We start from the raw sequence: 72,089 nt of genomic DNA, 5'->3' as shown, positions 1-72,089 counted from the left end.
AAGGGGTGTCCTCATACTTTTGTATATACAGTGGGGGGGAAAAGTATTTAGTCAGCCACCAATTGTGCAAGTTCTCCCACTTAAAAAGATGAGAGAGGCCTGTAATTTTCATCATAGATACACGTCAACTATGACAGACAAATTGAGATTTTTTTTCTCCAGAAAATCACATTGTAGGATTTTTTATGAATTTATTTGCAAATTATGGTGGAAAATAAGTATTTGGTCACCTACAAACAAGCAAGATTTCTGGCTCTCACAGACCTGTAACTTCTTCTTTAAGAGGCTCCTCTGTCCTCCACTCGTTACCTGTATTAATGGCACCTGTTTGAACTTGTTATCAGTATAAAAGACACCTGTCCACAACCTCAAACTCCACTATGGCCAAGACCAAAGAGCTGTCAAAGGACACCAGAAACAAAATTGTAGACCTGCACCAGGCTGGGAAGACAATCTGCAATAGGTAAGCAGCTTGGTTTGAAGAAATCAACTGTGGGAGCAATTATTAGGAAATGGAAGACATACAAGACCACTGATAATCTCCCTCGATCTGGGGCTCCATGCAAGATCTCACCCCGTGGGGTCAAAATGATCACAAGAACGGTGAGCAAAAATCCCAGAACCACACCTAGTGGATGACCTGCAGAGAGCTGGGACCAAAGTAACAAAGCCTACCATCAGTAACACACTACGCCGCCAGGGACTCAAATCCTGCAGTGCCAGACGTGTCCCCCTGCTTAAGCCAGTACATGTCCAGGCCTGTCTGAAGTTTGCTAGAGTGCATTTGGATGATGCAGAAGAGGATTGGGAGAATGTCATATGGTCAGATGAAACCAAAATAGAACTTTTTGGTAAAAACTCAACTCGTCGTGTTTGGAGGACAAAGAATGCTGAGTTGCATCCAAAGAACACCATACCTACTGTGAAGCATGGGGGTGGAAACATCATGCTTTGGGGCTGTTTTTCTGCAAAGGGACCAGGACGACTGATCCGTGTAAAGGAAAGAATGAATGGGGCCATGTATCGTGAGATTTTGAGTGAAAACCTCCTTCCATCAGCAAGGGCATTGAAGATGAAACGTGGCTGGGTCTTTCAGCATGACAATGATCCCAAACACACCGCCCGGGCAACGAAGGAGTGGCTTCGTAAAAAGCATTTCAAGGTCCTGGAGTGGCCTAGCCAGTCTCCAGATCTCAACCCCATAGAAAATCTTTGGAGGGGAGTTGAAAGTCTGTGTTGCCCAGCGACAGCCCCAAAACATCACTGCTCTAGAGGAGATCTGCATGGAGGAATGGGCCAAAATACCAGCAACAGTGTGTGAAAACCTTGTGAAGACTTACAGAAAACGTTTGACCTGTGTCATTGCCAACAAAGGGTATATAACAAAGTATTGAGAAACTTTTGTTATTGACCAAATACTTATTTTCCACCATAATTTGCAAATAAAATCATAAAAAATCCTACAATGTGATTTTTTTCCTCATTTTGTCTGTCATAGTTGACGTGTACCTATGATGAAAATTACAGGCCTCTCTCATCTTTTTAAGTGGGAGAACTTGCACAATTGGTGGCTGACTAAATACTTTTTTCCCCCACTGTATTATTTTTTGTGTATTTTTTCGATCACTTTCATTCTCTAATTCCTCTAACTGTCCCTCTTTTCCCTCTGCCACTTTTTATTTTGTTTAATGTCTTCTACATACTTTCTTCCGGTCTTGCACTAGCTTTACTCTCATATTTTACATGAATCTCCCTCTGTCTCACACGCTCTCACACATTTCTCTCTCTCTCTCTACAGGTACTACCTCTTTGCCCTCATCCTTAACCTAACCCGGGACGCCTACGAGATCCGCCTGCTTATGGAGCGTGAGGCCCGCTCCTCCCACGGGGGGTCAAATGCTACCTGGACTTTCCCTCCCTCCTCTCCATCCCCCGAGAACGGCGACCTGTCCCACCCCCACCCCTCTTCCTCCTCCTTCCCCGCGGCCATATTACCCCTTCTGTCCGAACGCCTCGGCAGACAGTTCCACCTGCTGGGGATGGTGCTGCGCAGCAACCCACCACTGCTGCTGGACCTGCTGAAGAACGCATGCGATGTGTTTATCCCGTTGGACCGGCTGGGCATCTACCCCACCGGCCAGGGCTTCGTGGGGGCCTGTGGCCTGGCCTCCTCGGTTCTCTCCATCCTCACCATCGTCCACCCCTGGCTCAAGCTCAAACCGTGAAGAAGCCAGAATTTTTGGTTGAACGTTCTAGCTCAAGTCAAACATTCCTCAAGCTCAAGCTTTAAAGGAGGCATTTTGGCAGAGTGTTTTAGATCCGCTAGTAGAAGTCTAGACGTACTGTTGTGTCGAAGGATGCAGCATGACGGGTCCTGTACACTGTTTGCTTGGAACGTTTAGCGTTTTTATTTGGAATGCCAACATTTTGGGCAGATCATGCTCGGATAAAGGTTGGTGGACTGAAACAGTAGTATTTTGAATCAAAGAGAGAGAATTTGCAATTGAGCGGTGTATTGGAATTCCGTCTTTTGTATCCTGCTCATGCTCTAATATTTTCAAACACAGAATTCCCCAAAAGCCGTTTGGTTTGGTAGTTGAGAAGGACCTTCCCTATGCAAGTGTATTGAACCGGCACATTGAACATCGTTCAGTCCGAATGGTAGACCCATAGACATAGACGCATAAACACCCTAAAGTAAAATCCATAAAGCTTGTCAGTTGTGATTTACCCAGGCTTTAAAGGAAAACTCTACCAAAAACTGTCTTTTGGTATTTGTTTCATTTGTCCATTGTTGAGCAGTCACGTTTTCAAGATGTATAACTTTTAAATACAGAAATACAGCCTGTATGATGCATCATGCAAAATGAATCATACCGGCTGTATTTCTTTATTTTGAAAGTTATATATCCTAACTTGATCACTGTCATTAAAAATATTTTGGTACTATATCAACAATGGACTAATAAAACAAATACCAAAAGATAGTTTTTGGGTGGAGTTTTCCTTTAAAGCCTGGGTAAATCACAACTGACAGGCTTTATGAAGTTATACATAGCAAAACGAAAGCCAGAATGTCGTTCAGTGAGTGTCTGAAAGGGATACTTCAGGATTTTGGCAATGATAGCCCTTTATCTACTTCCCCAGAGTCAGATGAACTCGTGGATTCCATTTTTATGAACTCTCAAGCTGTGGGGAGCACATGACAAACCCCCATCTGTAAACCAAGTATGGGGATGATTTATATGATCTTCTCAGATGATTGTGAGGAGCAGCTGTCTTGCATGTCTCAAGTCCAAACTTCTCTGTCAAAGGGGAGAGACCACGTCCACAAATACTACTAACTGTCCTCTTTCTTAACTTGCACTTAGTTTATAACCTTAATCAGCATTTGAAATGGATCCTGGTCTCTATTAGGAAAGTGCTTCCACATCCCTATACATACTGTTTCTGTCCTGTTCGCATTGAAAATGATACCATTGGAGAAGATGATCTGTACCTACAGCATTGGTTTGGGAGATAGGCCTATTGTCCAATGTTATCCCTGATGAACGCCGTATAGATAGATATGTGGAACATCTTCCTCAGTTAATTAAAGTCATAACATAAAAAAGCTTTATTTCTATGAAGAGGTGCAATAAAATATTTTCTCATTCAGCCAACCCGGGCATCTAATGATTCTGTCCATTTAACTATATAATTTGTTGAATTCACCCAACAGCTAATTATTTAGTCTACTTGTAAGTACATTTGTTAAGGTACTTATAGGTCAATTTGTATAATCAATTACATCATTATTATGTATTAATGCCATGCCATTTAAAGCCACTGAACCAGATACGAGTTAAACTATATTAGAAATGTAAGTGTATTCAGCTGCAATGACACAGCAGTGGGATAAAGCCATGCTAACTTTCAAATGGCTAATTTAAAACATTTGACTTTCTCCTTTATATACACTGTTACAGTGCAACAAGAGCACTATGCTAGGAGTCAAAGTGTGCCATTTGGTCTCTGGCTGGCTAGCAAAACAATTTCTTACTCGTTCTCCTTGACAGGCTAATTGTGGACATGATTTCTGGTATAATCTCCTCCACTACTTTTGAGTCCTGAGTCACACTGTAGAGGTGTAACTGTTGATGATTCTGTATAATAATGTATGGTTTTGTAAATAATCCAGTAAATAATATTTGTCATGTTTTGATGAGAATCGGAGTGGTTTGTTAACCATTTTCCTCAGTGAGGGAGGACATTTTTATAGCCATGTAAAGATCTTTGAAATCTTGTCTTGATGCTAATGTACCACCAGTGCTGAAGCTTGGCTGCTGTGTGGAGAAAAGTTTTCACAAAATAAAATAAATTCCTTTGATTTAAGCTTTGTTGGCTGTATCTGTATTGTGTAAGTGTCGAGGGTTATTCCAGTGCTGTTAACTGCTATGACTCAAGCATTTTTACATTTCAGACTTTAGTAATTTAACAGACGATGGTTTTTTAAAGGTATCTGTGACCAACAGATGCATATCTGTATTCCCAGTCATGTTAAATCCATAGATTAGGGCATAATGAATTTATTTAAATTGACTGATTTCCTTATATGAACTGTGACTTTGTAAAATCTTTCAAATTGTTGCATGTTGCATTTATATTTTTGTTCAGTATATAATCAGTGAGGACTTTGTATTAAGCCCTGGGGGACACCAGTAGTGAGACCATCCTTCAGCTTACTGATCTTCAGTAAAAGGAAACGAAAACAACATGTTGGATGCTAACCAAGGATTCAAATATCAACTGTCCAGTTATTTCACCTGTCTTGTTAATTTTCACATCAGTGCAGATTAAGTAATATAGATGAAAGGACGCCATTTTAATATTATTGACCTGCACGTAATGGTAAACTGAGTGTGGTGGAGGTGTGTGTGAAGGCCATTCTTTAGCCCTATTCAGAGGGGATACATTTTACAGCGGCATCCGTAATTTTAGTCCCGCCCGAATCTACCATGTCAGTCATTTTTACCTGGCAGGAAGGTTATTATCCCAGCCCTAAAAACCTACTGTTTTTCGGCAAACTCTAAGGTCCTCTGATAATACTTATCCCGTGCGAATCGGCATCCCTTTATTTTGAGGGATATTACAGAGTTTAACAGCTGCTGCACCCAGTTTGGGTAAGAACATGGGAACAAATTGATGCTTAAAATAAAGTGCTATGCACGTAGCCTACAGATGAATGATCTGTTATGTCACATATCAACTTTCCTAGTGCCATACTTCTCTTTTAAAAGATGAAGTTAACGATATTGTGCCAATGAATTGATAAATTGCCAAATACGTCAGGTAATTAAATGTCTGCATAGGTTACAGTTAATGGTTCTTATTGATATGCATTATTAGGCCAATATTAGGTTATCCCTAGACAATTGAAATATCTTCACCCCTAGAAGAGCCTCCAGGCTTCCATCATAACGGTCAATTGTGAATGAGGAAAACAAATAATTACAGGGGCAGTTTGGTCTAACTAATCCCGTCCGAATAGTCCACTGGAAAAACGGACATGCTTGGGTAATAATTACATAACTGACGTTCTATAGTAATACTAGGCCCATGCGAATAGGGCTTAAATGAGAGGCCCTCATCTGATACAGCAGTCTGAAAATGTTATCCCTGTAACCTTGAATGGAACATGTTGTGACTGGCCCCTCAGTGATATATTGAGGAGGGTTCTATGTAGAGTACTGAATCATTTTATGTTATGTTATGCTCTAGACCAGGACTTCCCAAACTCAGTCCTGTGGTGGACCATTTACCCTCTGAATGGCACACATACACAATCCATGTCTCAAGGCTTACAAATCCTTCTTTATCCTGTCTCCACCCCTTCGTTGACACTGATCGAAGTGGATTTAACAGGTGATATCAATAAGGGATCATAGCCTTCACCTGGATTCACCTGGTCAGTCTATGTCATGGAAAGAGCAGGTGTTCCTTATGTTTGGTACACACAGTGTTTACCCTACTGAAAACGTCTACTTCATGCAGTCCCTCTTATCAACACAAGAGGACAGCCTTGTTCAGTAAATGCATGAAGGACAAATTACACAATTGGTTATTGTACACTGTTGCATATCTACTGTTATTTCAAATTTTCGAAAATTAGATAAGGAATGTCAAGAATGGCGTGACATCCAACTCATCAGAATAGTATGCTGTCATAGTCCAAGCAATTACTACGAGCAATGTTGGGTTTAATGAATAGCATATCAATGCGAGCGTGCACGGCGCATGCATGTGTAGGTGCATGCATGTGGGAGAGTGTGTGTGAGTTTTGCCCAGGAATTCTCAGACAATAGGTGAAAGGTAACTGTCAATATATGGTGATAAGCGCTGCATTGGCCTGTATTTAACCTACCAGTAGCCCAGTAGACAAGAGGTCAGTGATGTCTGTAGATAACAGGTTAAAGGTCATATATATTAATTATGTAACTATTGGCCTATCTGTGTGCCATAAATAGGGCTGAAGATCTTTTTGTGAAATCCCTATCAGTATACTATATACAGTGTTGACTGCATAATCAATCATTTATTTTGATTTCAATGAACATATTTTTTAAATATATTTTTATTTCAGGTGATATTGGGGTGAAATAAGTCTAAGGTAAAGCTTATAGGGTAAGTACAAGTTGAAACAGGGCTGTATGTAGTAACAAGTAGTCACAAATTGTGTTGAATTATTTGAAGCAAGTACCAGAAATATTCCATTATTATCCACATCATGTTTGCGTAAATATAATATCCATTATAATCCAGTATATTATAAAGTAGCAGCTGAAACAGTGTTACTACTTCTATGTTATGATGCCAATGTGGATTAGGTTATTGAGGTTGGGTTTTTGGGGGGGTTGACTGAAGTGATCATGACAGTCGTTTACCTGCATTATCCTAAAGTTCTTTGAAAGAGTTAGCAGGTACAGTGAATGGCAGGTATTTACCCAAGGTCAAATAGAATGCATTGCTGAGTACTGTATGCACCTTTGTGATGATTACTGAGTGTCTGTGTACTTTACTGTGTGTGAGTGTGTGTGAATGTGTGTTCTGTCACGTGTGTACAGTTTGTACAAACTTTTGATGTTAAAACTGAATGCCTTGACAACATAAAGGAAGGAACCAAACAGTGAATAATTCTGTGTGTCTTTGGTCACATGTTAGCAGAGCGTTTATGTATAAATTAATGTTTAGTGTGTTTGGACACAGACCTTGAACACCCTGCAACCATGAGAGTAGTTCATGTTTTTGTATGGCTATAATGTAAAGTATATAAAAATGTGTGTGATGTTCTGCGGGGACCTTGGACAACATAAGGACAGATGATGGCTGGCTAAATGGTTTTGTGTTTACCTTTTTGTGGTTTTGTGCACGTGCCTGTGGTTCGGTGCATTATGTGTGTGTGGGGGGGTCTGATTTTAGTCATGTCTATGTCTGTGATTGTATGCATGTGCGTGATACGCATGTATGTGTAGCTACCAACGAGCATCTGTTGTGTTTTGCATGTGATCATGTATGAGAGTTTGTAATTATGTGAATCATAGTATAGGTGATATACAGTAGATGGAGATCCTGCTTCTATTTCTATGAAGTGCTAATTTTCTCTCATTTGTACATGCAGTGGCTGTGTGTGTGTGTGTGTGTGTGTGTGTGTGTGTGTGTGTGTGTGTGTGTGTGTGTGTCATTCCCCCTTCTGTTCTCTTACTTGTTTACATCAGTCTGAATCAGCAGCTGTTGATTCTTTCTCTCGCCCCCTCTCTCTCTCTTTCTCTACTCCTGGTGCATGTGTTACACTCTCAAGTGGAGTGCTGACAACAGGACGGAGGGGGTACCATGCCATTAAGAACACTCAACACTGTTTACAGTATGTAGCCGGAAACCATTTACTTTGTACTTTGTACCTTCTCTCCTCCCCCGCTCTCTCTCCCTACTCAATTAAATTCAATGGGCTGTCACGATCGTCGGGTACAGAGGACCAAGGCGCAGCGTGAAAAGTGAACATATTTATTAAAGAATGAAGATAACACGAACAAAACAACAAACGATAACGTGACGTCCTCGGTCTAACACAAACCACACTGGAACAAGATCCCACAACCACTGTGGGAAAACAGGCTGTCTAAATATGGTTCCCAATCAGAGACAACCAGCAACAGCTGACACTCGTTGCCTCTGATTGAGAACCATTATGGCCAACATAGAAATACAACAACTAGAAACGAAAAACAAATGAAAACTCACACCCTGGCTCAACATACTAGAGTCCCCAGAGCCAGGGCGTGACATGGGCTTTATTGGCATGGGAAACATGTTTACATTGCCAAAGCAAGTGAAATAGATAATAAACAAAAGTGAATAAACAATACAAAATTAACAGTAAACATTACACATATTATGGCTATGTACTGTGTTATGATTAGGTGCACATAGTTAAAGTACAAAATGGAAAATAAATAAACATAAATATGGGTTGTATTTACAATTGTGTTTGTTCTTCACTGGTTGCCCTTTACTTGTGGCAACAGGTCACAAATCTTGCTTCTGTGATGGCACACTGTGGTATTTCACCCAATAGATATATTTGAGTTTATCAAAATGGGATTTGTTTTGGAATTCTTTGTGGGTCTGTGTAATCTGAGTCTCTCTCTCTCTCTCAAGTGCTAATCAGATGGCAGCCCTATTGTGTGTTCATGGATTCACTTTACGGAGAAATGCAATAGCCCACTGTTTGCAAGCGGCACCATGAAGACCAAGGAGCTCTCCAAACAGGTCAGGGACAAAGTTGTGGAGAAGTACAGATCAGGGTTGGGTCATAAAAACATATCTGAAACTTTGAACATCCCACGGAGCACCATTAAATTCGTTATTAAAAAATTGAAAGAATATGGCACCACAACAAACCTGCCAAGAGAGGGCTGCCCACCAAAAGTCACGGACCAGGCATGGAGGGCATTCATCAGAGAGGCAACAAAGAGACCAAAGATAACCCTGAAGGAGCTGCAAAGCTCCACAGCGGAGATTGGAGTATCTGTCCATAGGACCACTTTAAGCCGTACACTCGACAGAGCTGGGCTTTACGGAAGAGTGGCCAGAAAAAAGCCAATGCTTAAAGAAAAAAATAAGCAAACACGTTTGGTGTTCACCAAAAGGCATGTGGGAGACTCCCCAAACATATGGAAGAAGGTACTCTGGTCAGATGAGACTAAAATTGAGCTTTCTGGCCATCAAGGAAAACACTATGTCTGGCACAAACCCAACACCTCTCATCACCCGGAGAACACCATCCCCACAGTGAAGCATGGTGGTGGCAGCATCATGCTCTGGGGATGTTTTTCATCGGCAGGGACTGGGAAACTGGACAGAATTGAAGGAATGATGGATGGCGCTAAACACAGGGAAATTCTTGAGGGAAACCTGTTTCAGTCTTCCAGAGATTTGAGACTGGGACGGAGGTTCACCTTCCAGCAGGACAATGACCCTAAGCTGACTGCTAAAGCAACACTCGAGTGGTTTAAGGGGAAACATTTAAATGTCTTGGAATGGCCTAGTCAAAGCCCAGACCTCAATCCAATTGAGAATCTGTGGTATGACTTAAAGATTGCTGTACACCAGCAGAACCCATCCAATTTGAAGGAACTGGAGCAGTTTTGCATTGAAGAATGGGCAAAAATCCCAGTGGCTAGATGTGCCAAGCTTATAGAGACATACCCCAAGAGACTTGCAGCTGTAATTGCTGCAAAAGGTGGCTCTACAAAGTATTGACTTTGGGGGGGTGAATAGTTATGCACGCTCAAGTTTTCTGTATTTTTTTTGGCTTATTTCTTGTTTGTTTCACAAGAAAAAATATTTTGCATCTTCAAAGTGGTAGGCATGTTGTGTAAATCAAATGATACAACCCCCCCCCCCCAAAATCAATTTTAATTCCAGGTTGTAAGGCAACAAAATAGGAGAAATGCCAAGGGGGGTGAATACTTTCGCAAGCCACTGTACCTCTTAAGGAGATGATCGTGGACTACAGGAAAAGGAGGGCCGAACACGCCCCATTCACATCGACGGGGCTGTAGTGGAGTTTCAAGTTCCTTGGTGTCCACATCACCAACAAACTATCATGGTTCAAACACACCAAGAAAGTAGTGAAGAGGGCATGACAATGTATTTTCCCCCTCAGGAGACTGAAAAGATTTGGCATGGGTCCCCAGATCCTCAAAAAGTTATACAACTGCACCATTGAGAGCATCCTGACCGGTTGCATCACCGTCTGGTATGGCAACTGCTCGGCATCCGACCATAAGGCGCTACAGAGGGTACTGCGTACAGCCCAGTACATCACTGGGGCCAAGCTTCCTGCATTCCAGGACTTCTATACCAGGCGGCGTCAGAGGAAGGCCCAATAAATTGTCAAAGACTCCAGTCACCCAAGTCATAGACTGTTCTCTCTGCTACCACGTGGCAAGCGGTAAGCGCCAAGTCTAGGTCCAAAAGGCTCCTTAACAGCTTCTACCCCCAAGCAATAAGACTGCTGAACAATTAATAAAATGGCCACCCTGACTATTTACATTGACCCCCCCCCCTTTTTTTTTATATACTGCTGCTACTCACTGTTTATTATCTATGCATAGTGACTTTACCCCTACCTACAGTTGAAGTCGGGCGTGTACATACACTTAGGTTGTCACGGTTTACTAAGCCAGAACCCAGAAGCAGACCAGGACAAGGTGAGTTGAAACGAAGGTGAGTATTTATTTAACAGATTCCAAAAACGATGTAGAATAATCCAGGGGACAGAGCGGACGGCGGAGATGAGTTGGTGGAGGTGCAGTGGTAGATCCAAGAATGGCTCGGCAGCCGCCGACAACCAGGCAGGGGTTGGGGTGAAGGTTCCGGGAGATTGACTGCAGATAGAAACAAAACGGAGGTAAGTACACGGCAAGCCAACAAGGTGCAAAACAACAAAACTAACGCTAGAAACTCCAAGGCTGATACACTGACAAACATACTGTTCATGGCTAACGATCCGGCAGGGAATGGATGTTAGGCCAGAGCCTAAGAAGGGTGATGATCAGGACCAGGTGTGCAGATTGCTGATGGGATGCAGGTGCGGAAATCAAGAGAGCTCCCCGGAGCGTTCCAGAACCCTCGGGAAACTGGAGATCACGAACAGAAAAACTAGTCCACAGACAGGACCCGACTCAGACTGCCGGGATCGTTACAGTACCCCCCCTCCGACGAACGCCACCGGGCGGACTCCCCGGAGCGCCAGGATGGAGGCGGTAGAAGTCACGGATGAGGTCAGCATCTAGGATCTGTCGCCGCGGAATCCAACTCCTCTCATCCGGACCATACCCCTCCCAGTCCACGAGATACTGGAAACCCCGGCCCCGCCGTCTGGAATCCATAATGCGTCGCACCGTGTAGGCAGGACCACCTCCGATCATCCGAGGAGGAGGAGGAGGAGGCGGAGGAGGCAACAGAGGACTGAGGAAAACAGGCTTGAGGCAGGAGACATGAAAGGTGGGATGGACTCTGAGCGTCCTCGGGAGTTTGAGTCGAACTGCCACCGGATTGATCACCTTCTCCACCACAAACGGACCAATGAACTTCGGTAACAACTTCCTAGACTCAGTCCGTAAAGGAAGATCCCGTGTGGCCAACCAGACCCTATCTCCGATGGTATAGGTGGGAGCGGGGATCCGGCGACGATTCGCCTGGAGCTGATACCGGTCCGAAACTCTAAGGAGTGCCTTTCTGGCCCGATGCCAGGTCCGGTGGCAACGACGAATATGGGCCTGAACAGAAGGCACTGAGAGCTCCTTCTCCTGAGAAGGGAACAAGGGAGGTTGGTAGCCATACAGGCACTGGAAGGGAGACATCCCAGTGGCAGATGTAGGGAGAGTATTGTGGGCATACTCAACCCAAGGCAACTGAGAGACCCAGGAGGTGGGGTTGGAAGAGACCAGGCAGCGTAGCGTGGATTCCATCTTCTGGTTGGCTCTCTCCGCCTGACCATTAGATTGGGGGTGAAAACCAGATGTGAGACTGACTGTAGCTCCAATGGCCAAACAGAAGGACTTCCAGACAGCAGAGGTAAACTGAGGCCCACGGTCGGAAACGATATCACTGGGCAACCCGTGGACCCTGAAAACCTCCCTAACCAGGATCTCGGACGTCTCCGAGGCAGAGGGAAGCTTGGCAATTGGCACAAAGTGGGCGAACTTGCTGAATCTGTCCACGATAGTCAGAACGACCGTGTTCCCCTCAGAAGCGGGCAACCCAGTGACAAAGTCCAGGGCCAGATGCGACCATGGTCGCCGGGGAATAGGAAGGGGGTGAAGTAGTCCAGAGCTGGGCCGATTGGTACCCTTATTCTGCGCACACACTGGACAGGCAGCAACATAACCCCGAGTATCCTCGGCCATGGCAGGCCACCAAAAACGTCTGCGAAGAAACGCCATCGTCCGAGCCACGCCAGGGTGACAAGCCATCTTGCTGGCGTGGAACCATTTGAGGACCGCAGGACGAACCGACTCAGGCACAAACAACCGACCGGGTGGACCGTTACCGGGACCGGGCTGCGTCCGAAGAGCCGCCATCACCTCCTCCTCAATCTTCCACCTAACAGCTCCCACGACGCAGTTCCGGGGAAGAATAGTCTCGGAAACCAGGGACAAATCTGGGGGTTTAGCCTCAATCACCTGACTGGGAACCGAATGGGGACAGGCAGTCTTGAGACAGTTAGCATGACAATCAAGGCTCCAACTCGTTACCTTGCCCGTCACCCAATCGAACGTGGGATTGTGTTCCTTCAGCCAGGGGTATCCAAGGACCAGAGGAACATGGGAAGACGGCAGAATGAAGAATGAAATCATCTCCGAATGATTCCCCGACAACAGCATCTTAACCGGTTCAGTCCTCATCGTGATACGTGCCAGACTACTGCCGTTCAGAGTGGTCGCTTCAATGGCTTCCGGCAATTGCTCCTTGGAAAGCCCCAGCTGTTCCACCAACTCTGCATCAAGAAAGCTTCCATCGGCACCTGAATCGATAAAAGCGTTAATCGCTAAGCTCTGATTCCTGTTCACAAGGGTAGCCGGGAAACGGGGTCTGACAGAGGTACTGAGAGGTTGAAACTGGCTCGCTAAAAGTCCTCCCAACTTTAGCGAGCCGGGCAGTTTGACGACCGCCGGGAACAAGTGGAGATGTAATGTCCCGAGCTACCACAGTAGAGGCAGCAGTTGGTCTTACGTCTATGTTGACGCTCCTCCTTGGTTAACCCGTGCCGCCCCACTTGCATGGGTTCAGAATCGGAAGAGAGGACCTCTCCACTAATCCTTTGTGGTGGAGAATGATCGACGTGTTCTGGTCCACCACCCGACCCGACTGGGAACTGAGAAGCTGATCGCCTGGACGGACCCCATTGCTTCTCCCTCCTTCGCTCTCGGACTCGATTATCCACCCGAATAGACAAGGCTACCAAGCTGTCCAGGTCACTAGGCTCCGGATAGGAGATCAGCTCCTCCTTGAGCTGCTCCGACAGACCCTGGTAAAAGGCCGCTTGCAGGGACTCCTCATTCCACCCACTCTCCACAGCCAACGTCTTGAACTCGATCACGAAGTCGGCCACGCTGCGAGTTCCTTGGTGGAGCGAAAACAGGCGCCTAGCTGCGTCCCTCCCTCGGACGGAATGGTCGAAGAGCTTCCTCATCTCGGCCGTGAACCCCTGGTATGAAGCCATGCAGGGGTCTTGTCGTTCCCAAACGGCTGAAGCCCACTCCAGCGCTCGACCACGCAGCAACTCAATCACAAAGGCTATCCTAGCCTTGTCTGTGGCATAAGAGTAGGGCTGTAGATCGAACACTAACCCACACTGCATAAGGAAAGAACGGCATCTTCCCAGCTCCCCCTCATATTTATCCGGCGTCGGAACCTTGGGCTCACGGAAGGACACCGCTTCAGACGCGGCAGGCGAGATGGGTGAAACCGGTAGTGGATCCTCCACCGGAAACTTGCGCTGGTTCTGGACCTCCGTCAGACCGGTAGAAAGGTTCCGAACTGCCAACGCGATCTCCTGTAGTACCGTGCTATGATGGCCCAACACCTTCTCCTGATGGGTAATGGCATGGCGAACAGAGTCCAGGTCCGCTGTGTTCATACTGGCCGGATCGTTCTGTCACGGTTTACTAAGCCAGAACCCAGAAGCAGACCAGGACAAGGTGAGTTGAAACGAAGGTGAGTATTTATTTAACAGATTCCAAAAACGATGTAGAATAATCCAGGGGACAGAGCGGACGGCGGAGATGAGTTGGTGGAGGTGCAGTGGTAGATCCAAGAATGGCTCGGCAGCCGCCGACAACCAGGCAGGGGTTGGGGTGAAGGTTCCGGGAGATTGACTGCAGATAGAAACAAAACGGAGGTAAGTACACGGCAAGCCAACAAGGTGCAAAACAACAAAACTAACGCTAGAAACTCCAAGGCTGATACACTGACAAACATACTGTTCATGGCTAACGATCCGGCAGGGAATGGATGTTAGGCCAGAGCCTAAGAAGGGTGATGATCAGGACCAGGTGTGCAGATTGCTGATGGGATGCAGGTGCGGAAATCAAGAGAGCTCCCCGGAGCGTTCCAGAACCCTCGGGAAACTGGAGATCACGAACAGAAAAACTAGTCCACAGACAGGACCCGACTCAGACTGCCGGGATCGTTACATAGGTTGGAGTCATTAAAACTCGTTTTTCAACCACTCCACAAATTTCTTGTTAACAAACTATAATTTCTACTTTGTGCATGACACAAGTAATTTTTCCAACAATTGTTTACAGACAGATTATTTCACTTATAATTCACTGTATCACAATTCCAGTTGGTCAGAAGTTCACATACACTAAGTTGACTGTGCCTTTAAACAGCTTGGAAAATTCCAGAAAATAATGTCATGGCTTTAGAAGCTTCTGATAGTCTAATTGACATAATTTGAGTCAATTGGAGGTGTACCTGTGGATGTATTTCAATGCCTACCTTCAAACTCAGTGCCTCTTTGCTTGACATCATGGGAAAATCAGCCAAGACCTCAGAAAAGAAATTGTAGACCTTCACAAGTCTGGTTCATCCTTGGGAGCAATTTCCAAACGCCTGAAGGTACCACGTTCATCTGTACAGTTGTGGTCAAAAGTTTTGAGAATGACACAAGTATTGCTGCTTCAGTGTTTTTAGATATTTTTGTCAGATGTTACAATGGTATACTGAAGTATAATTACAAGCATTCCATAAGTGTCAAAGGCTTTTATTGACAATTACAAAAAGTTTATGCAAATAGTCAATATTTGCAGTGTTGACCCTTCTTTTTCAAGACCTCTGCAATCCGCCCTGGCATGCTGTCAATTAACTTCTGGGCCACATCCTGACTGATGGCAGCCCATTTTTGCATAATCAATGCTTGGAGTTTGTCAGAATTTGTTGGTTTTTGTTTGTCCACCCGCCTCTTGAGGATCGACCACAAGTTCTCAATGGGTTTAAGGTCTGGGGGGTTTCCTGGCCATGGACCCAACATTTCGATATTTTGTTCCCCGAGCCACGTAGTTATCACTTTTGCCTTATGGCAAGGTGCTCCATCATGCTGGAAAAGGCATTGTTCATCACCAAACTGTTCTTGGATGGTTGGGAGAAGTTGCTCTCGGAGGATGTGTTGGTACCATTCTTTATTCATGGCTGTGTTCTTAGGCAAAATTGTGAGTGAGCCCACTCCCTTGTCTGAGAAGCAACCCCATACATGAATGGTCTCAGGATGCTTTACTGTTGGCATGACACAGGACTGATTGTAGCGCTCACCTTGTCTTCTCCGGACAAGGTGTTTTCCGGATGCCCCAAACAATCGGAAAGGGGATTCATCAGAGAAAATGACTTTACCCCAGTCCTCAGCAGTCCAATCCCTGTACCTTTTGCAGAATATCAGTCTGTCCCTGATGTTTTTCCTGGAGAGAAGTGGCTTCCTCACTGCCCTTCTTGACACCAGGCCATCCTCCAAAAGTCTTCACCTCACTGTGCATGCAGATGCATTCACACCTCCCTGCTGCCATTCCTGAGCAAGCTCTGCACTGGTGGTGCCCCGATCCCACAGCTGAATCAACTTTGGGAGACGGTCCTGGCGCTTGCTGGACTTTCTTGGGCGCCCTGAAGCCTTCTTCACAACAATTGAACCTCTCTCCTTGAAGTTCTTGATGATCCGATAAATGGTTGATTTAGGTGCAATCTTACTAGCAGCAATATCCTTGCCTGTGAAGCCCTTTGTGTGCAAAGCAATGATGACGGCACATGTTTCCTTGCAGGTTAACAGAGGAATAACAATGATGTTAAGCACCACCCTCCTTCCAGTCTGTTATTCTAACTCAATCAGCATGACAGAGTGATCTCCAGCCTTGTCCTCGTCAACACTCTCACCTGTGTTAACAAAAGAATCACTGACATGATGTCAGCTGGTCCTTTTGTGGCAGAGCTGAAATGCAGTTGAAATGTTTTTTGGGGATTAAGTTAATTTTCATGGCAAAGAGGGACTTTGCAATTCATTGCAATTCATCTGATCCCTCTTCATAACATTCTGGAGTATATGCAAATTGCCATCATAAAAACTGAGGCAGAAGACTTTGTGAAAATTAATATTTGTGTCATTCTCAAAACCTTTGACCACAACTGTACAAACAATAGTACGCAAGTAGAAACACCATGGGACCATGCAGCTGTCATACCACTCAGGAAGGAGACGCGTCTGTCTCCTAGAGATTAACGTACTTTGGTGCGAAAAGTGCAAATCAGTCCCAGAACAACAGCAAAGGACCTTGTGAAGATGCTGGAGGAAACAGGTACAAAAGTATCTATATCCACAGTAAAACGAGTCCTATATCGACATAACCTGAATGGCCGCTCAGCAAGGAATAAGCCACTGCTCCAAAACCGCCATAAAAAAGCCAGACTATGGTTAGCAACTGCACATAGGGAAAAAGATCGTACTTTTTGGAGAAATGTCCTCTTTTCTGATGAAACAAAAATAGAGCTGTTTGGCCATAATGATCATTGTTATGTTTGTAGGAAAAAGGGGGATGCTTGCAAGCCGAAGAACACCATCCCAACCGTGAAGCACAGGGGTGGCAGCATCATGCTGTGGGGGAGCTTTGCTGCAGGAGGGACTGGTGCACTTCACAAAATAGATGGCATCACGAGGAAGGAAAATTATGTGGATATATTGAAGCAACATCTCAAGACATCAGTCAGAAGGTTAAAGCTTGGTCGCAAATGGGTCTTCCAAATGGACAATGACACCAAGCATACTTCCAAAATTGTGGCAAAATGGCTTAAGGACAACAAAGTCAAGGTATTGGAGTGGCCATCACAAATCCCTGACCTCAAACCTATAGAAAATGTGTGGGCAGAACTGAAAAAGCGTGTGCGAGCAAGGAGGCCTACAAACCTTACTCAGTTACACGAGCTCTGTCAGGAGGAATGGGCCAAAATTCACCCAACTTATTGTGGGAAGCTTGTGGAAGGCTACCCGCAATGTTTGACCCAAGTTAAACAATTTAAAGGCAATGCTACCAAATACTAATTGAGTGTATGTAAACATCTGACCCACTGGGAATGTGATGAAATAGATACAAGTTGAAATAAATGATTCTCTCTACTATTACTCTGACATTTCACATTCTTAAAATAAAGTGGTGATCCTAACTGACCTAAAACAGGGAATTTTTGCTAGGATTAAATGTCAGGAATTGTGAAAAACTGAGTTTAAATGTAGTTGGCTAAGGTGTATATAAACTTCCGACTTCAACTGTACATGTACAAATTACCTTGACTAACCTGTACCCCCGCACATTGACTTTGTACCAGTACCCCCTGTATATAGCCTCGTTATTGTTATTTTATTGTGTTACTTTTTATTAAATGTTTTACTTTAGTTCATTTAGTAAATATTTTCTTAACTGCATTGTTGGTCAAGGGCTTGTAAGTATGCATTTCACGGTAAGGTCTACACCTGTTGTATTCAGCGCATTTGACAAATAAAATAAAAATATGATTTGATTTGTAGTGTTCAAGTGAGTTCCCATGCCTTTTCATCCCTCAAGTGTGCATTCGCATCCACGTGCCATGATGGTGTGTGTTTATCGTGTCCAAATGCATTTTTTAGTATGCTATGTCCTATTTTACTTGTATATTTGTGTGCGTGTAGATATGTGTACGCCCATATCCTCATGCCACCTGTGAGTGTCTTTGTAATGCATTTCAATTAAATTCCATTCATTCAAAATAAGATGTTTTCTTTTTTTTTTCTCATTCAAGCAGCATCCATTTCACCACTGCTGTGAGAGTTTTAGGGCCTAATTGACTTTTTACCCAATGGGACGTTTCTAGCTGAAATTAATTGAATCCCAAAGACAATCAGATACGTGGCATGAGGGCAAAGACAGTTCACCAAAAATGTCAATGGTTTCCATTACTTAGAAGTGTCCTCAAGTCAAGCTGTGTTTACATTCCACAATTAATCTCCCATGGATCCAATTAACACCATGGTAGTCATTTTCCATGCTAGCCTTCTGTGCTACTCATTATGCAGTGCTATGCAGGGCTTGAACCAGCAACCTTGTAGTTATCTCCTGAGCCATAAAGAAGCAAACCTCCTCGCAGTGGCTCTAGTATGCTTCCACAGAGGCTACAATATCTCACATTTCTGTTCTCTGCAAGGACATAATGGACAATAAAGTATTATTTTATCTTCAGACTCAAACCTCTCATCACTAAGTGTGTACTTCTGCTTATTTAGCAGTGAGTGTAATTAAGACCTGCCTTATACTACCAAACACTAGCAAAGGACAAATTAGCACAATGCCTCTTCTGAGCTCTGATTGAGGTCAGTACACTGTAGGCCGAGTGGATTGACATTGACAGATTCATTGATTCAAACCCCCTAGAGTCGATGTCCGCGCCCCCGATTTGATTAAATCAGTCTGTTTATCTGTTTATTTGCATGTGCTGCGTCTCAATCCACCGCATCCGCCAATGCCGGCCATCTGCATCTGCAGTGAAAGGTGGCAGAGCTACAGCGTTGTTTGTCAGACCATGAGACTGAAAATCGGTCTTCTCTGTGTCCGAACCGTTTGGCCTACAATCCATTGACCCATCTACGGAAAGATGAGACTCTCACGAACACAATGGTGTTGTCTGTTTTGGTCTACGTCCCCCACAAGCGTCACGGGACTCATCTGAAGTCAGTTCCACCGATATGCCAACTTCTGTCTGTAGCGTCCGAACATGTTTGGGCTACACACTAATATGGCTCTCACGAACACGTACATGTAGGACACCCACAAGCCTCACAAGACTCGTCTGAAGGTAGCCCGGTACCAGTTTTAAAAAATGAATGGAAGTATATATATGGAAGTAGTTTAGTGCCTAAAAAAAGGGGTTAAATATCGGTCAAATAAATACAGAAATCATTTCCACACTTTTTTTTTATTATCTGTTTTTCCATGTATTAATCTCTTATTCAATGCATATCTATAGGCTAATAGCAGTAGGGTCATATTCAATGTTTTATCAAATGCATTTTTTAAACAACATTTTTCACCAACATTTAAAAAATCAAATAGCTAAATTATGCTTGGTATGACCATCTTAGCTTTGTAGAACCCCCCCGGCTTAGACTATAGGGCTTTTTAATAAATGTATATATTTTTTTATTATAGATGCTTTGGACAAATGTAGTTGATAAATGCAGATTTTCATTATAGGAGAGTACAGCGAAGACCATTCATCAGACACTGTTTCAATTTCAAAGCTTTCACCGGCAATCTGATCTTCAAAACATCACCTGCAGTCCCAGACATGTGAGAGGTAACATGATGCTTACTGTTGATACATAACCGTCATCGCCGATCCTGAATGAAAGTGTTTCAGCACTGGGATCCTGTTGCTTCTTATCTCCCCACGTAAACATTACTATCTAATCGCTGGGCAACAGAGATCAACAGTGCGGGAACCCTACCCCTAGACCCCGCGCTTGCTCCTGGGCGATGTGCATGCTTGGGGGTGACACACAAAGAGAGAGGGGTGTGTGTGTGTGTTTGGTTTGTGTGTGTTTGTGTGTGAGCCACCTTCAAGCAAGCTTTACAAAGATAAAGTCACAATATGTGGAGGTAATTTCATTAAATCAGTTCATCTGCATTTATAATTTCCCTTTATCAACCCTCCTCACAGTGTATGCCGACTCCCCCACATAGATTGACAGCCGAAGACGACCTGCAGAGCTGTTAAAGGAAAACCCCAGGCCAGGGACAACGTATCCATGGCGACACATTTTACAACAAGTGACTGACTCACCCTGGCCCATGTATGGCAGCCTGCCTGGCAGCACATCTTTTCGGATTGGCACCGCCTCTTTAATTGACATGGAAGATGACTGGCTGAGAGTGAGAGTGAAATAACGGTTTGTGTAATTGTGCGAGTGAGCCATTTGGGTTACATAACGCTCCGGACAGGCCAGGGTTGACCTGAAGCTGTCACTGAGCTGTCGCTGAGCCGCCATGCCTTCCCATGGGACCAGTCATGTCACCGATAGCCTGTAACCACGGCGACCAGATCTCTATTGGCAGGGCCGAGAGTGGAACGCCTTATTAACTACCCCAGTCGTCTCAGCGGCAGTCCTCCAATCGAGCAAATCTGCCATACATGCTCCACACCATTCCCCACTGCTGTGTCCCTGCGTGTTCTTTTCATTGATACTATCATCCCTTGTTCTCTCTGCCTCATTTCCCCTCAGAGTAAAAGTGGTGTATTGAGACTAAGAGCACACCTGACAATGTGACTGCATGATGGTTGAGGATTGTATGTGCAATTATGGAGGAAGTGGGGGCAGTCTGCATCTGAGAGGCCAGACCCCAAAGGGGCTCTGAATGCCAGCCAAAACATCCTTGGCCATATTAGTATTTTCTGTTGTTGAAGAGTTCAAAATAAGGCAGCTACGTGCCTCTCAACAGGCTGTCTCTCCTCAGAGTGATGTGGACATCCTGCCCCAGTTAGGGCTATGTGGGGGGATGTGGGGTCCGTCCTCACAAAGCATTTAGTGACCCCAGGTAGCCAAGGTAGCCATAATGACAGAGTACAAACAGAAGTCCAGGGGTTACCTATGGAGTAAGTTTAGGCATATATGTGGTTTCATGATGATTCAATTTACATTTATTTTGGAGAGATCTTTTGCTCTGTATCCAAGCAGCTGAGCTCTATCTGTGTGTTAGAGAGACAAGTCCATTGTAATTAAGTTAGGGCAGATTCTATTTCGATAACTGTGAAACCAATTGGCCCTGGGATTTTCCCACAGGTATATTATTCAAAACTCTATACTACAAACAGGATTGTGTTTAATTCACTAGCAATGCACTGTACATAGCAACAATGGAAAAATGTACAGTCATGATATCAAGTGTCTCTACTGGTGCCGTGATGTCAACCTATGCACTTTCATATTTTATATTGAAAGGAAATAGAATAACCCTTGTGTACATTGTGACCCATCATGTAGTAGGCTGTGGGTGATGATGTCTTCTATCAATCCCAGGCAGATGGAGGGGGTTAGTGGACGAGTGATGGTCTGGATAGATAAGGGTTGCCGTGTTGTGCCTACGTGAGGCATGGATCTCCCTGTCAAGGCCCGATGACACAGAATGATAAATCGAGGGAGAGATGGATGGATAGGGAAGGGAAGCGGCTGGCTCTTTTTTCACATGCCAATCATAGGGCTCAGTGACACATCTGGCTCACCTTGCGCAAACTGTGGTGGTAAAACACATCCAACTTGCACTAATAGGGATCAAAATACGGTGTAGAGCCATTCTCATTCACAAATTGCCTGTTCTCTCCATCTTTCTCTTTCTTCATTTGTGACTGTATGCCGATTCTCAAACTCTGTATCGATCTGACCTTCACTCTCTTTTATCCTCTGGCCCTCGCTCCCGGACTCTCTGCGTATCTCTCTCTATCTCCTTTTCTTTCTGTCAGACCCTTCGCCTCTTCACATCACGTTTCCCCTATTTGGTTTGTTTTCAAATTCTTTGTTGGTCTGTGCAATCTGAGGGAAATATGTGACTAATATGGTCATACATTTGGCAGAAGGTCAGGAATTGCAGCTTAGTTTCCACCTCATTTTGTGGGCAGTGGGCACATAGCCTTTCTTCTCTTGAAAGCCAGGTCGGCTTATTGCAGCCTCTCTCAATAGCAAGGCTATGATCACTGAGTCAAAGCTTTTCTTAATTTTGGGTCAGTCACAATGGTCAGGTATTTTGCCACCGTATACTCGCTGTTTAGAGCCAGGTAGCATTCCAGTTTGCTGTGTTTTTTTTTTGGCTAATTCTTTCCAATGTCTCAAATAGTTCTCTTTTTGTTTTGGTGGGTCTAATTGAGTTGCTGTCCTGGGGCCCTGTGTCATCTGTTTGTGTTTGTAAACAGAGCCCCAGAACAAGCTGGCTGAGGGGACTCTTCTAGGTTAATCTCGCTGTAGGTGAGGGCTTTGTTAAGGAAGGTTTGGGCATCACTTCCTTTTAGGTGATTGTAGGACTTAACAGCTATTTTTTGGATTTGTATAATTAGCGGGTATCGTCCTAATTCTGCTCTGCATGCATTATTTGGAATGTTTTTATAGAATTCTGCATGCGGAGTCTCAATTTGGTGTTTGTCGCATTTTGTGAATTTTTGGTTGGTGAGTGGAACCTAGACCTCACAACCTTAAAGGGCAATGATTTAAGTATTCTTAGCCAGATCCTAATTGGAATGTAGAATTGTATGTCCCTTTTGATGGTGTAGAAGGCTCTTCTTGCCCTCAGATCGTTCACAGCTTTGTAGAAGTTACCTGTGGTGCTGATGTTTAGGCCGAGGTAGGTATAGTTCTTTGTGTGATCTAAGGCAATGGTGTCTGGATGGAATTTGCATTGTGGTCCTGGCAACTGGACCTTCTTACTGAGATTTACTGTTAAGGCCCAGGTCTGACAGAATCTGTGCAGAAGATCTAGGTGCTGCTTTAGGCCTTTACTGGTGGCGTCTGTGCCACCAGTAAGTACAGATAGTAACGTTAGTATAAATCCCCCCGCACAGTCCCCGCAGCCGGACAACTTTCTCATGGCTTCTGGAGGGAAATACTGTTGGAATGATCAACCGGTGTCGCTCATTCAGCCGACAGAAACTTTCAACCGGTTTTCCCCATTATGTAGCGAGTCGGAGTCTGAGTCTGAGTCTTCTCTTGTCTCTACTCCTCCCGTTACGGGGTCTGAGACGCCCGAAGGCTCCCACCATTAGCTCTGACAAATTGAAAACCCTAGTCATTGGCGACTACATTACCCGCAGTATTAGACTTAAAACGAATCACCCAGCGATCATACACTGTTTACCAGGGGGCAGGGCTACCGACGTTAAGGCTAATCTAAAGATGGTGCTGGCTAAAGCTAAAACTGGCGAGTGTAGAGAGTATAGAGATATTGTTATCCACGTCGGCACCAACGATGTTAGGATGAAACAGTCAGAGGTCACCAAGTGCAACATAGCTTCAGCGTGTAAATCAGCTAGAAAGATGTGTCGGCATCGAGTAATTGTCTCTGGCCCCCTCCCAGTTAGGGGGAGTGACGAGCTCTACAGCAGAGTCTCAGCACTCAATCGCTGGTTGAAAACTGTTTTCTGCCCCTCCCAAAAGATAGAATTTGTAGATAATTGGCCCTCTTTCTGGGACTCACCCACAAACAGGAACAAGCCTGACCTGCTGATGAGGGACGGACTCCATCCTAGCTGGAGGGGTGCTCTCATCTTATCTACCAACATAGATAGGGCTCTAACTCCTCTAGCCCCACAGTGAAATAGGGTGCAGGCCAGGCAGCAGGCTGTTAGCCAACCTGCCAGCTTAGTGGAGTCTGCCAATAGCACAGTCAGTGTAGTCAGCTCAGCCATACCCATTGAGACTGTGTCTGTGCCTCGACCTAGGTTGGGCAAAACTAAACATGGCGGTGTTCACCTTAGCAATCTTATTAGGATAAAGACCTCCTCCATTCCTGCCATTATTGAAAGAGATCGTGATACCTCACATCTCAAAATAGGGTTACTTAATGTTAGATCCCTCACTTCAAAGGCAGTCATAGTCAATGAGCTAATCACTGATCATAATCTTGATGTGATTGGCCTGACTGAAACATGGCTTAAGCCTGATGAATTTGCTGTGTTAAATGAGGCCTCACCTCCTGGTTACACTAGTGACCATATTCCCCGTGCATCCCGCAAAGGCGGAGGTGTTGCTAACATTTACGATAGCAAATTTCAATTTACAAAAAAAAAAATGGCGTTTTCGTCTTTTGAGCTTCTAGTCATGAAATCTATGCAGCCTACTCAATCACTTTTTATAGCTACTGTTTACAGGCCTCCTGGGCCATATACAGCGTTCCTCTCTGAGTTTCCTGAATTCCTATCAGACCTTGTAGTCATAGCAGATCATATTCTAATTTTTGGTGATTTTAATATTCACATGGAGAAGTCCACAGACCCACTCCAAAAGTCTTTCGGAGCCATCATCGACTCAGTGGGTTTTGTCCAACATGTCTCTGGACCTACTCACTGCCACAGTCATACTCTGGACCTAGTTTTGTCCCATGGAATAAATGTTGTAGATCTTAATGTTTTTCCACAAAATCCTGGACTATCGGACCACCATTTTATTACGTTTGCAATCGCAACAAATAATCTGCTCAGACCCCAACCAAGGAGCATCAAAAGTCGTGCTATAAATTCTCAGACAACACAAAAATTCCTTGATGCCCTTCCAGACTCCTTCTGCCTACCCAAGGACGTCAGAGGACAAAAATCAGTTAACCACTTAACTGAGGAACTCAATTTAACCTTGCGCAATACCCTAGATGCAGTTGCACCCCTAAAAACGAAAAACATTTGTCATAAGAAACTAGCTCCCTGGTATACAGAAAATACCCGAGCTTTGAAGCAAGCTTCCAGGAAATTGGAACGGAAATGGCGCCACACCAAACTGGAAGTCTTCCGACTAGCTTGGAAAGACAGTACCGTGCAGTACCGAAGAGCCCTCACTGCTGCTCGATCATCCTACTTTTCCAACTTAATCGAGGAAAATAAGAACAATCCAAAATTTCTTTTTGATACTGTTGCAAAGCTAACTAAAAAGCAGCATTCCCCAAGAGAGGATGGCTTTCACTTCAGCAGTAATAAATTCATGAACTTCTTTGAGGAAAAGATCATGACCATTAGAAAGCAAATTACGGACTCCTCTTTGAATCTGCGTATTCCTCCAGGGCTTAGCTGTCCTGGATCTGCACAGACTCTGCGAGGGCCTGGGATCGGGAGAGACACTTAAGTGTTTTAGTACTATATCTCTTGACACAATGATGAAAATAATCATGGCCTCTAAACCTTCAAGCTGCATACTGGATCCTATTCCTACTAAACTGCTGAAGGAGCTGCTTCCTGTGCTTGGCCCTCCTATGTTGAACATAATAAACAGCTCTCTATCCACCGGATGTGTACCAAACTCACTAAAAGTGGCAGTGATAAAGCCTCTCTTGAAAAAGCCAAACCTTGACCCGGAAAATAAAAAAAACTATCGGCCTATATCGAATCTTCCATTCCTCTCAAAAATTTTAGAAAAAGCTGTTGCGCAGCAACTCACTGCCTTTCTGAAGACAAACAATGTATACGAAATGCTTCAGTCTGGTTTTAGACCCCATCATAGCACTGAGACTGCACTTGTGAAGGTGGTAAATGACCTTTTAATGGCGTCAGACCGAGGCTCTGCATCTGTCCTCGTGCTACTAGACCTTAGTGCTGCCTTTGACACTATCGATCACCACATTCTTTTGGAGAGACTGGAAACCCAAATTGGTCTACACGGACAAGTTCTGGCCTGGTTTAGATCTTACCTGTCGGAAAGATATCAGTTTGTCTCTGTGAATGGTCTGTCCTCCGACAAATCAACTGTACATTTCGGTGTTCCTCAAGGTTCCGTTTTAGGACCACTATTGTTTTCACTATATATTTTACCTCTTGGGGATGTTATTCGAAAACATAATGTTAACTTTCACTGCTATGCGGATGACACACAGCTGTACATTTCAATGAAACATGGTGAAGCCCCAAAATTGCCCTCGCTAGAAGCCTGTGTTTCAGACATAAGGAAGTGGATGGCTGAAAACTTTCTACTTTTAAACTCGGACAAAACAGAGATGCTTGTTCTAGGTCCCAAGAAACAAAGAGATCTTCTGTTAAATCTGACAATTCATCTTGATGGTTGTAAAGTCGTCTCAAATAAAACTGTGAAGGACCTCAGGCGTTACTCTTGACCCTGATCTCTCTTTTGACGAACATATCAAGACTGTTTCAAGGACAGCTTTTTTCCATCTACGTAACATTGCAAAAATCAGAAATTTTCTGTCCAAAAATGATGCAGAAAAATTAATCCATGCATTTGTTACTTCTAGGTTAGACTACTGCAATGCTCTACTTTCCGGCTAAATAAACTTCAGTTAGTGCTAAATACGGCTGCTAGAATCCTGACTAGAACCAAGAAATTTGATCATATTACTCCAGTGCTAGCTTCCCTACACTGGCTTCCTGTTAAGGCAAGGGCTGATTTCAAGGTTTTACTGTTAACCTATAAAGCGTTACATGGGCTTGCTCCTACCTATCTTTCCGAGTTGGTCCTGCCGTACATACCAATACGTACGCTACGGTCACAAGACGCAGGCCTCCTAATTGTCCCTAGAATTTCTAAGCAAACAGCGGGAGGCAGGGCTTTCTCCTATAGATCTCCATTTTTATGGAACAGTTTGCCTACCCATGTGAGAGACGCAGACTCGGTCTCAACCTTTAAGTCTTTACTGAAGACTTATCTCTTCAGTAGGTCATATGATTGAGTGTAGTCTGGCCCAGGAGTGTGAAGGTGAACGGAAAGGCTCTGGAGCAACGAACAGCCCTTGCTGTCTCTGCCAGGCCGGTTCCCCTCTCTCCACTGGGGTTCTCTGCCTCTAACCCTGTTACAGGGGCTGAGTCACTGGCTTGCTGGTGCTCTTTCATGCCGTCCCTAGGAGGGGGTGCGTCACTTGAGTGGGTTGAGTTACTGACGTGATCTTCCTGTCTGGGTTGGCGCCCCCTTGGTTTGTGCTGTGGTGGAGACCTCTGTGGGCTATACTCGGCCTTGTCTCAGGATTGTAAGTTGGTGGTTGAGGATATCCCTCTGGTGGTGCGGGGGCTGTGCTTTGGCAGAGTGGGTGGGGTTATATCCTTCCTGTTTGGCCCTGTCCGGGGTTTCTTCGGATGGGGCCACAGTGTCTCCGGACCGCTCCTGTCTCAGCCTCCAGTATTTATGCTGCAGTAGTTTATGTGTCGGGGGGCTGGGGTTAGTTGGTTATACCTGGAGTACTTCTCCTGTCTTATCCAGTGTCCTGTGTGAATTTAAGTATGCTCTCTCTAATTCTCTCGTTCTCTCTTTCTCTCTGAGAACCTGAGCCCTAGGACCATACGTCAGGACTACCGGGCATGCTGACACCTTGCTGTCCCCAGTCCGCCTGGCCTTGCTGCTATTCCAGTTTCAACTGTTCTGCCTGCGGTTACGAAACCCCTACCTGTCCCAGACCTGCTGTTTTCAACTCTTAATGATCGGCTATGAAAAGCCAACTGAGAGACCTGAGCCCTAGGACCATACGTCGGGACTACCGGCCGTGGTGACTCCTTGCTGTCCCCAGTCCGCCTGGCCTTGCTGCTATTCCAGTTTCAACTGTTCTGCCTGCGGTTATGGAACCCCTACCTGTCCCAGACCTGCTGTTTTCAACTCTTAATGATCGGCTATGAAAAGCCAACTGAGATTTATTCCTGATTATTATTTGACCATGCTTGTCACTTATGAACATTTTTGAACATCTTGGCATGGTTCTGTTATAATCTCCACCCGGCACAGCCAGAAGAGGACTGGCCACCCCTCATAGCCTGGTTCCTCTCTAGGTTTCTTCCTAGGTTTTGGCCTTTCTAGGGAGTTTTTCCTAGCCACCGTGCTTCTACACCTGCATTACTAGCTGTTTGGGGTTTTAGGCTGGGTTTCTGTACAGCACTTCGAGATATTAGCTGATGTAAGAAGGGCTATATAAAATAAAATTGATTGAATTTATTGATTTCTTGGTTGGGGACAGAAGCACAATATCATCTGCAAACAGCAGACATTTGACTTCAGAGTTTAGTAGGGTGAGGCCGGGTGCTGCAGACAGTGCCCTCGCCTATTCTTTGATAAATACAGTTGAAGTCGGAAGTTTACATACAACTTAGCCAAATACATTTAAACTCAGTTTTTCACAATTCCTGACATCTAATCCTAGTAAAAAGTCCCTGTCTTAGGTCAGCTAGGATCACCACTTTATTTTAAGAATGTGAAATGTCAGAATAATAGTAGAGAGAGATTTATTTCAGTCACATTCCCAGTGGGTCAGACGTTTACATACACTCAATAAGTATTTGGTAGCATTGCCTTTAAATTGTTTAACTTGGGTCAAACGTTTCGGGTAGCCTTCCACAAGCTTCCCACAATAAGTTGGGTGAATTTTGGCCCATTCCTCCTGACAGAGCTGGTGTAACTGAATCAGGTTTGTAAGCCTCCTTGCTTGCACACGCCTTTTCAGTTCTACCCACACATTTTCTATAGGATTGAGGTCAGGGATTTGTGATGGCAACTCCAATACCTTGACTTTGTTGTCCTTAAGCCATTTTGCCACAACTTTGGAAGTACAGTGAGGGAAAAAAGTATTTGATCCCCTGCTGATTTTGTACGTTTGCCCACTGACAAAGAAATGATCAGTCTATAATTTTAATGGTAGGTTTATTTATTTAGTTCTTTTATTTCAGCTCATGAAACATGGGACCAACACTTTACAGGTTGTGTTATATTTTTGTTCAGTGTACATTTTGCCTGAACTATCCCTTTAATCTTTGCACTGACACATCTGCATCTCTGAGAGTCCTTGGCTATCGTAACTCTTCTTGATTTCAATTCCAGGCTGGATTTCTTGCAACTAATTGTCTTGTCAAGTTATTTCCGGCGGATTCAAGCTTCGACAGACCAACCTAACAGAAAAACATGGTTCCCATGCACTTTGGGAGCCATGCTTGGCATCTTCACTGTTTTACTAGGACCGGAGCCCTGGTTCTCCTCATCGTTGAGCGATGACTTGATGGTGCAGATGTGGGTCATGGAGGCTGCTGGCTGCTCTTTAGCACGTCCTGTCTGTCGCTCCTCTTATGTAAGGGCTTGGCCGGTTCCACAGCCATTATAAAGGAAATGAAGCTGAAGGTGGCCCATTTAGTCTGTAGGCTAAAATAACATGTTGTCTCTACGCCCTGGAGACATTATTTTAGAGACTTCCAAATCGACACATATCTGAATTGAGTTGTGGTGAGTTTAATCTCTGGGGGACAATCAACGATGTGTGCATGTACTGTAAAGTCCAAAAAAGTCACTATCATTACACTATTCTGTTGCCTAATGTCCTACCACATCTAGGGGTGCATGTCCTGATGCATTTGTATCAAGAAATCAGAACTATTCGCCAGAATCTCTGACCATAAAATAACAAATGGAAACTCTGGACTACCTCTAGCCTACTTTCCCCACAACCCCAGGGACAACTCAAGTGTCAGCTTTTGGACTCATTTAAATATGAAGGAGAAAGGCTGTGGAGAAAGAACCTTAAAACCAAGTTTCTATCCTGTCGTAGGAGAATGGACATTTTGATCTCTCTTGCCATTTTCACACTATCGCGCTGCTGATGGATGATCATATTATTTTCACATTGTCCTTTTAAGCATGGTTCCAGCAACTGGTGGATGCATGACCAGGTCAGCTCAGTGCAGCTGGTTCGGCTAGGTTCAGCTCCTGTGTGCCACTTCTGGAACAGAAACCTTTTAAGTAGTTTACCCACCACCTACGCTCCTAGACCAGATCCTAAAGGGCACGTACGCACTGCATTTCGAACCTATTTGATGAAGCAGCATTTCCTGTTCCCAAACTCTGCATGACCCCTCATGCTCCAAAAAGAGCAACACAAGGTTAACTTGAGGCCTTGCTCTGCCCAAATAAACTGAGATTCCTGAGCTTTAGAATTGTTATTTTGACCCGCTGACCCCCATTTTTCTATCTGCTACTACTGTGTAAAATATCTTGGACACTCTGGACAAAATGTTTCTGTCCTTTCGGTCCTCAAAAGCTTGATCAATGTCAATATTACTTAATAGCACTGGGGCAGTGCCTATTGGGTTGTGAGAAATAATCATATGATCATGAGTCGAGATTAAACGTGTTAGAGAGACAATTATAAATTGTCTCACAAAGTCTCTGCAACCATACTCCAGGTCAATATTATAGTAAAGTCAGGTAAACCCTATGGACAACTTCTCGGACACAGAGTAATCTATTCCCACCCGGAAGTGGGAACTATGGAATTTTCATTCCAAATGACTCCACTCACTCTTTAACAGAGACATTACGGCCCCTCGAGTCAGGGTTAACTGTAGAGGTCTAATGTAGTTAACACCCATTCGATTCTGCCTCTTTCATCAAAATATATTTGTAGCAAACACAGCTGTACGCTAGTGAAATAATATGGATGAATTATTAACATCCTTTAAATACGTGTAGTTTGTGATTTTCAGAGAGTTTCATGATAACATTGTACCATCAGATCCTCCTCTCCACCCTCTCCGAGTTGGGCATCTCCGGCGCTGCTCACTCTTGGATTGCGTCCTACCTGACATGTCGCTCCTGTCAGGTGGCGTGGCGAGAATCTGTCTTCGCACCACGTGCTCTCACCACTGGTGTCCCCCAGGGCTCAGTTCTAGGCCCTCTCCTATTCTCTCTATACACCAAGTCACTTGGCTCTGTCATATCCTCACATGGTCTCTCCTATCATTGCTACACAGATGACATACAATTAATTTTCTCCTTTCCCCCTTCTGGTGGCGAATCACATCTCTGCATGTCTGGCAGACATATCAGTGTGGATGTTGGATCACCACCTCAAGCTGAACCTCGGCAAGATGGAGCTGCTGTTCCTCCCGGGGAAGGACTGCCCGCTCCATGATCTCGCCATCACGGTTGACAACTCCAGTGTGTCCTCCTCCCAGAGTGCAAAGAACCTTGGCGTGACCCTGGACAACACCCTGTCGTTCTCCGCTAACATCAAAGCGGTGACCCGATCCTGCAGGTTCATGCTCTACAACATTTGCAGAGTACGACCCTACCTTACACAGAAAGCGGCACAGGTCCTAATCCAGGCACTTGTCATCTCCCGTCTGGATTACTGCAACTCACTGTTGGCTGGGCTCCCTGCCTGTGCCATTAAACCCCTACAACATATCCAGAACGCTGCAGCCCCTCTGGTGTTCAACCTTCCCAAGTTCTCTCATGTCACCCCGCTCCTCCGCACACTCCACTGGCTTCCAGTTGAAGCTCGCATCTACTACAAAACCATGGTGCTTGCCTACGGAGCTGTGAGGGGAACGGCACCTCCTTACCTTCAGGCTCTGATCCTACACCCAAACGAGGGCACTACGTTCATCCACCTCTGGCCTGCTAGCCCCCTACCTCTACGGAAGCACAGTTCCCGCTCAGCCCAGTCAAAGCTATTCACTGCTCTGGCACCCCAATGGTGGAACAAGCTCCCCCACGATGCCAGGACAGCGGAGTCAATGACCACCTTCCGGAGACACTTGGAACCCTACCTCTTTAAGGAATAACTGGAATAGTCTAACAGTAATCCTTCTACACCCCCCCTCCCCCAGTGGTGGTTGTCCCACTGGCTATCCTAAGTTGAATGCACCAATTTGTAAGTCGCTCTGGATGAGAGCTTCTGCTAAATGACTTAAATGTAAATGTAAATGTACTCGTAGGTTCCATTGTGTTCTTGTCCAGCACCAAACCTTTTGTAAGTTAGTGTTTCTAAGTAGTGGTGCCTGTTCCCATCGATGTCTTTCCTGAATCCATACACATTCACCTCGTCACAAATGTTTAAGGCTAATATGAAAGCCATGAATCCGGTGGATGGGTATCTGCCGTTATAGTCAAGCCAGGTTTCATGAACATATTTCATGAAAACAGGATTCAGAACCAATACCAAATCTTTGTTGGCTTTAATCTTGGGTTTAGGATCAGTGACTGCGCCGAGTAGCCACTGGAGATCCATAGTCTTGAAAGGGAACAGCAGGAGACTAGTGGTGTTATCCAGATCTATGGCACTCCCTGGGTACATAACGTGATGGCTGGTCTTGCTCCCCACATCCTCCTCATAGCCCTTGGTTACTGCCTTGTTTATTCTGATAATGACATCATTGGAATCAATGAGGTCTCCGTAGTTGGAGCCTTTGAGGTTCCCAGAGTTCCCCACCACAGCATAGATCCTACAGCGCTCTGGGCCAGCGTCCAAGTAGAGATCAGAATCAGGGATGACCTGAAACAAGGCTGTGCTATGGTCATTCTGGATTTTCTTCCACCACTTTCTGGTGTCAGTTGAGAGTTTCTTGCTGTTTCTGTTTCTGTCAGAAATGGTTTGATGGATCTGATGAAGCGCTTCTGAAACCAGAGGTCATCGTCCGGCTGTTTCATACATTTTAGTGTAACGATCCCGGCAGTCTGAGTCGGGTCCTGTCTGTGGACTAGTTTTTTCTGCTCGTGATCTCCAGTTTCCCGAGGGTTCTGGAACGCTCCGGGGAGCTCTCTTGATTTCCGCACCTGCATCCCATCAGCAATCTGCACACCTGGTCCTGATCATCACCCTTCTTAGGCTCTGGCCTAACATCCATTCCCTGCCGGATCGTTAGCCATGAACAGTAGGTTTACCAGAGTATCAGTCTTAGAGCCTAGCGTTAGTTTTGTTGTTTTTGCACCTTGTTGTTTACTTACCTCCGTTTTGTTCCATCTGCAGTCACCCGTCCGGAACCTTCATCCAACCTCTGCCTGGTGGTCGGGCGGCTGCCGACCCATGATGGGATCAACCACTGCACCCCCCAACAACTAATCAACGCCGCCCGCTCTGTTCCCTGGATTATTCAGCATCACTCTTGAATTGTAAATAAACACTCACCTTCGTTTCAACTTACCTTGTCCTGGTCTGCTTCTGGGTTCTGGCTTTGCAACGCGTGACAGAACGATCCGGCCAGTAATGAACCCAGCGGACCTGGACTCTGTTCGCCATGCCATTACCCAGCAGGAGAAGATGTTGGGCCATCATAGCACGGTACTACAGGAGATCGCGTTGTCAGTTCGGAACCTTTCTACCGGTCTGACGGAGGTCCAGAACCAACGCCAGTTTCCGGTGGAGGATCCACTACCGGTTTCACCCATCTCGCCTGCCGCTTCTGGAGCTGTGTCCTTCCGTGAGCCCAAGGTTCCGACGCCGGATAAATATGAGGGGGAGCTGGGAAGATGCCGTTCCTTCCTTATGCAGTGTGGATTAGTGTTCGATCTACAGCCCTACTCTTATGCCACAGACAAGGCTAGGATAGCCTTTGTGATTGAGTTGCTGCGTGGTCGAGCGCTGGAGTGGGCTTCAGCCGTTTGGGAACGACAGGATCCCTGCATGGCTTCATACCAGGGGTTCACGGCCGAGATGAGGAAGCTCTTCGACCATTCCGTCCGAGGGAGGGACGCAGCTAGGCGCCTGTTTTCGCTTCGCCAAGGAACTCGCAGCGTGGCCGACTTCGTGATCGAGTTCAAGACGTTGGCTGTGGAGAGTGGGTGGAATGAGGAGTCTCTGCAAGCGGCCTTTTACCAGGGTCTGTCGGAGCAGCTCAAGGATGAGTTGATCTCCTATCCGGAGCCTAGTGACCTGGACAGCTTGGTAGCCTTGTCTATTCGGGTGGATAATCGAGTCCGAGAGCGAAGGAGGGAGAAGCAATGGGTTCCGTCCAACCGATCAGCTTCTCAGGTTCCAGTCGGGTCGCCAAACTGCGCGGCTCGCTAAAGTTGGGAGGACTTTTAGCGAGCCAGTTTCGACCTCTCAATACCTCTGTCAGACCCCGTTTCCCGGCTACCCTTATGAACAGGAATCAGAGCTTAGCGATTAATGCTTTTATCGATTCAGGTGCCGATGGAAGCTTTCTAGATGCCGAGTTGGTGGAACAGCTGGGGCTTTCCAAGGAGCAATTGCCGGAAGCCATTGAAGCTACCACTCTGGACGGCAGTAGTCTGGCACGTATCACGATGAGGACTGAACCGGTTAAGATGCTGTTGTCGGGGAATCATTCTGAGATGATTTCATTCTTCATTCTGCCGTCTTCCCATGTTCCTCTGGTCCTTGGATACCCCTGGCTGAAGGAACACAATCCCACGTTCGATTGGGTGACGGGCAAGGTAACGAGTTGGAGCCTTGATTGTCATGCTAACTGTCTCAAGACTGCCTGTCCCCATTCGGTTCCCAGTCAGGTGATTGAGGCTAAACCCCCAGATTTGTCCCTGGTTCCCGAGACATATCACGATTTGGGGGAAGTTTTCAGTAAGCAGAAGGCTCTGTCACTCCCTCCCCACCGACCATATGATTGTGCCATCAACCTGTTCCCTGGAGCTGTCTACCCCAAGGGAAGGTTATACAGTATCTCCCGACCTGAACGTGAGGCTTTGGAGACCTACATCAAGGAGTCCCTAGCTGCTGGTCTCGTTCGTCCCTCGTCATCACCCCTGGGGGGCAGGATTCTTCTTTGTGGGTAAGAAGGATGGCTCTCTTCGACCGTGTATTGATTATCGGGGGTTGAATGACATCACGGTCAAGAACAAGTATCCCCTGCCCTTGATGAGTTCTGCCTTCGACTCCTTACAGGGTGCTACGGTGTTCACCAAGCTAGACCTACGCAATGCGTATCACATGGTCCGGATCAGAGAAGGGGACGAGTGGTTGACGGGTTTCAATACACCGATGGGTCACTTCGAGTATCAGGTGATGCCGTTTGGACTGACCAATGCTCCAGCGGTATTCCAGAGTATGGTGAACGACGTCCTGAGAGATATGATCGGTCTCTTTGTGTTTGTTTACCTGGATGACATTCTGATCTTCTCGAAGGAACCTTCCGACCACGTCCAGCATGTCTGGCAGGTTCTGCAGCGATTGTTGGAGAATCGCCTGTTCGTGAAGGCCGAGAAGTGCGAGTTTCACGCCCACACGACATCCTTTCTCGGGTACATCATCTCCAGGGGAGAGATTAGGATGGACCAGGAGAAGGTTAGAGCGGTTCTGGAATGGGCCCAGCCCGGTACGAGATTGCAGCTCCAGAGATTTTTTGGGGTTTGCGAATTTCTACCGCAGATTCATCCGGGATTACAGCCGTGTGGCCGCTCCGTTAACTGCCTTGACTTCCAGTATCAGGACCTTCAAGTGGAATCCGGAGGCGGATCGAGCGTTTCTGGATTTGAAGAGGCGATTCACCAACGCACCGATTCTCTCTCAACCGGACACGGCCCGTCAGTTCGTCGTTGAAGTGGACGCGTCTGATGTGGGAGTTGGCGCCATCCTGTCGCAGCGATGCTCCACGGACAGTAAACTCCATCCCTGCGCCTACTACTCTCGTCGCCTTTCGCCTGCGGAGAGGAATTACGATGTGGGTAACCGGGAGCTTCTCGCGGTGAAACTTGCCTTGGAGGAGTGGCACAACTGGTTGGAGGGGGCGGAGCAACCGTTTATTGTCTGGACTGACCACAAGAATCTTGCTTACGTGCAATCGGCTAAACGTCTCAACTCCCGTCAGGCCAGGTGGGCGTTGTTTTTCGGACGATTCAAGTTTTCCCTGACGTTCCGACCTGGATCTAAGAACGGCAAGGCGGACGCCTTGTCCCGGATGTTCTCCAAGACGGAGGAGAGTGGGTCCAAGACCGAGACAATTCTCCCCCCGGAACTGCGTCGTGGGAGCAGTTATGTGGAAGATTGAGGAGGAGGTGCTGGCGGCCCTTCGGACTCAGCCCGGTCCCGGTAACGGTCCACCCGGTCGGTTGTTTGTGCCTGAGTCGGTTCGTCCTGCTGTCCTCAAATGGTCCCACGCCAGCAAGATGGCTTGTCACCCTGGCGTGGCTCGGACAATGGCGTTTCTTCGCAGACGCTTTTTGGTGGCCTGCCATGGCCGAGGATACTCGGGGTTTTGTTGCTGCCTGTCCAGTGTGTGCGCAGAATAAGAGTACCAATCGGCCCAGCTCTGGACTACTTCACCCCCTTCCTATTCCCCGGCGACCATGGTCGCATCTGGCCCTGGACTTCGTCACTGGGTTGCCCGCTTCTGAGGGGAACACGGTCGTTCTGACTATCGTGGACAGATTCAGCAAGTTCGCCCACTTTGTGCCAATTGCCAAGCTTCCCTCTGCCTCGGAGACGTCCGAGATCCTGGTTAGGGAGGTTTTCAGGGTCCACGGGTTGCCCAGTGATATCGTTTCCGACCGTGGCCCTCAGTTTACCTCTGCTGTCTGGAAGTCCTTCTGTTTGGCCATTGGAGCTACAGTCAGTCTCACATCTGGTTTTCACCCCCAATCCAATGGTCAGGCGGAGAGAGCCAACCAGAAGATGGAAACCACGCTACGCTGCCTGGTCTCTTCCAACCCCACCTCCTGGGTCTCTCAGTTGCCTTGGGTTGAGTATGCCCACAATACTCTCCCTACATCTGCCACTGGGATGTCTCCCTTCCAGTGCCTGTATGGCTACCAACCTCCCTTGTTCCCTTCTCAGGAGAAGGAGCTCTCAGTGCCCTCTGTTCAGGCCCATATTCGTCGTTGCCACCGGACCTGGCATCGGGCCAGAAAGGCACTCCTTAGAGTTTCGGACCGGTATCAGCTCCAGGCGAATCGTCGCCGGATCCCCGCTCCCACCTATACCATCGGAGATAGGGTCTGGTTGGCCACACGGGATCTTCCGTTACGGACTGAGTCTAGGAAGTTGTTACCGAAGTTCATTGGTCCGTTTGTGGTGGAGAAGGTGATCAATCCAGTGGCAGTTCGACTCAAACTACCGAGGACGCTCAGAGTCCATCCCACCTTTCATGTCTCCTGCCTCAAGCCGGTTTTCCTCAGTCCTCTGTTGCCTCCTCCGCCTCCTCCTCCTCCTCCTCGGATGATCGGAGGTGGTCCTGCCTACACGGTGCGACGAATCATGGATTCCAGACGGCGGGGCCGGGGTTTCCAGTATCTCGTGGACTGGGAGGGGTATGGTCCTGAAGAGAGGAGTTGGATTCCGCGGCGACAGATCCTAGATGCTGACCTCATCCGTGACTTCTACCGCCTCCATCCTGGCGCTCCGGGGAGTCCGCCCGGTGGCGTTCGTCGGAGGGGGGTACTGTAACGATCCCGGCAGTCTGAGTCGGGTCCTGTCTGTGGACTAGTTTTTTCTGCTCGTGATCTCCAGTTTCCCGAGGGTTCTGGAACGCTCCGGGGAGCTCTCTTGATTTCCGCACCTGCATCCCATCAGCAATCTGCACACCTGGTCCTGATCATCACCCTTCTTAGGCTCTGGCCTAACATCCATTCCCTGCCGGATCGTTAGCCATGAACAGTAGGTTTACCAGAGTATCAGTCTTAGAGCCTAGCGTTAGTTTTGTTGTTTTTGCACCTTGTTGTTTACTTACCTCCGTTTTGTTCCATCTGCAGTCACCCGTCCGGAACCTTCATCCAACCTCTGCCTGGTGGTCGGCGGCTGCCGACCCATGATGGGATCAACCACTGCACCCCCAACAACTAATCAACGCCGCCCGCTCTGTTCCCTGGATTATTCAGCATCACTCTTGAATTGTAAATAAACACTCACCTTCGTTTCAACTTACCTTGTCCTGGTCTGCTTCTGGGTTCTGGCTTTGCAACGCGTGACATTTTAGACAGGCACGGTGACGTGGAGAGCTACTGTACTGGATACAAGCTAACGTTTGCTAGCTAACTAACAGTACGCTTTAACTTGCAATAAAAACGACTGACTAAATTTGAAACTTATATCTGAAAATGTAGCTAGACTCTTACCCGTATACATGGATGAATGCTTCACGGCAGACTGGAACCATTTAACTCCATTTTGTTTGTAGCTACATCTTGTTTGGCCAGCGTTGTGTCAAGTCACTCTGGTTCACACTGACCGTGGCGTGTGCAGAAAGTAGCCCATCCCTTTTTCCAACTGATCTGTCGATAGCGCCTGCTAAATTCAGGGCATCAATGTTGTTGAGAAAAGTAGCAAAACATTTGTCGTTCTCCATGGCTAACGTTATATCTTTAAAAAACGGCATGGTAGAAAGGACTGTCAACACATACTGAACAGCTCACGTTATAGACAGAAGCATGTCCAGCCCATCCATTATCTCAGCCAATCATGGCTAGCGGGAAGGTTCCTGTCTTTTTCCGTGGCTAAACCAACGAGGCTCGTAATTTAACCATTTTATATGTATTTATGAATGGAATACAAGTTTATTATTAAGGCACATGAAAGTTCACATGTTCCAGAAGGCCAAAGGCCAAAAACCACATTTTGATAAGAAGATGTTTACGTTCAAATGCCGCTCCTGTGAAGTAGTGACATGCGACATACACCTAGTTTCCTGAAACTAGTCACATATTTACAATGAATCTCAACCACAATCAATCAATCAAACAATCAATATGAATTGTACAGCTACCAAATATATAGCCCCCAAGATGAACTCATAACAAAAGTTTCAGAGATAACTTTGCTCCCGTTGGTATAAAGTCCAAATAAAATTATAATTAATCCTTTGCATCTATCCCACAAAAAATGCATAACTAGTTACACTAGAGCAGCAGTTTGGGTACTGCATTCATTGATACATTTGACTGATCAAATTCAGCGATTCCATGCATGGTTGTTCTCTAGAGCTTTTGACAATGATCTGGTGGTCCCCGGAAAAGGAAAAAGTTGGGAACCACTGGTCTAGCAGATCTCCAGCAACAAAGTTGTTAGTCGAATTCAGTTGTCTAATTTCAAAGGGAACGAGTGTGGTTACTTCTCACCCACACTCAACCAAGTTGCCTAATACTGAAGCGATTGGCTGTGGTTACCCCTCCATACCAGTTGCTATAAGTAGGTTTGAGTTTGAGTTTGAGTTTATTTTTACAGGGACAGTGCACATTAATCAACGTTTCAGTAAAAGTGCCGGTTTTAGCCAGCCGGCTAATTTTCAACCGCAGTCCCTGGGCAGGTTATTAAAAACAATTACAATATAGACAATAACAACATAGAACAAGACATAGCATACAGACATAGCAACATAGGACAAACAAGACGTAGCATACAGACCGAGCAACATAGAACAAAAAGCAGCAAGACAAAATTCATAAAAGCAACAAAGTGTTTCCACACCTCACAAATTACAGACAACAGACATGGAAAGCGGCAACACACAGCTAGGGACAATGTTCACAAATCTGATTGACCTTTAGCCATGTCTTCAAGCATTTTGTGAAAGTGTGATATGTGGTGCAGTTATGTGTGTCTGATGGCAGTGTATTCCAGACATGGGAAGCTCTCACAGAAAAAGCGGATTTACTAAAGGTGCTTTTCCTTAGGGGAACTACACAGTCACCTCTCATGGCAGACCTTGTGGATCTGCTGCCATATGTTTGGGTTTTCTGTTTAACAAAAATACTGAGTGGAGGGGGAGCCAAGCCATTTAGGATCTTGAATACAAGACATGCATCGGTGTATTGCACAAGATTTTCCCAACTCAGGAGCTCATGCTTTCTAAGGATGTGACAGTGATGATGGCTATTGGGCTTCCTATCAAGCACTTTGAGAGCCTGTTTGTAGACAGACTGAATAGGTCTTACTGTTGTACAGCAAGCTTGGGCCCAACTAGTCAAGCAGTATGTTAAGTGGGGGAGTATCATAGATTTGAAGTACAGTTTTGCTACCTCTGTAGTCAAACAATTTCGTATAAATCGGAAATTAGCTAGGTTGAATTTGGTTATTTGAATTACCTTTTTCGCATGCTTTTTAAAAGAGAGGTTGGAATCAAGTATGATGCCAAGGTACTTAAAATCAGATACCCCCTGGAGCTTCTCCCCTGACACATAGACTTCTGGCTCCGTAGCATCTGTTGCCCCCTTTGTGAAGAACATGCAAACAGTTTTTTTCACATTGAGATGCAAACACGAGTCACTGAGCCACTTTGTAACCTGGACCATTACAGTAGTGAGTTCTTGTGCAGCTTGTTGTTTGCTCTTTGCATGCACATATATCACTGTATCATCTGCATACATTTGAACTTCAGACCCAGTACAGACAGAAGGCAGATCATTAATGTACAGGCTGAACAGGAGGGGCCCCAGTATTGACCCTTGGGGCACACCCACATCATAGCTAAGAGTGGGCGACAGCTCATTGCTCACTCTGACACACTGAGTTCTGCCTTCAAGGTATGATTTCATCCATCTCAAGGCATCGGGGGAAAAGTTGAACTTGGACAATTTTGTGATGAGAATCTCATGGTTAACAGTATCAAAAGCCTTCCTTAGGTCCAGAAACACAGCCCCAACAACGCCCCCTTTGTCCATCTTGGACTTTTCCAGAAGAAAGCAGTTGGCCATTTCTGTGGAGTGTTTCGCTCTGAAGCCAAACTGCATGGAATGTAATGTGAAGGGGCTGTTGTTGAGGTGGGCAATCAGTTGTTCTGCTACACACTTTTCAACAATCTTTGACACCACAGGTAGTATACTAATGGGCCTGTAGTTACTCACATCAGCAGGGTCGCCTGATTTAAAGATGGCCGTTATTATGGCCGACTTCCATACCCTTGGAAACACCCCGAGACCAATAGATGTGTTGGTGACCTTAGTAAAGGTGACGCCCACAGTGAATAACTTTGTACTCACACAAGTCCATTATTTTTTCAAGTTAAGTCAAACTCAGGAAGCGTGGCTCGCTTAAATCGGAACCCGTGCCCACGGGCTTAGCTTGCCTCTACACTCTTAATCTCTTATTCAGGCTTAGTAGGGTTACCTAATAAAAACGACAGCATGGACATTACAAACAGCTGACAACTCCATGTTGCATCAGACGAGTGCCTGCAGGGGGAACATAAACAGCGGTAGAGATGACGGGGGATTCAGAAGGCCATGTTTGAAGTATCTGTACTTTACTTTACTATTTATATTTTTGACAACATTTACCTCACTACATTCCTAAGGAAAATAATGTACTTTTTACTCCATACATTTTCCCTGACACCCAAAAGTACTCGTTACATTTTGAATGCTTAGCAGGACAATGGTCCAATTCATGCATTTATCATGAGAACATCCCTGGTCATCTCTACTGCCTCTGATATGGCGACTCACTAAAAACAAATGCTTTGTTTCTGAATGATGTCTGAGTGTTGGAGTGTGCCCCTGGCTATCCGTAAATTTTAAAAACACGAACAATTGTGCCATCTGGTTTGCTTAATATAAGGAATTTGAAATGATTTATACTTTTACTTTTGATACTTAAGTATATTTAAAACCAAATACTTTTAGACTTTTACTCAAGTGGTATGTTACTGGGTGACTTTCACTTTTACTTGAGTCATTTCCTATTGAGGTATCTTTACTTTTACTCAAGTATGACAATTGGGTACTTATTCCACCACTGACAATGACGCCTAAAAAGCTGTAGTGGTGCTGTGGTTTTACAGGATCTTGACACAGTGAAGCTAGCAACTTGAAATAACTCTGTTGAGTTAACTGGGTGACTGCCTACTGACATGAAGAGAAACAAAAACGGTACCCCACTCTCAGGTGGCGAAGGCCCTATAAATGTGATGTTAAGATCGGAGTCACGTTACTCTCCTCGGAAAACAGGATTTTAGGGTCTGCCTGATGTCCAAAACACCCACTTAACCACATAAGAGGATTAGCGAAACCCCTCTTATCCCCCTTCATATCCCCCTACCTCTTTAAGGGTTTTACATGGAAAATAATTCCCCTAATCTGGCTGCCTTTAAAGTTGTCTTTGGCTACCAGTGGCATGAGCTCGGGACACGGCTATTTTTACAATAGCACGTGAATGACCATCTTTAAGGCTGGTGAATCGGGGTAACGAGTCCTTTTGACCATTTGTATGGTCCCACATCCACAGTTTTCATACATCACGTACGCTATTGACATGTTATGTCATGGTGGGATTGTTGTCACCAGGCAAAGGAATTACCTATAATGACCTCATTGCCCTGAGCTGGTATGTTTCTCACTGGGGGTGAACATGTAATTTCCACAGGGGTAGCGTTATTAAGTCTCTCTCCAGGGAAAGGCTGTATGCAGGGCCCTGAATCACCTCATTAACCCAACAACTAATTGAAGGATGAATTATAATGCTTATAAAGCTCTGGCAACCCTGCTGAAAAAAAAACAGCATATACCAGCATATGCTGGTGACGAGTGCTGGTTTTGCTGGTGACCAGCCTTCGCTGTGTAGTTGGTGGTGACCAGCCTTCGCTGTGTTTTAGTTAGTGACCGGCCTTTGCTGTGTTTTGGACCCTGGTGACCAGCCTTCGCTGTGTTTTTGCTGGTAACCAGCCTTAATTTAGTTTTGGTCACCAGCGAAACCAGCATTAAGTCACATTATGTTGGTTTGCAAAGTCATGTTTAATTCGTATTTGAATCCAGCCAGAGTGGGGATATCCAACAATTGGAACTTCTACTCACCCACAATCTGCAGTCAGAATGATTGCCAGGGTTAGAAAGATTAATAAATGAGACTACCTAAACCCCCTAATCTGGAACAACCATTTCAGTAACAAGTACAATAACTGGTGCAATAACGGGTGCAATAGAAACATTTATGTTATTTATCTTTGTGTAGCATACAATTAATTAATCAATCAATGTACTTGTACATGTGCAAAAACACAACAAACTAAAAGATATTGAAACAAACAATTCCACAAATCAAACTAGAATAGAGCATGCTGGGAAATATGATAATGATGGGTGTGGTTTTGTAGACCAGCTTGACCAGCTAGGCCAGGGGTGAGCAAACCTTTTGGCTCAAGAGCCACATTGAGTTTTTGAAACCAAGTGAAGGGCCACATACTATATGCGTGACAAAACATGTGAAGCCTTTATTCATTTTCACATTGACATGCAACTACTAGTGTACTGTATGCTTGCAGAACAATTCTACCCTTGTACCATCTCTACCCCTGTTTTTTTTTCACAACATTTTCACAAAATTGATATAAGTTATAATATCACAACACAGTCAAACACACATACAGATCCTGCATCTCTGCCCTTGTAAAGTACAATCAAACTTACAGTCACAATATGCAAACTTAAAAATAGATATATATTATATGACTGGAGACATGCAAAATGTAACAGCAGATGTGTAAAAAAAAACGGTTCTAACATTTGAGTGAAACATATGCTAAGAGCATCCGTTTCATTTGGAATGGTCTGTTTTTGAAAGCATATTAAGGAACAATTCTCATCTCCATTGTGAACCATATTTACAGTTATCCAATCACCTCAGCCCAAATCTGACTGATTAGTTATTACCTGTATCCAAGTGCATTGCTGGATAATTCTCACTGCATAACCATCACCATGAAAAAGCATAATCGTTGCCTACTCCAGTCACGGTCACTTCTCTTGGCAAGGGCATCAAAGTCTGGTGTCATCTTTGATGTACATATTCTCAGAACAGCTGACAAGTGGTCATTTGTTAAATTTGACCTGTGATGGGCTTTGTTCTAATTCATGACTGAGAACATTTGTTCACACACATATGTGGACCCGAATAAAATAAGCATCCTTTGAGCGTGCTTTTTCATGTTTGGAAACTTTGTTTCATTCAGTAAGCCATAGAACTGGTCTATTGTTGACCAGCTAGACCATGCTGGTCACCAGCATAACCAGCTAGACCATGCTGGTCAGACCAGTTGACCAGCTAGACCATGCTGGTCACCAGCATAACCAGCTAGACCATGCTGGTCAGACCAGTTGACCAGCTAGACCATGCTGGTCAACCAGCATAACCAGCTAGACCATGCTGGTCAGACCAACTTGACCAGCATCCGACCAGCACTAACCAGCATTGACCAGCACAGACCAGCATGGACCAGCTTGAAAATTATGCTGGTCTATTCTGTTTTTTTGATGCAGGGAAATAAAGTGGCCAACCTAATGAGACCCATGTGTCACAGGTTTCTGGCTCATACTTTGTTTAGATCATGCACTTATGTGCAAATCAATGTGTGTATATTGTGACAGGTGGTTACTTTCCCCTGTCCAATAACACCCTGTCAGGTGTTCTGCTCTTGGCTAATCACTTTGGGCAAGGTGGTGCTTCCCCATGTGTCACGTTAATTTAACGTCCTTTTAAAATAGCTTGTGAGAGCCCTGAAACTCTGTTTGGTCTCTCCGGCGTACTATAGTTTCAGCTGGAGAGGTAGTTTAAACAAATATTCCTTTGTCTAACAGTGTTGGTTTATTGCCTTTGGATAAATTGTATATTGCCTTTGCATGCACTTAGTAAATCTAAGCCTTACTCTAGAATTCACAAGAGCCCTTTGATGAGTTTGATTTGGTGGCCTGGTAGAATACCATTACAGGGCCATCTATGGCCAATGTTGGAGAACTGAATAGTAACTGAAATAGCAATCCAATAACCTGTCATAGTCCTATAGACATGGAAGGTTCCCTTTTCAGTTTGATGTAGATGCTCAGTTATTAAGTTGTGCCTGTGTGTGTAATCTGTGTATATTAATGTCTGTATGAGTGAGTATATCCATTTATGTCATGTGTGCACACTGTTCGTTTTGTTCCAAAAATGAAATATTACAAAAATGTAATAGATTTTTTTATCAGTGTGTATATTTTTTGCAGTATCTAGATAAACAAATATATTTATTTGCTGATAATAAATGTAAGTGAGTATGTGCACTGTGTGAGTATAGAGACGTTTGTGAGACTGCCATTCTACCTTATATTCATATTATCAGTCTGTCTTGTTATTTTACCATCATCCCCTATTTACAAGTGCCTTTCACTCCGGTGAATGCAATAATTGTCAATAACACACTTAACTTCTGACTTTCTCATGTGTGAAATTGAATTGCATGAACTATTTGTTTGCTTGCATGGTGTGCTGTGACACCCCAGTATAAACTACATTAACTTGAGATAGCTGTTGCCAATTCCCTATCACCTCCTCCCTCCCCAAACAAATTACTAAACGCCCCAGAACTAGTTAAACGGAACTGGAACTTACTTTCAGAGCGCGGATGACGTCAACGGTAAATTTAGGTTTTGTGGAGAGGAAATGGCGACTGTGCTTGAATCTGAAAGTGCGGCAAGTGAAGTGTGTGACAAAGAATGAAAAATAGTAAAATCAAAGAATGGAACAAATTGAGCAAAAGTTGTAGTAGAGGACAAGGACTGGTCAAACAATGCATTTCCTATTGGACTGCATTTTTTGGACAAGGAGATTCATTTGGGAAATCCATTTGCAACATCGAGGACTGTGAAGAAACAGTGGGAAAGGTGGATTCAATCAAGGTGACTAGAAGTGGCCTTGTTTTGGTTAATTGTGTTGATGAAGAACAGAAGAAGCGTGGACTGGATCTTGCAAAATTGTCCACATCAGAAGTAACATGTATTGATCTTCGGAGCAGGGCGCCTGCCAAATGAGTTATAGCTGGAGTTTCACTGGATATAAATGACGAGTACCTTAGTCAGAAAATCCCAGGAGTTGTCAGTGCACGTCGCCTTACCCGTATGGTAAATGGAAGGAAGGAGAAAAGCCTATCGATATTATTGTTGTTTGAGGAGACTCTACCTGAATATGTGAAGCTTGGATATGTGAGGTATGCGGTGAGAGCATTTGTGTCCAAACAATTAGTGTGGGAATTGTAAAGGGTATGGTCATGTGTCAAATGTTTGCAGATTGGAGAAGTACAGTATTGAAGAATCTGTCAATGGAAAATGTTGCAACTGTGATGGGGATCATACTTCGGACTTCCTTGAGTGCCCTGTTAGGGTGAAGGAGGTCCAAGTGTTAAGGATCAGGGCTGTGCAGCGTGTCTAAGAAATCCAAGAAGCTGGACATCATTATATCTGCAGCAGATACGTTTTTGGGGCTCCACGACTTCATGGCAGAAGCACTGCAAGGACTATTGTCGCTAGGAAATGTCCCGCCTGTCACGATCGTCTAATGAGGAGGACCAAGGCGCAGCGTTGAAAGTGAACATAGTATTTATTAGACTGATCACACGATCAAAATAACTGACGAAAACGTGAATGTCTCTGGTTACATAAACAAACCAAAATGAGAACAAGAAACCACAACACAAAGTGAAAAGACCGATAGTTAAATATGGCTCCCAATCAGAGACAACCAGCTGACACTCGTTGCCTCTGATTGGGAGTCACTCAGGCCAACATAGATATACAAACATAGACTTACACACCCTGGCTCAACATAACATAGTCCCCAGAGCCAGGGCGTGACAGTACCCCCCCCCAAAGGCGCGGACTCCGACCGCGCCAAACAACCACAACAGGGGAGGGACCGGGTGGGCACTCCGCCTCGGCGGCGGATCCGGCTCCGGACATGACCCAGGCACGGGTTGTGCTGGACTGACGACGCGCACCGTAGGCTTGGTGCGTGGAGCAGGGACAGGCCGGACTGGGCTGACGAAGCACACCACTGACTTGGTGCGGGGAGCAGGAACGGGCCGGACCGGGCTGACGAAGCGCACCCCTGACTTGGTGCGGGGAGCAGGAATGAGCCGGACCGGGCTGACGACGCGCACCACAGACTTGATGCGGGGAGCTTGGATGGGCCGGACTGGGCTGGCGACGCGCACCACCGACTTGGTGCGGAGAGCAGGAACGGGCCAGACAGGGCTGACGAAACGCACCACAGACTTAGTGCGGGGAGCAGGAATGAGCCGAACCGGGCTGACGACGCGCACCACAGGCTCGATGCGAGGAACAGGAACAGGCCGGACCGTACTGGGGACACACACCACTGGCCCTACGCAGGGATCAGGAACGGGCCGGACCGGACTGGTAACACACCCCAGTACCTCTCGCCGTGCCTCCACACTTTCCCTCTCCTCTGTGACCAGTGGCCCCCTTAACCTGGTGGCCTTCTCTGCCAACCCTCTGCACCACTCTATCCCGTACTCCTGCTGCCCCGTCGTCCACGGCGTGAGCCCCCCCCTAAAAAATTTCTGGGCTTGTCTCTCCCCCGTGGACCAGGCCTCCATGGTTCTCGTCCAATTCTCTCTCCACTTCTCGTAATTCCAGCCTTTCTCCTCATCACGCTGCTTGGTCTGGTTTTGGTGGTTTCTTCTGTCACGATCGTCTAATGAGGAGGACCAAGGCGCAGCGTTGAAAGTGAACATAGTATTTATTAGACTGATCACACGATCAAAATAACTGACGAAAACGTGAATGTCTCTGGTTACATAAACAAACCAAAATGAGAACAAGAAACCACAACACAAAGTGAAAAGACCGATAGTTAAATATGGCTCCCAATCAGAGACAACCAGCTGACACTCGTTGCCTCTGATTGGGAGTCACTCAGGCCAACATAGATATACAAACATAGACTTACACACCCTGGCTCAACATAACATAGTCCCCAGAGCCAGGGCGTGACACCGCCCTCACAGGGGTCTTTTGAGCCTGTGTAGGGACCTGATTAGAATTGTTTTTTTACAGAAAAGCAGGTTGATTTTGTTTAGTTAATTTATTTTTTAAATAATTTGTATGTGTATATGTATATGTATTTTACTAGACGCTCTTATCCAGAGCGACTTACAGGAGCAATTAGGGTTAAGTGCCTTGCTTAAGGGCACATCGACAGATTTTTCACCTAGTCGGCTCGGGGATTAGAACCAGCGACCTTTCGATTACTGGCACAACGCTCTTACCCACTAAGCTACCTGCCACCCTAAATGTATGATATTTGATTTATTTTTACCCACATTCTTTCCTTTTTTGGGTACTTATTATTCACCCGCACAGTAAGTGCCGGAATGCACATCAAATTGTTGCAAACGCCATTATACCATAGAAGAAGAATAAGACTTTCAGTCCGCTGTTCGGACCGGGGACCTCTTGACAGATGGACGTCCACCTCATTGCTGCTTCTCCTTTCCGCTGTTCGCCTGAAATGGGAAAAAGACACCAATCACAACGCTCTCATAACACTACTAAAGGAAAGTGCTTGTTTTGAACATGTGAGTGTGACTCCAATTGTTGGCCAGTAAATGCTCTAATTGTATGTTTTGTGTCACCTGCAACTATACAAAGGGGACACACACGATGCAGCTGCGAGAGGTTACACCCAACTTTACCAAGAGCTCAACTCATACAACTCTCTTTAGCACAACTAAAGGAAAGTGCTTATTTTCAGCATGTGAGTGTCCATCCACAGGAGGTTGGTGGCACCTTAATTGGGGAGGACGGGCTCGTGGTAATGGCTGGAGCGGAATTAGTGGAATGGTATCAAATACATTAAACACATGGTTTCTATTTGTTTGATGCCATTCCATTCGCTCCTTTCCAGCCATTATTATCAGCCGTCCTCCCCTCAGCAGTCTCCACTGGTGTCATCAATTGTTGTACATGCTCTAATTGTATGTTTTGCGTCCCCCGCAACTACTCATGGGGTTGGTTACACCCAACGCTACCGCGCAGCCAGACTGGTGCGGAGCGAGGGACCTGCCATTGACAACCAAACCAGCATCGACTACCGGACCAGCCATCGACTAAAGACCCCTGCTTGGGAGGAAGAGCCGAACCCTGCTCATGTAGAGGCGAACAAATTAACCCGGCTCAGGTAGAGCTGGCAAACGAACATAGTGGTCCCCGACTGTATTCAATAGCACAATCCAAATGAGGAAGAAATCTTATTGGTATACAACCTGACCATGGTGTCATAAAAGATGTCATGATAACGTTATTGCAACTGGTTTTGCCCTCTGGGAATCTGACCAACATGTATTAAGTTTCACTTTCCCCCAATGTTTCCCCTAAAACATCAGCGAAACCAAGAATTCGTCTGGGCCATCAAATATGGATTTAGTAAATCCAATAACAGGCCACAATAACTGAACTCAAAATGGGTTCGCTCCTGTCCTGCTATCGCAAATAACTCTATGCTGTAGCTGCCTTAACCGTCACTCTGGCCATCACACAGAAGGTAAACCTCAGTCAAGGTCAAAAGGTCAGAAACTGTCAAGCCCCTCTTATAAGAAATTACAGAGGGTCAGACATCTCGGCACATGGTTTTAATTTAGTTGCCAGCGTTAACGATCAGCCGATCTGCGGCACAGGTGCGCGAAACGACGCTAGCGATCCGTGTCGATTGAGCCGCTCACCCTTTGGCAGCCCAGGTGCACTGGGAGTGAGAGGAGGGCTCTGTGTTCCCCTCGTGCGCCCTGTGTGGCATGAGGAACCTGCTATGTGTGGAATGCAGGACCGGAGGGGGCAGAGGTGCCCACTGGAATGCCAGGAATGGCTGTCCTTCTCCATCATTCCGGAGACAGTCAGAGGAGCGAGCTGACCTCAGGGCTGTTTATTTGCAAACGGCGTGACGTGGTCGGTTTCAACCAAGTTGTTTTTCTAAGAGTCCTTCTCCCACTTCGAGTCTCTGCCAAGAGGTCACTCTGGTTAATATTTAGCCAACCTGCTCCTTGTTAGTCTCCTGCTGCTGTCCAGGGGGGCAACTTGGAGCAAGGTTCAAGTTGATTGTGAAGTTGACCTACTTATGAGGATACGTTTTTAAACTGCTGGCTTTCAGTGGCCTGGAGCCAATAGGTGGTGACTTCACAGTTCAACCAGGACAGATATGCAGGCTGGAGTTTGTCATTAATTGCCGGGTCAAAGCAATGGATGTTTTTAGCTCCTACTAGACAAGCCAGGGTAGCAAAGTCTTAACTGAACAGGACCACTGAAGCACGTAGTCTGCTATACCTGCTTTATTAGGAAAAGGAGTGATGAGAATTTTGTCACTCAGTATTGCGCAACCGGAAGGGGAATGGATGGAATGTGCATGACTAAATGTTTTATTTTATCCCTCGTTTAACTGGCCCTCCATAGTGATAAAACAGGAAAATTTAACAAATCGTATGTAGTTAAATCATGTAACCAACTGATGGAATTTGTGTTTACCTTGAGCCAAGAACAAAAATGTACAAAAAATAGTACATTTTTGGAATCCAATGGTGGAATCACCTTCCACATTACGAGGCAGTTCATGTAGAACCTTTCACAACACTCAAGTTCTCAGGTGTTCCTATCATGTCCGAAAGGGTTGTTATATCGTCCCCCCCACACACGTTTTTTGGACCCCTTTTATGATTTGTTTTGGACTACTAAAGAGAGAGATAGTGAGAGAGAGCAAGTCATGCATGAGTGGCCACACTCTACAGGGGGTTAAGAGGAGGGTGGGTTTGTCTGTGGTGACACAGATAGGTGGGGGGTCCTGTTCATCCTGGTAGATGACGTTGACCTTTCTCTTTAAATGTGCTCAACCAAATTACTCTGTCCTTTGTGTGTGTGTGTTTAAACTTAAGGTTCAAAGTGTAAATGTAACATTTCAGTATGGTAAATGTCTCTATGGTGGGCGTAGCCATGCTTGTTGTGAATGGTTTAAATATAGAGGGATCAAAGGATTTACTGTTCTCCCCTCCCACATATTCCGTGCACAACTCAAACACCATTAAGTTTGCTGATGACACGATGGTGGTAGGCCTGATCACCGACGACGATGAGACAGCCTATGGGGAGGTCAGTGACCTGGCAGTGTGGTGCCAGGACAACAACCTCTCTCTCAACATCAGCAAGACAAAGGAGCTTATCGTGGACTACAGGAAACAGCCCCCCCTCCCCCCCCCTCCCCCCCATCCACATCGACGTGTCTGTAGTGGAGTGGGTCGAAAGCTTCAAGTACCTCGGTGTCCACATCACTAAGGAATTAACATGGTCCACACCCACCAACAGTCGTGAAGGAGGCACGACAACGCCTCTTCCCCCTCAGGAGGCTGAAAAGATTTGGCATGGGCCCTTGGATCCTCAAAAAGTTCTAAAGCTGCACCATTGAGAGCATCTTGACTGGCTGCATCACCGCTTGGTATGGCAACTGTTTGGCATCCGACTGCAAGGCGCTACAGAGGGTAGTGCATACGGCCTTTGTGACGACCCTCCCACTCTGACTACACACACCATTGTTAATTGTATAAAGGAACGTGTTCCATGAGCCATGGCGACCTGGTCACAGCGCCGGCTAATGATGGTACAAAGAAATCTGTCACTACTTTCCCTGCTATCCCGTTATCTGTGCCCCGCTCTGATCTAATCAAAGAGCAACTGGCTGACCCTGCATTAGAAGAGTTGCGTGACAAAATTGTGCCTGTGGAACAGTTGGGAAATGTCGCCCATGGCTATTTTCTCCAGGATGATGTCCTGATGAGAAAATGGGTGCCTCATGGTAGTAGTTTTGTGGGGGAGGCAATTAGTCAGGACAACCTACAATCGCATACTGAGACATTTCTTTTGGCCTAGGTTAAAGAGGGATGTTTCTGCATTCATCAACCTGTCACACCTGTCAATTAACGAGTAAACCTAATCAAACTATTAAGCCAGTACTGCTGTTTCCTATTCCCGTACTCAGCCAACCTTTTGAGTATCTGATTTGACTGTGTTGGCCCTCTGCCTCGCTCTGAGAATGGTAGTAGTTACCTGTTCACTGTGATGTGTCAGACCACTAGGTTTCCTGCTGCCTATCCTCTCCGGTCTATCACGACTACGTCTGTGCTTAAAGCTTTGACTCAGTTTATCTCACTGTTTGGAATCCCTAAGGTCATTCAGAGTGATCAAGGTTCTAATTTCACCTCTAATCTGTTTGGTCAGGTTCTCCAACAGCTCCATATTAAACATAATTTGGCTAGTGCCTATCACGCGCAGAGTCAAGGAGCGCTGGAACGTTTTCATCAAACACTTAAGTCTTTGTTGAGAGCTTATTGTACGGAGATGGATAAGGATTGGGAGGAGGGGTTGCCTTGGTTACTGTTAGCCACCAGGGAAGTTTAACAGGAGAGCACGGGTTTCAAATGACCTTGTGTTTGGACATAGTGTTCGTGGACTTCTAGCGGTGCTCCAGGATGACTGGAAGTCTCCTGAGCCACCTCAGTCTCTGTTATCTTATGTATGTGATTACCGGCAGCGCCTGTACGCTGCTGGTGAGATGGCTAAAGAGAAGCTATCATCTTCACAAGGGAGGATGAAAGGCATATTTGATCGGCGAGCTGAACCTCGTCACTTTAGTCCAGGTGACCAGGTTCTTGCTCTGCTGCCAATTGTTGGTTCTCCTTTTCACGTCAAGTTTCAAGGTCCATATATGGTTGTGTGCCAGTGCACTGAACAAAACTATCTAGTTGCCACTCCGGATCGGAGGAAAGCGCACCAACTGTGCCATGTAAATCTGTTAACCCTATTACGCACGTTCCTCTGGGGCCGAAGAGTGTGAGTCCGCAGAGGATGGTAAACCTGTTCTTTTGGCCGGTACTGTTACATCGCTGGGTTCTTCTTTTTGTCATGCTAGGTCCGTGCATGGTGAGGAGGATGTCCCTGGTCCCGACGATTGCTACCTACCTGCTGATAGGCGAGATGGTTGGTCTGATTCTGAGTTTTCCAGTTTAGTTTTCTGATACACCTACTCGTACAAACTTAATAGAACACGATATTGACGTTGGGGATGCTGATCCCATCCGTCAGCAGTTCTATAGAGTTTCTTCAGAGAAACAGCGTTGTCTGGATGCTGAGAAGGTACATGCTGTAGAGTGATATTGCAGAACCTACTTTCTCTAGCTGGGCTTCTCCCTGTATCTTGGTCAGTAAACCGGATGGGACAAACAGATTTTGTACGGACTACCGTAAGGTAAACAGTGTCACTAAGCCAGATTCGTTTCCTCTTCCTCGGATGGAGGACTGCATTGATCAGGTCGGAGCAGCTAAGTTTGTGAGCAAGTTTGACCTGTTAAAGGGCAATTGGCAGGTGCCACTGACGAGTAGGGTATGTGAAATCATTGCCTTTATTACACCTTCTGGTCTGTACTCGTATTCGGTTATGAGTTTCGGCCTGCGTAACGTGGGGGCAGGTGAAGTCCTGCTGCAATGTAACCGTTATCAGTTGAACTACTCTGTGGTGGAAAAAGAAGCGCTAGCACTCATATGGGCGCTACAACACTTTGAGGTGTATGTCGGGTCGGGTGCAGTACCTATTGTGGTCTACACCGACTATAACCCTCTCACCTTCGTGAGGTCTATGATGTGTCCCAACTAGAGGATAATGAGATTGTGTTTGTTTTTACAGGCCTTCCATCTTGATGTGCGGCATCTGGTCCTATTGATTTGGGGGACACGCGTTTTCTCATACGCGTGGTCCCCGAGTGTATGCCTGTCGTCCACGTGACTGACTACTGTTTATTGTTGTCCTGTTCCTCCTGTTTTCTGTTCCCTGCTGTTCTCGTTTTCTTCTTTCCTCTTAAAGGTTGCTTCCTGTGCGCAAAGGTTGCTGAGGTCTGGACAGGACGAGGTTGGCTGGGGCAGTGGGATAGGGCTAACCAGGGCAGTATTATGTGTGTTTATGTATGTATGGTTGGTGTATGTATGGTTGGTGTGGTGTTCCTGGGTCCTTGGTGGTCCCCGGTTTTATGGGGTGGTTGGGGGTGTGACGACCCTCCCACTCTGTCTGCTGAATTCTCTCTTTGTTATTGTTTTCCTTAATAGGATGTCGGTGGGCGGAGCCGGGAGTGTCGTCAGAGAAATGGGACACCTGGGCTCGGGTGTGTCCCAGGGATAAATACACCTTTCCCCCATTCATTGTGGAGACTCTCTCCATGCAGACACACTGTTGAGTTTTGGTTGTGGCTGTATTGTTTGCTTGGGCACCTTTCAACACTCCTCATTATCACATCATTGCACGCATCCACTCACTTACACTACTGATTACTGACTACACACACCATTGTTAATTGTATATAGTTTGCTTTAGTTAATAAATATATTTTGTTATTCCTTATCTCCACGTTGTCTCCCTATTTGTTACGGTCTACGAGCCTGTTCGTGACGCCTAGTACAGTGGGGAAAAAATGTATTTAGTCAGCCACCAATTGTGCAAGTTCTCCCACTTAAAAAGATGAGAGAGGCCTGTCATTTTCATCATAGGTACACGTCAACTATGACGGACAAATTGAGAAAAAGAAATCCAGAAAATCACATTGTAGGATTTTTAATGAATTTATTTGCAAATTATGGTGGAAAATAAGTATTTGGTCACCTACAAACAAGCAAGATTTCTGGCTCTCACAGACCTGTAACTTCTTCTTTAAGAGGCTCCTCTGTCCTCCACTCGTTACCTGTATTAATGGCACCTGTTTGAACTTGTTATCAGTATAAAAGACACCTGTCCACAACCTCAAACAGTCACACTCCAAACTCCACTATGGCCAAGACCAAAGCTGTCAAAGGACACCAGAAACAAAATTGTAGACCTGCACCAGGCTGGGAAGACTGAATCTGCAATAGGTAAGCAGCTTGGTTTGAAGAAATCAACTGTGGGAGCAATTATTAGGAAATGGAAGACATACAAGACCACTGATAATATCCCTCGATCTGGGGCTCCACGCAAGATCTCACCCCGTGGGGTCAAAATGATCACAAGAACAGTGAGCAAAAATCCCAGAACAACACGGGGGGACCTAGTGAATGACCTGCAGAGAGCTGGGACCAAAGTAACAAAGCCTACCATCAGTATCACACTACGCCGCCAGGGACTCAAATCCTGCAGTGCCAGACGTGTCCCCCTGCTTAAGCCAGTACATGTCCAGGCCCGTCCGAAGTTTGCTAGAGTGCATTTGGATGATCCAGAAGAGGATTGGGAGAATGTCATATGGTCAGATGAAACCAAAATATAACTTTTGGGTAAAAACTCAACTCGTCGTGTTTGGAGGACAAAGAATGCTGAGTTGCATCCAAATAACACCATACCTACTGTGAAGTATGGGGGTGGAAACATCATGCTTTGGGGCTGTTTTTCTGCAGAGGGACCAGGACGACTGATCCGTGTGAAGGAAAGAATGAATGGGGCCATGTATCGTGAGATTTTGAGTGAAAACCTCCTTGAAGATGAAACGTGGCTGGGTCTTTCAGCATGACAATGATCCCAAACACACCGCCCGGGCAACGAAGGAGTGGCTTTGTAAGAAGCATTTCAAGGTCCTGGAGTGGCCTAGCCAGTCTCCAGATCTCAACCCCATAGAAAATCTTTGGAGGGAGTTGAAAGTCTGTGTTGCCCAGCGACAGCCCCAAAACATCACTGCTCTAGAGGAGATCTGCATGGAGGAATGGGCCAAAATACCAGCAACAGTGTGTGAAAACCTTGTGAAGACTTACAGAAAACGTTTGACCTGTGTCATTGCCAACAAAGTGTATATAACAAAGTATTGAGAAACTTTTGTTATTGACCAAATACTTATTTTCCACCATAATTTGCAAATAAATTCATTAAAAATCCTACAATGTGATTTTCTGGATTTTTTTTTCTCATTTTGTCTGTCATAGTTGACGTGTACCTATGATGAAAATTACAGGCCTCTCTCATCTTTTAAGTGGGAGAACTTGCACAATTGGTGGCTGACTAAATACTTTTTTTCCCCACTGTATATCACTGGGGCTGAGCTCCCTGCATACAATATACAAGGCGGTGTCAGAGAAAGGTCCTAAAAATGATCAGACTCCAGCAACCCAAGTCATACTGTTCTCTCTGATACCGCACGGCAAGCGGTACCGATGCACCAAGTCTGGAACCAACGGGACTCTGAACAGTTTCTACCCCCAAGCCATAAGACTGCTAAATAGTTAACCAAATAGCTACGCGGACTATCTGCATTGACCCTTTTTGCACCAACTTTGACTCATTACATACACTGCTGCTACTGTTTATCTGTCCTGTTGCCTACTTTACCCCTACCTGTATGTACATATCTACCTTAATTACCTCGTAACCCTGCACATCGACTCGGTACCCCGTGTATATAGCCAAGTTGTCGTTACTCATTGTGTATTTATTCTTCTCTGCATTATTGGGTAGGACCCGTATGTAAGCATTTCACTGTTAGTCTACACTGGTTGTTTACAACGCATGTGGCAAATACAATTTTATCAACAGCATGTCAAAAACCAAGGTTCTTTCAATATATTACCATAAGCAGGAGGCAGACAGTCAATCTCTACAGTTCTTTATTATATTTTCTCTGTATTAAAAGAGGGTTACAGGATAAAAGCCACACAGAACAAAACACAAGAACAGTACACTCACACGACATACACGGTAGAGTCCATAGTTGTTTAGCATTGGCCTCGTGGGGTTCTGATGTGGTAGTCGTGGCCTCTGCAGTCTCGTCGTAGCAGGCCACGTCTGGAGGGTGGAGAAAGCTTCATCAGTAACGTCATCATACTGGAAACCATTGGTAAAATAAAGCACACATGAGGGAATAAAGAGAAAGGACTAAACAGAGCCATAGGCACATGTGACACATTCTCACATGCCAGTAAGAGACTAGCTGTTCGAATACTCATACTGACTGCACCAACCTACTATTTGTGACGTAAATTGAGTATGTAGTATGCTTATTGGTCATAGTATGGATATACAGTTGAAGTCGGAAGTTTACGTACACCTTAGCCAAATACATTTAAACTCAGTTTTTCACAATTCCTGACATTTAATCCTACTAAATATTCCCTGTTTTAGGTCATTTAGGATCACCACTTTATTTTAAGAATGTGAAATGTCAGAGTAATAGTAGAGAGAATTATTTCTTTCAGCTTTTATTTCTTTCATCACATTCCCAGTGGGTCAGAAGTTTACATACACTCAATTAGTATTTGGTAGCATTGCCTTTAAATTGTTTAACTTGGGTCAAACATTTCGTGTAGCCTTCCACAAGCTTCCCACAATAAGTTGGGTGAATTTTGGCCCATTCCTCCTGACAGAGCTGGTGTAACTGAGTCAGGTTTGTAGGCCTCCTTGCTCGTACACGCTTTTTCAGTTCTGCCCACACATTTTCTATAGGATTGAGGTCAGGGCTTTGTGATGGCCACTCCAATACCTTGACTTTGTTGTCCTTAAGCCATTTTGCCACAACTTTGGAAGTATGCTTGGGGTCATTGTCCATTTGGAAGACCCATTTGCGACCAAGCTTTAACTTCCTGACTGATGTCTTGAGATGTTGCTTCAATATATTCACATCATTTTCCTTCCTCGTGATGCCATCTATTTTGTGAAGTGCACCAGTCCCTCCTGCAGCAAAGCACCCCCTACAACATGATGCTGCCACCCCTGTGCTTCACTGTTGGGATGGTGTTCTTTGGCTTGCAAGGCCCCCCTTTTCCCTCCAAACATAACGATGGTCATTATGGCCAAACAGTTCTATTTTTGTTTCATCAGACCAGAGGACATTTTTCCAAAAAGTACGATCTTTGTCCCCATGTGCAGTTGCAAACCGTAGTCTGGCTTTTTTTATGGCGGTTTTGGAGCAGTGCTATCTTCCTTGCTGAGCGGCCTTTCAGGTTATGTCGATATAGGACTCGTTTTATTGTGGATATAGATACTTTTGTACCTGTTTCCTCCAGCATCTTCACAACGTCCTTTGCTGTTGTTTTGGGATTGATTTGCACTTTTTGCACCAAAGTATGTTAATCTCTAGGAGACAGAACGCGTCTCCTTTCTGAGCGATATGACGGCTGCGTGGTCCCATGGTGTTTATACGTACTATTGTTTGTACAGATGAACGTGGTACCGTCAGGCATTTGGAAATTGCTCCCAAGGATGAACCAGACTTGTGGAGGTTTACAATTTTCTTTCTGAGGTCTTGGCTGATTTCTTTTGATTTTCACATGATGTCAAGCAAAGAGGCACTGAGTTTGAAGGTAGGCCTTGAAATACATCCACAGGTACACCTCCAATTGAGTCAAATTATGTCAATTAGCCTATCAGAAGCTTCTAAAGCCATGACATCATTTTCTGGAATTTTCCAAGCTGTTTAAAGGCACAGTCAACTTAGTGTATGTAAACTTCTGACCCACTGGAATTGTGATACAGTGAATTATAAGTGAAATAATCTGTCTGTAAACAATTGTTGGAAAAATTACTTGTGTCATGCACAAAGTACATGTCCTAACCGACTTGCCAAAACTATAGTTTGTTAACAAGAAATTTGTAGAGTGGTTGAAAAACAAGTTTTAATGACTCCAACCTAAGTGTATGTAAATTTCCAACTTCAACTGTAGTTAGTATGCCAAAAGTTCCCGGATCTCGTACTACATTCGCCAAAATACGAAGTATACAAGCAGTGGACACTATTTCTGTGCTTTTAGGGCCCATAATGCAATTCTTCAGAAAATGGGCGTGGCTTCACAACATTTTCAGATTTGAAGAAAATGGCAGAAAATATGCAGCCGAAGTCCAACGAGAGCAGATACAAATTCATTGCTTTAGCTAATTATGACAAATGTTAAGAAAATGTTGAGCAATGTAATAAAGTAATGACTTTTCAGATAAGTTACGTTACACGTTCTGTTGGCTGACAATTTGTTAGCTATGCTAGCCTTACGAACCGCATAGCATATCATTACACCAGTTGTTGTATGTACCGGAATGTTAGCTAGCTACCTAACGTTAGTTGGCTTCTAATGAATCGAACTTGCCAGTATATTAACTATATGCTATCTAACTAACTAGCCAACGTTTATTGACTTGATTATTCACGTCATTCTTAGCTTAGCTAAGTTGTATAGTCGTTGAGCGTTCTCAATGGACATTGTTAATGAAGTCGTAAGATGTCTAGCTAGTAATTTGTTATGCTAACAAGCTAGCAAGAAGTTGCATAGCAACAGCATCAACTTCCTGTAGACAGGCGAAGCGCTAGTGCACTCAACTGAAAGGAGACTTTTCGTTTACAGTATACTAAAATGAACTAATAGTATATAGTATGTAGTATATAGCCATTAAGTATGTAGTATACAGTATGTGCGTATGGGTATTCGAACACAGCTACTGTCAATGAATTGTGTGTGTGTGTGTGTTGTGTAGGTAGAAGTACGTGGGAGGTGTGCACAATAAATCCTGCGATCCCTCTCGTCTTCTCTAAGGGGGGGAAGATTGTAAAAAAGATACCTGTACTCAGCAGTAGTACTTCTCAAATAAATAAGCTCAAATAAGACTTTTATAGGTTTCGTAGGTACAGTACATCTCTGAATTTACGTGTGCACTGAATGTCCGTACCTAACGGACTATGGCAGTAAAAATGTGTCTTGCGCACATCTGTCTACAGAGTGCCTGTTTTTTGGGCCTGCATGTACTTCCAGCTAGCATGTACATACAGTAGTTACATTTGTTTGTTTCTCGCTGGGTAGTGCATGGAGCTCTTGGCAGGGTGCAAGTGGTACCAAGCACATTCCAGTCAATTTAATATGGAGTTTAATGATTAGCTGACTCTGCTTGGGGTCCACCACTCTCCATGGGAGGGTAGCTATTGGGCTGAGTCATCATCTACCAAACAGAGGAGCTTTCTAATATCTCAGCCAGGGAACACTGAAACAAGGCACTTTACTGCTGAAATGGACATTCTAACACTCAATAATCTGGATTCACAGCATAAAAGAACACATGTAAAAGGGCGGTTTGCGGAGTACAAATTTACATTTTGACAGTCGATATCTTGACATAGGCACAATGGATGCCAAGATGTAGTCTGGGGGTTCCTTCATTGAAAAAGTGAGATCAGCAAACTTAAAGGCCAATCTTACCAGATAAAAAATAACTGCACTGAGGTTACGTATTCAGAGGTACACTACACACTGCTGAAATCCACATTAAGAAATGATGGCCTATATGACCGGCAATCCAATGGATCCTTGTTTACTTATTTATTTGTAAATGGCAGCACTACCACTAGACCAGCCTCCAACACGGGACTTCTTTAGCATTTGATAGGGAGAGAACATTTTCAGAAATTATGACATTTCAGTACCCTGCCCTCAGCTAGTCAATAGAGTCAGTATCATACAATGTACACTGTCCCCTGGGTGACTCTGGCTACATGTAACAAAGTGCCTGTGTTAGTCACAGGTCAAGGGTCAGCCCAGAACAGAGGAGGCTGGTGGGAGGAGCTACAGGAGGATGGGCTTGTTGTAAAGACTGGAATGGAAGTAATGGAACGGTATTAAACACATCTAACATATGGAAACATAGTTTGACTCGGTTCCATTTATTCCATTCCAGCCATTACAATGAGCCTGTCCTCCTATAGCACCTCCCACCAGCCTCCTCTGACCCAAATGCAGATCAGGCAGCTCAATAGTCACTGAGGTGTCCTGATTGCATCTCAGGAGTCAGACATTTACCCAACAAATCCCTTTCAAGGAGCCAATCCCTAAAGGTGAGAGGTCAAGTCCTGTAAAAACCATGGCTGTGGAGATAAGGTGTGTTTGATCAGGGAGGTACCTAGCAGGAGGAAGTTAAATAATAGACTGATAGTAACAGACACACGCACACTCACTCTCAATGGATCTCTCTCTTTCACACACACACGCACGCACACACACTTTAAGACACAATCAGAGTGCATGGCAAGGACACACTGACACAGGTAGTTCATCTTCTCCGTGCATCAGAGGCAGACCGTTAGGAACCAAATCATTTCATATCCTGTCTTCTACTTCACCGTCTTCCACTCACCTTGGGAGTGGGTGTGTGTTTGTGTTTATATTTGAGAGAGAGAGAGAGACAGGGTCTCTATAGACCAGGGTTCTTCAATTCTGGTCCTGGAGGGCCGAAACACCTCTGTTTTTCATCCTCTCCTTCTAATCAGGGGCTAATTCAGACCTGGGACACCAGGTGAGTGCAATTAACTACCAGGTAGAAATAAAAAACAGAAGTGTTTCGGCCCTCCAGGACCGGAATTGAAGAACCCTGCTATAGACCAATCTTATTTGTAGGGGCACTACAATCTGTGCATGTGTCTGGAGAGAGGCACAGATGGCCCTCAGGCACACCGGGAGTGAGTGTTTGAGTGATCCGTTTACTCCACACTGTGTGTGTGTGTGTGTGTGTGTGTGTGTGTGTGTGTGCGTGCGTGCGTGCGTGCGTGCGTGCGTGTGTGTGCGTGAGTGTGTGTATGTGTACCTTCCTCTTGTGCTGCAAATAGGCTTAGTCGACATCCTTTTCAGAGTTTCCTTTTATCATTACAGGGGAAAGTGATCTCAGATACCCATTTCAGACAGTAGATGTGGTATAAAAATATAAGGCAATGTTCATATGACCCCCTTTCAAACAGCCCCTTATTTAACACTTTCTTGCAGGTATACCCCTTTTATACATATCAGTGAGTAACTGGCAATTTGGGAGGGGTGGGGGTTGGGGGGTGTTTGTATTTCATATTAGGGAGGTGTTAAACAATGGAAGTGTTAATGGATTTATCTGCAAAAAAGCAGAGAACCATTCACACAGACCCGATTCCTGTATTTTGGTTACAGGGTCTGTGAAAATGTAGGAATCATGTCTAGATCTTTAGGTAGGTTTTAATTGTCCATGTTTTTTTGTTTTTTTTACCTCTACCCCTTTCAGATATACAACAAAGCAGGTAAAAAGAAGCAAGCATGGTAAAATTGTGGGATTTTTGTCTGTGTATAAAGGGGATACTAACTGACATAGGTTTAGGGACACAAGTTACCAAACAGCCTGTCCATATCAATCAATCAATCTGTATTGTCTATTAATATAGGCAGCAAGGTTGACAATGTCACAACAATACTACGTGCACAACTCAGAGGTAGAATGCTGTGTGGTAGATGGCTTGTTTCAGCTAGTTTTATCTTGTTCTTGATACCATGTCTTGTTTTGAAGTGTTTTGACTGTTGTCACGTCTATGCTAATATGGCTAAAATTAGCTAGCTAGCGAACCAACAACTGTAACAATGTATTTGAGAGACAACAACTGCTTTTTGGGCAAATTTTAGTTTTCAATAGACATTTGCAGACGAAATATAGCTTACAGTACATGTTGTCAATAATCCTTAGATTGTAAGCCAACCCCGTCTGTTTTAGCCTCGTAGTTGTGCACACCGGTTTTGTTGGTATACACCCCACCCGTCTCTATAGCACTGTTTGCAAATACATTTGTTACATGTTTAAAACAACAACCCAGATGGGAATTTTAAAAAATGAAACAGGAAGGGACTACCTGGGCTGGTCCAATAAGAAACAATCATTTTCCTTTTCCTTTGCTTTCCCTAACCAACACACTTACACACTCACTCTCTCTCTCCAGGATCACCGGTGATGGTCAAGGCAGGCCAATATCTTCTGTGTTAGACTCCTCTTCCCTAGGGCCTTATTAGATAATAGCCAGTACTCAAATCTCTGTGCTCTCTCAATCCCACTTTCTCTCCATCCAACCGGAGGTCTACCGGTAATGTGAACATCTGCGGCCCCTCAACCCCGGACATATCCAAGTCCCCTCTCCCTCCTCCACCCCCCAGTAGCTGGGTCTGTAAGCCTCTGGCTGGCCCTGGACACTTGGATAACTCAGGCAGCTGGTACTCCACATCCTGTCTGTGAATGAACAGCCATGTGTCCTAAAAACAAACTGGTCTCTCCGGCCTTGTGTGTCAGCGTCATTGACTGAGAGGAGGCAGTGGTGGGCATGTGTGTGTGGGTGTGTGTGTGTGGGGGGGGGGGTCTCTGTGTGTGTGTGTTAACGACGTGCCTGAAAGAAGCTGCGAGCTGTGTTTCTGTGCTCCTCGTTCGTTGGCACAGGTGAAACCCCCGGAGCTTCTGGAGAATCCTCGCTGTGATTCAGAGAAAAAGACGCCCACTATCTCTCGCCAACGTGCCCCTAACCTCCCAACCCCCCACTGCTGATCGGAAGTAGAGTTCATTCTGTGGGATCTTCCCGGCGGTGCTTGCTTCCTCGATGGCGTGGGAGCTTTTGCGTGGGTGAGAGACCGTTAGCAACAGTGACGGTCCCGGTTGCCATGGACACCGTGTTTCCCTTCTCCATTCCGTCCCACAACGATGACATCGTGGCAGCTCTCAGTCTGTGTGACACACCAACCTGTACTCCAACCGACAAGATACCTCCCACTCGTTACAGATAAGTGTCAATGATGGTGTTGTTGTTGCCATGAGCCTCTACATTCATATTCATGAGTACTGATTGAAGCGCTGTAGAGCCAAATGTTTGTTGTTGCTTGCATCACATGTTTCCGGGGGTGGCATGGAGTGGGAAGGGGTGGATTTCATAACAGGAGACTGCTCTAAACTAATGTTCCTCACGAAACTTAATTTGTGCATCGGCTCAGAACCCCTAACCCAATAGCCACATTTGCCCCACCCCCTCCCCCAGATACATTACATCACATACTGTATGGATGTACTGCACATGTAAGTATTATCACGTATGTATGCAACAGGCAAACGCCTCGGGAAAATAATAGTTGCCATGGAGAAATGGAAAAGGAAATCCCGCACTCCCACCCCTGCCAGAGCTGTACATTCCCTGTATCGCTGTTGGTCTCCATGGACACCGTTAATGGGAAGGCAGAAGCTGTGGTAGCTACATGCTGTATGCAGTATGACATACTGATAGTACTTCATTCTACATACCAACCTATCCGTTCAGGCGAGAGACGCCCACTATAGGCCTGGTATAGGTTGCACAAATACAAGTACTTGAACTGTACACTGAAAATACAAAACATTAAGAACACCTGCTCTTTACATGACATAGACTGACCAGGTGAATCCAGGTAAAAGCTATGATCCCTTATTGATGTCACTTGTTAAATCCACTTCAATCAGTGTAGATGTAGGGGAGGAGACAGATTAAAGAAGGATTTTTAAGCCTTGAGATAATTGAGACATGGATTGTGTATGTGTGCCATTCAGAGGTGCCTTTGAACGGGGTATGGCAGTAGGTGCCAGGCGCACCGGTTTGTCAAGAACTGCAACGCTGCTGGGTTTCTCACACTCAACAGTTTCCCGTGTGTATCAACAATGGTCCACCACACAAAGGCCATCCAGCCAACTTCACACAACTGTGGGAAGCATTGGAGTCGACATCTTGTAGAGTCCATGCCCCGACGAATTGAGGCTGTTCTGAGGGGAAAAGGGGGTGCAACTCAATGTTAGGAAGGTGTTCCTAATGTTTGGTATACTCAGTGTACTTTATATGACGTGCATAATACAAGTGTGGTCCTCCCTCCTGGGATAGTTACAAAATGACACATTGGTGTCCTTACCCTGTAAGAGTCTATGGACATTTATTATTATTTGACCCTGCTGGTCATCTATGAACGTTTGAACATCTTGGAGAAAATTATGTTCTTAACGGCCATGTACTGTTATAATCTCCACCCCTCAGAACCTGGTTCCTCTCTAGGTTTCTTTCTAGGTTTCTGCCTTTCTAGGGAGATTTTCCTAGCCGCCGCGCTTCTACATCTGCATTGCTTGCTGTTTGGGGTTTTAGGCTGGGTTTTCTGTATAGCACTTTGTGACATCTGCTGATGTAAAAAGGGCTTTATATATACATTTGATTGATTGAATTTGACAAGGTATGACAGCAATCCTAATATCGGTCACATGCTAATATCGGTCACATGACTTGAATGGGATTCCTGCCACAAATACTAAAACGTTTGTGCCAGGGAAATTAAACCAAAGCATGGATTGCTGTCATACCTTGTCCATATACTTCTTACAGGGTAAGGAAACCAATATGCCTTTTTGTAATTTGGGTGAACTATCCCTATAGTTAATCCTTAACTCCATTGACATGCATTCGTAATGTATTACAGTATTATGTGTATGGGATATGGTTGAGAAGTGTATGATACACTACATTACCAAAAGTATGTGGACATCTGCTCGTCGAACATCTCATTCCAAAATCATGACCATTAATATGGAGTTGGTCCCCCCTTTACTACTATAACAACCTCCACTCTTCTGAGAAGGCTTTCCACTAGATGTTGGAACATTGCTGCAGGGACAAGCTTCCATTCAGCCACAAGAGCATTAGTGAGGTCAGGCACTGATGTTGGGCGATTAGGACTGGCTCGCAGTCTGCGTTCCAATTTATCCCAAAGGTGTTCGATGGGGTTGAGGTCAGGGCTCTGTGAAGGCCAGTCAAGATCTTCCACACCGATCTCAACAAACCATTTCTGTATGGACCTTGCTTTGTGCACGGGGGCATTGTCATGCTGAAACCGCAAAGGGCCTTCCCCAAACTGTTGCCACAATGTTGGAAGCACAGAATCGTCTAGAATGTCGTTGTATGCTGTAGAGTTAAGATTTCCTTTCACTGGAACTAAGGGGCCTAGCCCAAACCATGAAAAACAGCCCCAGACCATTATTCCTCCTCCACCAAACGTTACAGTTGACACTTCCATTCGGTCAGGTAGTGTTCCCCTGGCATCCACCAAACCCAGATTTGTCAGATGGTGAAGCGTGATTCATCACTCCAGAGTATGCGTTTCCACTGCTCCGAAGTCCAATGGCGGCGAGCTTTACTCTACTCCAGCTGACGCTTGGCATTGTGCATGGTGATCTTAGGCTGCTCGGCCATGGAAACCCATTTCATGAAGCTCCCGACGAACAGTTATTGTGCTAACGTTGCTTCCAGAGTCAGATTGGAACTCGGTAGTGAGTGTTGCAAGCGAGGACAGATGATTTATACACGCTATGCGCTTCAGCACTCGGCGGTCACATTCTGTGAGCTTGTGTGGTCTACCACTTCGCGGCTGAGCCGTTGTTGCTCCTAGACGTTTCCACTTCACAATAACAGCACATACAGTTGACTGGGGCAGCTCTAGCAGGGCAGCAATATGACGAACTGACTTGGAAATGTGGCATCCTATGACGTTGCCACATTGAAATTCACTGAGGTCTTCAGTTAGGCCATTCTACTGCCAATGTTTGTCTATGGAGATTGCATGGCTGTGTGCTCGATTTTATACACCTTAAAACAACGGGTGTGGCTGAAATAGCCGAATCCACTAATTTGACCACTCTAATGTATCTATAGTATTTTCATAAAGCATCATTGTGTGTCCACAAGGACAGAAGGAAGTTCATATAGACAGTTGAGACTCCCCCTTCCTTCTCTCTTTTAAAGAAATGTCATGGAAAGGTTAAGGAGAGTCTGGAGGAGACCCGGTGATCCCAATGTAGTTACGTCCGAGGAGTGGGACCTAAACGAGGAGTGTCAGTGAAGAATAGGCTTCTTGGCAGGGGACAGACAGGCAGCGACACGCAGTGAACCTGTGGCAACCAGCGGTGATAAGGACGAGAACACATTGAGAAGCATGAGAGGCTCTGTGTGTTATGGAAGGTGGGCATGGACTTTTCGCTTCTTTAGCCCCGTTTACACCTGGTTGTAACATGCATCCTTTATCCTGATCCACATTCTGATTGAGTCCAAATTTTAAGACAGGTGTAGACGGTTAAAAGACGCATTGTGATCTGAATGTGATCAGATCTTCCTGACTATCTCCAGAGGTAGTCACGCACGCATTGTCACTGGATATCTTACAAGTGTAGACGGACCTGGAAAGTAAAACCATTTAAACCACTCTCTAAAATCATTGACTTAAATATATCTTCAAATAAATAAATGACTGCAGTGAGGGAAAAAAGTGATTGCTCCCCTGCTGATTTTGTATGTTTGCCCACTGACAAAGACATGATCAGTCTATAATTTTAATGGTAGGTTTATTTGAACAGTGAGAGACAGAATAACAACAAAAAAATCCAGAAAAACACATGTCAAAAATGTTATAAATTAATTTGCATTTTAATGAGGGAAATAAGTATTTGACCCCTCTGCAAAACATGACTTAGTACTTGGTGGCGAAACTCTTGTTGGCAATCACAGAGGTCAGATGTTTCTTGTAGTTGGCCACCAGGTTTGCACACATCTCAGGAGGGATTTTGTTCCACTCCTCTTTGCAGATCTTCTCCAAGTCATTAAGGTTTCGAGGCTGACGTTTGGCAACTCAAACCTTCAGCTCCCTCTACAGATTTTCTATGGGATTAAGGTCTGGAGACTGGCTAGGCCACTCCAGGACCTTAATGTTCTCCTTCTTGAGCCACTCCTTTGTTGCCTTGGCCATGTGTTTTGGGTCATTGTCATGCTGGAATACCCATCCATGACCCATTTTCAATGCCCTGGCTGAGGGAAGGAGGTTCTCACCCAAGATTTGACGGTACATGGCCCCGTCCATCATCCCTTTGATGCGGTGAAGTTGTCCTGTCCCCTTAGCAGAAAAACACACCCAAAGCATAATGTTTCCACCTCCATGTTTGACGGTGGGGATGGTGTTCTTGGGGTCATAGGCAGCATTCCTCCTCCTCCAAACACGGCGAGTTGAGTTGATGCCAAAGAGCTCCATTTTGGTCTCATCTGACCACAACTCTTTCACCCAGTTCTCCTCTGAATCATTCAGATGTTCATTGGCAAACTTCAGACAGGCCTGTATATGTGCTTTCTTGAGCAGGGGGACCTTGCGGGCGCTGCAGGATTTCAGTCCTTCACGGCATAGTGCGTTACCAATTGTTTTCTTGGTGACTATGGTCCCAGCTGCCTTGAGATCATTGACAAGATCCTCCCGTGTCGTTCTGGGCTGATTCCTCACCGTTCTCATGATCATTGCAACTCCACGAGGTGAGATCTTGTATGGAGCCCCAGGCCGAGGGAGATTGACAGGTATTTTGTGTTTCTTCCATTTGCGAATAATCGCACCAACTGTTGTCACCTTCTTACCAAGCTGCTTGGCGATGGTCTTGTAGCCCATTCCAGCCTTGTGTAGTCTTGTCCCTGACATCCTCTGAGAGCTCTTTGGTCTTGGCCATGGTGGAGAGTTCGGAATCTGATTGATTGATTGCTTCTGTGGACAGGTGTCTTTTATACAGGTAACAAGCTGAGATTAAGAGCACTCCCTTTAAGAGTGTGCTCCTAATCTCAGCTCGTTACCTGTATAAAATACACCTGGGAGCCAGAAATCTTTCTGATTGAGAGGGGGTCAAATACTTATTTCCCTCATTAAAATGCAAATCAATTTATAACATTTTTGACATGCGTTTATCTGGATTTTTTTGTTGTTATTCTGTCTCTCACTGTTCAAATAAACCTACCATTAAAATTATAGACTGATCATTTCTTTGTCAGTGGGCAAACTTACAAAATCAGCAGGGGATCAAATACTTTTTTCCCTCACTGTATATATATTTTTAAGAATAACTGTCAAATCATTTGCATAGAGGGAGGTACCAGGAAATCTGGTCACAATGAGTACACAGTGGACATATAAAATACACATTTTAACAACATGTGTAGACACATCTGGGCACAATCAGAATGTGGACAACATCAGGACACAGGACCAGGTATAAACAAAGCGTAAATAAGGGGGCAATGAGGTGCCACGAGCTCCCCTCTTTTGATGTGAATGAGGATGTTCGTTTGTTCCGGTTTCATTTGGTCAGTGAAGTCGAATGCAGTGGAGGAAATGGCTTTGAAGGGCAGAGTTTAAGTGCACAGGGTGATTGACTGCATTTCCCTTGTAGTTGACCTTGGTTAAGAGGTCAACATTGATGGGTGCTGGGGGGTTAGATTGGCTGCTTTCGCCATAGGGAGTCTATGGGATTAGGCTTGGAAAGCTCAGTTCAGCGATCTTGGGGCTGCTTTGACAGAATTATTTGAGAGATTTCTGATTTGTGAGTAAGCACAATAAAGGATAACTTTTTTGAATATCAAATTTTTGTGCTTTCGCATTAAGTTTGGTGTGTTTTACCCTTCACATTATGGAATTTAATGGATTTCTGTCCAAATAACCTTGGAAACCTTAGTTGAGATGATCTAAATTGACAGCTCAATGACAATCCATTTTTCTGTCAGAAATTTGTGAAGTGTCTGTGAAGAGGATTAAGATATGGTTTGGTTAATCTTTACCTCTAGCTGGATTGTGTGAGAAGATGCTCCCCTCTTAAAGTTCATTTAAAAAATGATCTCCAGCATGGCTTGACAAACAGAGCTTGAAAAAATATAAAGACTTCACTTAAGCATTTGTTTCACATTTTATTATGAAATCGTAGGACAAAGTTCTGTAGTATGTACACTTTGTTCAGTTAAAGTCTAATGACTTGTATAACAAACATGACTTCAGTTTTCATCAGTCATGAAAAGTTACAAACCATTTTTTAAATAGAATCAGTAGTATAATGAAATAGATAAGTTTGCCCATGCATTAACACCCCTATGAAAAAAAATCAAGTGGGCCTCTTCATTCTTCGAAGATATCAAATGTACAGCACACTCAGACAAATAGAGGGTATTGACATTAATTAACTTCCTAAAGATGAACAGAGAATGGTCCCCCAATGGCTGGCCTTTCAAGATGCCTTGAAGTGTGATGTAGGTGGCATGATGGAGACACAGCAAAGCTACATGTATACTAACTGAGGCAGCAAGTGTAATGATCACACCAGTATAATGAGTGAAACAGCTACACATTCTTGTCTGTCTTGCATAGATTGTCAATAGTCCAAAAAAGGACTGTGCCAATGATAAGACCAAGCAGGCCTGACCCTTAGAACATTATGCATGCTGATACAGCTTAGTGAAGAGAAAGAAATCCTTGTCTATTGCACATAGGTTTTCTACAATACTTCTTCCAGGCATTTAAACAAGATACCATTTGCTTTAAAATTGGCAATTAATTGTATGGCATGTTGCAAGGCAATCTAACGAGTTGGACATGTAATGCTACTTTAGGGCACCCGACCTCATAGACAGTCAATAGTATTTATTTTGCAGTAAGTAGGTTGTCCAAAGGCCCATCTCAAAACGTTCGACGGGATTTGATTGTCAATATTCTCATTTGAGTAAGAATCCAACCAGCGTGAATTCAGTTAGGCCGCATTGACCTATTCCAATATGGAAACGTAACTATCCACTTCATTTCACGCACAAACAAGTCCTGGACCGTTTAGATGCATAACTATCATCTCATTGTCTCTCATATTAGGCTATTGGAACTACTCCGTTCTCTTCCTCCCGAAAACGGCGGACATGCTTCTCACGATACCCTTAATCCCAGCTGCCCCCTTCTTGAGCGCCCTTGCCTCTCGGATAAGGTCGAGCAGTTCGTGAAATACCAGCTGTACCCCGTGGTAGGTCTCCGCTGCAGAAATCTCGAAGAAGCCACAGTTTGTGGAAAGAGTGAGGAGGCGTCCTTCCTCGCTGGAGACGGTGCGGCGATGCTGGAGGTCGCGTTTATTCCCCACGATGACGATGGGAGGTGCGCCGGAGAATTTGCTTTTGGCTTGCCGGATGCGCTTCACCTGTTGTCGCACCACGTTGAAGCTGGCACGGTCACATATGCTGTAAACCAGGATGAAACCGTCCGCCCACTGGAGTTGTCTGTCGCTGATGTGTCCTGCACCCTCATCATTCTAAAACAAATGAAGACATAATACATTAAATTTAGTAAACCGTTTAACCTCCTTGTTTAATAGAAAAACTCCAGAATGCTCTGCCTGTTTGAGTATCCACTAGTCAAAGTCTTTGTTGTTACCATTATGACGTTATTATCATGATACGATGTTTTGCCTCACCTGGGGGCAAAGTGAGTCCCAGATATTGAAGCAGATCTCCCGCCCGTCTATTCTGTCAGTATGACTGTAGATGGATTCTGTAAAGGCAAAAATAACGGATCATTTAGATATTTGGTTTGATCTACTGTAACCTTTTGATTTGAATGCAATTATATCATTACCAATGGTTCAAGTCAAAAGACCAATACTTACCAATATCGCCGTATTCGCCGATAAACCTTCTAGTGAGAAACCGCACGGTGAGAGCTGAGGGCAGAAAATAGCGCAATTAATGAGTTGATCAGTAAATATATTAGGCCTACACCAGGAAAGACATTCTACGTTGCAGTTGGCCATCATAACTCGTCTACTTTCAATGACCACAAAAATATGCTCTTCATGGTGCCCAAATACTGTCAATGTCATGAATAAAAGTGCAATTAAAGTTCAAGGATTAATTAAATTGTGCTCACCAGATTTACCGACGCTTTCAGCTCCAAGCAGTAAGAAATTAGCCTCCACCTTTTGCTGACTTCCTTCCATTGTTTTGCTGTAGTGGCGAGCGGGCGGACTTACTTGTCAAAAGGGCGCAACGTTTTCCGTGTCTCTGTTCAAAGTAGAAGATACGCTACGTGTAAAATATATTGGATTGCGCTGTCTGGCAATTTATAAGGGGTAGGCGGGCCAGGTTCTCTGATGGACAAAACCTACAGGCCAATGAGATGACTGTGCGCTTGTCAGCGGCCAATGCGCTTTATCTAACAATACAGAATCATAGCTGCGGGAAGTAGTTTGGAGGCGCTGCGTTTTATTTTTTAATTGTACTTTCAAGGGGGGGGGGGTTGCTGAAAAAATATTTTTGCCTGCACTACATCAGCTATATCGGTCCGCTAATACAGCACTATTAAAGGCCCAGTGCACTACTTTTGTGAGAAAGAAAATACATATTTTTTATTAATATATAGTTTTTTACTCTGATTTTTCAGGGGGTGCTACAGCACCCCTACTTCCCGCAGCTATGTACAGAATAGCATAAATCCCTAACCTTCAAATGTATCAATTTGATCTTCACAGTTGTTGGAGTTTAGTTATTAAATGGACATAAATTCATTTGAAACCATAATCTTGGGAGTAACAGAACACCATGTATAGTCTACCAAAATTACTAAAATAAAGAAACACCAAGTAGACGCTAAAATAACTTGCAATTAAAGTTACCACACCCTGTACAGTCATAAGAGCAAAGACAGAAGGACCTATATGATGGGGTAACCAATGTTTTGCATTCAGTCAATTTACTGATGA

The 72,089-nt window shown here is 45.1% G+C and overlaps 2 protein-coding genes and 1 pseudogene across 2 annotated transcripts in view; 1 reads left to right on the top strand and 2 right to left on the bottom strand.

Annotated features, from left to right (window-relative positions):
• LOC121571771 (peroxisomal membrane protein 11B) overlaps nt 1-4,374 on the top strand; it is a 7,059-nt gene extending 2,685 nt beyond the window's left edge. Inside the window, exon 4 of the mRNA XM_041883445.2 lies at nt 1,799-4,374. Within this exon, the coding sequence (XP_041739379.1) occupies nt 1,799-2,225 (427 nt within the window). The 3' untranslated portion in view covers nt 2,226-4,374. The remainder of the gene's footprint in view (nt 1-1,798) is intronic.
• Nucleotides 4,375-31,970: 27,596 nt separating this feature from the next.
• On the bottom strand, nt 31,971-63,333 carry LOC121572539 (annotated as a pseudogene).
• Nucleotides 63,334-69,974: 6,641 nt separating this feature from the next.
• Nucleotides 69,975-71,401, bottom strand: LOC121572852 (ras-related and estrogen-regulated growth inhibitor-like protein). Its single transcript, XM_041884882.1, has 4 exons — nt 71,258-71,401; nt 70,998-71,051; nt 70,806-70,882; nt 69,975-70,643 (listed from the first exon to the last, which is right to left on the bottom strand). The coding sequence occupies exons 1-4, from the start codon at nt 71,325-71,327 to the stop codon at nt 70,227-70,229; spliced, it is 618 nt and encodes a 205-aa protein (XP_041740816.1). The 5' UTR covers nt 71,328-71,401; the 3' UTR covers nt 69,975-70,226.
• Nucleotides 71,402-72,089: the final 688 nt, after the last annotated feature.

This window comes from Coregonus clupeaformis, chromosome 8, assembly GCF_020615455.1.
Source record: "Coregonus clupeaformis isolate EN_2021a chromosome 8, ASM2061545v1, whole genome shotgun sequence".
In the NCBI taxonomy this organism is placed as follows: Eukaryota; Metazoa; Chordata; class Actinopteri; order Salmoniformes; family Salmonidae; genus Coregonus; species Coregonus clupeaformis.
Note: the sequence above shows the minus strand (reverse complement) of the source record. Positions and strands in the feature narration are given on the sequence as shown.

Coding starts and splice junctions, on each gene's coding strand:
- LOC121572852 (XM_041884882.1), bottom strand. CDS start 71,327: ATGGAAGGAAGTCAGCAAAAGGTGGAGGCTAATTTCTTACTGCTTGGA. Junction 71,052..71,257: donor TGAAAGCGTCGGTAAATCTG/GTGAGCACAATT, acceptor TTCTGCCCTCAG/CTCTCACCGTGCGGTTTCTC. Junction 70,883..70,997: donor CGGCGAATACGGCGATATTG/GTAAGTATTGGT, acceptor TTGCCTTTACAG/AATCCATCTACAGTCATACT.